Source organism: Lutra lutra, chromosome 5 (assembly GCF_902655055.1).
Source record: "Lutra lutra chromosome 5, mLutLut1.2, whole genome shotgun sequence".
In the NCBI taxonomy this organism is placed as follows: Eukaryota; Metazoa; Chordata; class Mammalia; order Carnivora; family Mustelidae; genus Lutra; species Lutra lutra.
Genome location: NC_062282.1, coordinates 153,627,070 through 153,699,158, shown reverse-complemented (window position 1 = coordinate 153,699,158; position 72,089 = coordinate 153,627,070). Strand labels below are relative to the sequence as shown.

Sequence of the window (72,089 nt, the reverse complement as noted above, 5' to 3'; positions counted from 1 at the left end):
TGTTTTTCAAACTTTTTTGAACTGATCCACAGTAAATATGCTTTACCTTACAACCCAGGACACTCATATGTGTTGATTTGTGTTTCAGTTATATATATATGTTTCTATATTGTTGCCCAGAGCTACTCCTCAACCATAGCTTCTCCTATTCCTTGCCATAAACTGTTCTTTTTGAGGTTCTAACCATTGGCTGTTCACCTTCTGCATGCCCTTGTCAATATCAGCTATTGACCTAATTTACTGAGGGTTATAGTGCCTGCTTACAGTCTTTCTTCCCACCCAAATTCCTACAGTGATTATGGATATCTGATTTAGGATCCTATGAGTGCTCCAGTAAAAACCCCAATCTCAAATGATTTTTATAAATCACTTCAGCCATTGCCTTCCATGATCATAGTAAAGATTATGCCATTACCAAGAATTATTTCCTTCTGAAATCTTTCCCTCAGAGACCTCAAATAAAACCAGTAGAAGTATCCATTTTCTTAAGTAGCCTTGTGTACAGTATGTTCAAATAAAACCCACCTGTCTTTTTAAAGAAATGGTGTTTTTAGGACCTTTCTCCCTCCTCACTACCATAAATCCCTGCTTACTACATATCTATCTCTACCTACTCCAGTTGGCCCATATCCCATTTTTTCTGAGTTATCTAGGTACTACCAAAAACAACTGTGCTCTGTGCTATTTAAGTTATACTTATCTAGAAAAAAAAAAAAAAAAAACCACCACCACCAACAACAACAAAACAACCCTGGACCAAACTGTGCTAACTTCCTCCCAACTACACCTCATTGCTAAACTCCACTAGAGAAAAGCTATGCAGCCTTCTAGCCAAGGCTAGAACATTTAAATACTATGGCATAAAGTTTCAAGTATGAGGTTAACATTCCTTCACAGGCCTTCTAGATTTTCCTAGTAAGCTTTCTCTCCCATTCTAAAAAGCCCAAATCTCCAACCCCACCATTTCCCAGGTCCTGTTAGATGTGTAGAATTCTGAGTTGGATCTAAGATTCTTGCATCCTGGTATATACACACTGCATAATACCCTCCCTATGAGGGTGGACAGGGACTGTGAGTTTGATGAGATTGTCAACACCTTAATTAGGTTTTAAGCAAGGTGATTAGATAGACACTCCCATGATCATGTGATGTACACGATTCCATCATAGCAGGCTAGAGAGATTGTCCTGAAGCTCTGAAGAAGTCATTGGCATGTTTAAGAGTCCCACATAGCTAGGACATAAGTGACTTCCAAGAACTAAGAGTAACTCCTAGCCACCAAGCAGCCAAAAAACAGGGACCCCAGTCCTAGCAAAAACTAAATTCTGCCAACAACCTGAGTTAGCTTGGCAGAGGACCCCAAACCTCAGAGGAGACAGCAATTAGGTCAATACCTTGATTTCACCCCAGCTAGCCAGTGCTGGACTCTTGCTTACAGAAACTCTAAGATAATAAATGTTTAAGGCCACTAAATTTGTAATGATTTCTAAACAGCAATAGAAAACCAGTAGAGAAGACTTAACTTTTATTTTATAGGAATATAAACCAGCAAAAGGAATCTTTTTTCCTTTTTTAGAATTTTTTTTAACTTACTTCCACTTACTTTCAACTTTCACTTTTCTACTCTGTCCCCATATCCTATTAAAATAAAAGGTATGTTTCTCATACTCCTTACAAGGCTTTTTCAGACAAGTATTTAAATATGACCCCATCACTCTTCGTTTAACACAAACACCTCCAATCCCACTTTTCCATCCAGTTTCTTCCCTTTTCCTTTTCTTTAAGATGCAGTCAAGATTTCTAAAGTTGGGGCAGTCTAGAGTCCACATCTTCCCATTATGAGATATATGTATATAAAATTGTAGCATATGTTTGGCACATTGAGATAAACATATGAGGCTGCTTACAGGTAGACATGACTTGTTTAAGTGCACCACACACCCCAAGGCTGTGGTTCTCAGTGTGTTCCCTGGGCCAGAAACATCAGCATTACCTGGAAACTTGTTAAAAATGCAAAACCTGGGGTCCCATCTCAGAACTATTGAATAAAACTCTGGAATCAGGGCTAAGAGTCTATGTTCAACAAGCCCTTCAAGTGATTCTGATTTACATCTAAGTTTTATTCTGAGTAAATTCAGAGTTGGGGCATTGGTGGGGGTTTGGAGGGGAAGGTTTGGTATCTCCCCTTACCTGTAACCCCTTTTCAGTACACTGGTAGAAAAGCCCTACTTTATATATGTTAAGAACCTCTACTTTCTCAATTAACTTTGAATTCTTAACACATGATGATTTAATTTTGGCAGCACCAAACCACTGAAATTATTATTGCTGTAAATCTAATAACTATCAGATCAAAGGGATGCAAATTCATTCCATATTGGGCAAATTTTAGGTATTCTGCATTAGTTAAATGACATTAACCTATTCTATTCAGCTCCTTAGAGTTTTGGGATAGATTGAAAAAAAAAAAGGTGGGGGGGGTAGGGACTTGAATTCATGATGGGCTTTATCTACCAAGGAAAGAGTCTCCTTTTTCCTTATGTGCCATGTTGCCTGACTTACCAATAGAGATGTTCACTAAGCCTTCTTGGTCCTCTTTTGAAAGAATAAATATCCTCAGATGTGCATGTAGTAATGTTACCTATAATATAATAGGAGTCATTAGATGTTGTAGTTCTTGAATTGAATGTAGATAAGGATATTTAAATATCAAATGACTTGTGATTAGAAAGTGTCCAGCAGGGGCTCCTAGGAAGCTTAGTCATTTAAACCTCCAACTCTTGGTTTCAACTCAAGTCATGATCTCAAGGTCACAAGATTGAGCCACTCATCCACCTCAGCACAGTGTTAAGCATGGAGCCTGCCTGGGATTCTCTCTCTCCCCCTCTCTCTCTCTGTCCCTTCCCACTAGGCTCGTATGTACACGTGTGTGTGTGCACTCTCAAAAGAGAAAGAAAGAGAGAAAGAGAGCAAAGCAAGGCAAGGCAAGGCAAGAGAAGGAAGAAAGACTCCAGCAAAAGTGTGCTCACATTTAATTCCAATGGAGGAGCATTTCAGAGAGAACATGACAAAATGTCAGAAATCTGCTTTGACACCTACAGACAAAGATCACCAGGAACACATTTGTAGCCAATAAGGTTTATTTATTACTTTCTACAACAAGGAAAACAGTCACCATAAGGGACCATGGGAAATCTCAAAAAGGATGGGTTAAGGATGAAGTATTAATAGAGTTATTCATAGGAGTTAGTCATAGAACAGTACTGGCCAAAATTGATCAGAGTTTGGAAAACAGAGAATTGCTGAAACAGTTAGTCATATCTTTAGAATACCTGTGTATAGTTACTGTTAAATCTGTGTTATCTTGAAATGTATGGATCTGAACTAAGTGGTGTTAAAAGACCTTTAGCTTGGATACACTATCTGTTTTGCAAGTTAGAGTGCATTTCCATTTTCAAAAACTGTGTTTCTGCTTCAAGTGGTTTCCCCTAATAACCTGACAGAGGGGCAGTTTTCCACTTTGTCACCTGTGTATTGGAGAACTGCGCCCAGAGTGCCAGCCACCACCTGGTGGATTATCTGAGTTAAAGCCAGACCTATGAAAAGTGTGAGGTGTGGAGATCCAAGACACTAAAATTCAGTTTAGAGTTCATCTCAGATTTGTTGGGGGATCAGGAATAGAAGTTATGATGCCAGAGTCAAGAGAAGACACAACCAATGGGACAAGTAGAGCCAGTCATCATACTCTTCAACCATAGTCTATGTAATGCTCAGATACCAAGCTGGAATGAGGCAGTTCCTTGTCTCTTGATGTGAGGGTGAATCTAGGAGGCTCGTACTGGAGTTGAAGGCTGGACTGGCACTGACTATCCTGCACCCATATTACCCTATGTGGTACCTGTCAGTCTCAATAAATCATTTAATTCCAACCTTACTAGGTAGGCTCACCTGAAATGTTTGTATTTCCTCTCTTCATTTATTACATAGAGTTTCTACCCCCAAAATGCTAATCTAGAGAGGCTCTTTTCAATAGAGTAGCTATTTGCCACATGTGACTAGTGCTTCTGAGGACCTGATTTTTTTTTTAAGATTTTATTTATTTATTTGACAGACAGAGATCACAGGTAGACAGAGAGGCTGGCAGAGAGATAGGGGGAAGCAGGCTCCCTGCTGAGCAGAGAGCCCGACGTGGGGCTCGATCCCAGGACCCCGAGATCATGACCCGAGCTAAAGGCAGAGGGTTTAACCCACTGAGCCACCCAGGCGCCCTGAGGACCTGATTTTTTATTTTATTTTAATTACTTTAAATTTAAAAACTAACACTTTACTCAGTAATTGGGAAAATTTCTAGTATGTTTGAAGCAACTTGGGTATCTGAGTCTCCTTTTCAACTATAAATTTTATGTAATTTTTTTAAAATGTTCATTTATTTATTTGAGAGAGAGAGAGAGCAAGCATGTGAGTGGGGAAAGAGGCAGAAGTAGAGGGAGAGAGAGAGAGATCCAGCAGACTCCCCACTGAGTGTGGGGCCTGATGTAGGATTCAGTCTCACTACCCTGAGATCATGACCTGAGCAAGAGTTGAACACTTAACTGACTGAGCCACCTAGGTGCCCCTCAACTATAAATTTTGTAAGATCAAAATATAGATTGAGGATTTCCCCTGAAAACTAAATGTGTGAAAATTGAAATGTTCTCTAAGTGTAAAATACTCCATTTTGAAGGCTTTTTTTGAAGCACAAAAAGAAAGAAAATGTAAACTATTTCATTAATATTTTCTATTTGATTACATGTTGGAATAATATTTGGGATATATAGGGTTAAATAAAATATATTATTTAAGTTAATTTCACTTGTGGTTTTTTTTTACTTTTCTTAGTGAAGCTACTAGAAAATTTTAATATACAAATGTGGTTCACATTGCAATTCTATCATACAGTGCTGGTCTAGATTACCAAAAGTCTGATGAGATATTTACCTCAGACATTTTATATTTTCTCCCTTGTAAGGTGGTATGCTACCTCTTCACTTAACATTTTATGTACCGTCACTCTTAGAATTTTTTGAAAACAAGGTTAAAAGCTCTCCTTGCTTACTAGAGAGAAGAAACCAGAAGGACTCCACGTGTTCAAACATACTCTGGTGGCAACAGGAGTGAGAATGTTGAAGAGACCTGAAGTAGGAGTTAGAGCAATAGTAATGGCCAGTCCTGTTCAGGGACAGTTGTCCGGGAGTTAGAAAGTTTATTGTGTGATGTGTGAGATCCGAATGCAGGCAAAAGGCATAGTAGAGCAACTAAATATGATAGCTCCAGGGCTTGGACTATTTAAGTTTAAATTTATTTAAAATTAAATTTTCCATTTCCCAACCTAACCACATTCCAAGTATGCAATTACTTCAAGAAACAAATAGGTAACTTATATGATTTTCCTAGGGCTGCTGTAACAAATTAACCACAGATGGAATCACTTAAAACAACAAAAATGTATTTCTCATAGTTCTGGGGGCCAGAAATTTGAAATCAGATGTTGGCAGGGCTACATTCACTCTAAGGTTTTAGGGAGAATGTGTTCCTTGCCTCTTCCAGCTTCTAGTTGCTGTCAGTATTTCTTGACTTCTGGCTCTTTGGCCTCAAAGCCTCCTCCTCTTTTCTGTGCCTTCTCTGTTTGTCTCAAAACTGTCTCTGTTTCTCTCATAAAGATACATGTAATTGCATTTAGGATCCACCTAGATAATCTAGGCTACATCCATCTTTGAGATCTTTAACTTATCACATCTTTTGCCATATTAAGCAGTATTCACAGATTCTATGGGTTTGGGTGTGGACATATCTTTGGGGCCACAATTCTACCCATCAGAATATGCATTGGCACAAATATATACCATTTTCATCATTGAATAAATTTGTTTGTACAGGGGTGTAGAGGAAAGTTAAGAAACAAGAGTCAAAACACTTGATGAATGGTCAGAAATAACCCAGAAGCTGGTTAATCTGTCACAAAGAATGAAGGCAGTAGAGGCAAATGTCAAAGAAGCCCAGGTTTTTTAATTGTAGCAAGACAAACAAAGAAACACATAACAAAATTGTCCATTTTAATCATTTTTAAGTTTGTGATATAGTCTTGTTAACTATATGCACATCATTATGCAACAGATACCCAGAACTTTTTTTTATCTTTCAAATTCGAAACTCTATACCTATACCTCTTCCCACCCTCCCTCCTAGTCCCTGGCAGTCACCGTTCTATCTTGTTCCTAAAAGTCTGACCACTTAAATACTTCATTCATATCAAGTTGTATTTGTTTTTTTGTGACTGGTTAATTTCACTTAGCATAATGTCCTCAGAGTCATGCATGTTGTTGCTTATAACAGGCTATCTTTCTTTTTTAAAGCTGAATAATACTCCGTTGTGTACATATACCAAATTTTGCTTATCCATTCATTCTTTATTGGGCATTTAGTTTGCTTCCCCCAAAAAAGCAGATTTTGTTGTTGTTGTTGTATTTTAGCTAAAATGCCATTTTATATTTGTTAATTAACATATAATGTATTATTAGCCCCAGGGGTCCAGGTCTGTGAATCGTCAGGCTTACACACTTCACAGCACTCACCATAGCACATACCCTCCCCAATGTCCATAACTCAACCACCCCACCTCTCCCCCCAACCACCCCTCAGTTTGTTTCCTGAGATTAAGAGTCTCTTATGGCTTGTCTCCCTCCTGATCACATCTTGTTTCATTTATTCTTTTCCTATCCCCTAAACCCCCCACTTTGCCTCTCAACTTCCTCATATCAGGGAGATCATATGATAATCATCTTTCTCTGATTGACTTATTTCGATCAGCCTAATACCCTCTAGTTCCATCCATGTCACTGCAAATGGCAAAATTTTATTTCTTTTGATGGCTAAAAGCAGGGTTTTTATAGATCCTGCAAAAGCAAGGTCTGAAAACACCTATGGGAAGACAGGAAGAATTCTAAAATTCTTGCCCTCAAAGGTAGAAGGCAGCCTTCATTTAGTGAACACCTGCTGAAAGTGTGCTCCTGTCCTAGACAGCGACACAGGGACTGGGTGTACAATGACTGACTCATGCATGTGCGCGAGATCCCCCACTCTTAGAGCGCTCAGGGCGGAGTTTCTGTCAAGGAGGTGAGGCGAGTGTTAGAAAACGCTCTGAGGACTATGGACTCTGAAAAACAACTTGAGGGTCTTGAAGAAAAGAAAGAAAACGCTCTGTGGTGCCCAGTCACTGTAAACATACTGACCTCCTGGGACTGAGAGTGGCAGGACAGGGCAGAGATTGAAACATTTAGGTACCTTTTCCTCAGTGTTTTTTAGAGTAGGTGGGGAAGAGCATCAGTCACGGCAAAACATGTATAATAGGGTCGGATGGGGTAGGTGAACGGCAGGTGAAGCGCACAGAACCATTATCTGAACGAAGAAAACAGCCCACCAGGCTTTTTCCTGTCACGTGGGCTGTGCGGCACCAGCAACTCATTGGCCAGGACTCTAAGAGGGCGGGAAGAACAGGAGGGACCGGCAGGAATGGGCCAACCAGGAAGCGGAGGCCCTGCTCCCGCGCATGCGCAGTGCCCTGCGGTTCACGGGGGGAAGAGCTGTATTCCGGATTTCCGCCGCAGGCGGTGCGCGGGCCCTGGGTGCCGGCTGGGCGGGCCATACCACCAGCCTGCGTTCTGGGGAGAGTAGCCGGCCGCCAGGAATCTGCCTCAGTCTAGCAAGCAGACGCCATTTCCGCTTCGCAGGTGCCTCCAAAGCTCGATCGTGAGGCAGCCCACCTGGCTCTAGGGGGCGGGAAGGGTTCCCAAGTGGCAGAAGGCCCCTCGGGTGAGGGGAGCCCGGGCGGCCTGGCGTCGCTTTCCGCGGGCCCTGACTGGCTCCTGTTTTTCACAGAGAGCGCCCCGTGGCCTCCGTCATGAGCGCGGCAGCTCCAAGCGGTCTCCTCCTGGCCTGCAGCCTGGCCTTCACCCCACTGTTGACAGGTGAGAGGAAGGGCTGGGGCCCAACTCCCGCGCGGATCGCCTCCGTGTCCCGCATTCCTGCTTGCCTTCCCGCCTTGCTCCAGAGTCGTCCTCCTCTTGGGGGCAGGGAGGGGACGAAATGCTCAGTCCGGGAATGTGACTCATGGGCCCTGGCGGGGTCTGTGCGAACGCCTCGCCCCTCCCCTGGCTGTTCCCCAGACGCCTGGCAGTGTGATGTGGATCGCCTCGGGGTCGGGTTGTTCACTTCGTGTCAAGGAATCCTCTTTAACTTTACCTGGTGATCGTCAGGGGATGCTGGGCGACCCTCCTCTCTCATCAGGATTGTCCGCAGGTCCGGTGGCCGGAGGCTTTCCCTGCTCGTGCTCAGCCCTTTGTGCCTCCCCTTCTTCCCTCAGCCCCTTGCGTTCCCAGCTTTCGTTGAATAGGAAAGGGTGCAGCTGACTGGAAACAGAATCACCGCTCCTGCTTCCCCCTCCTGCCTACACCGCAGAGGTGGGCCGACCATCACTGTAAGAAGTTCTCACTTAGAAGAAAGGAGTCAGTTTAGAATGTTGGGTTAAAGGGGCGCCTGGGTGGCTCAGTGGGTTAAAGCCTCTACCTTCGGCTCAGGTCATGACCCCAGGGTCCTGGGATGGAGCCCCGCATCTGGCTGAGTGGGGAGTCTGCTTCCTCCCTTACCCCCCTACCCCGCCCAGTCTCTCTGCCTACTTGTGATCTCTGCCTGTCAAATAAATAAATAAAAATCTTTAAAAAAAAAAAAAAATCTGGGGGCCTGGGTGGCTCAGTTGTTAAGCCTTTGCCTTCCGCTCAGGTCGTGATATCAGAGTCATGGGATAGAGCCCCGCATAGGGCTCACTGCTCAGCGGGAGGCCTGCTTCCCCCTCTCTCTGTCTACTGCCTAAGAAAGGTCAGCATAATTGTAGATAAAATTTCAGGTCTTTCTCCATTGCTTTCCTCCTCTGCTTTCCGTACCTAATAAAAGATTTCAGAAAATCCCTTGTCCTGTGTGGCAGTTTATGGTGAGCTTTCCACCTTGAGTACTCTTGTCTTTCCCCCAGTTCCTCTTTTCCCCATTCTGTATTTTCTCCTCCAGAGCTCAAAGCCAGTCCCACTGCATTTTCCCCTCCAAGCTCATTTTCAAGAAGAGAAGAGAAAATTGTCATTCCTCTTACGGTGAAGAACTGGGTGCTGTTAACCTGCCCGAGGTGCTCAGCATTTTAACAGAAACCAGAACGCAAAGCTTCAAACAAAACAAAAAAGCTTTTAACTGCAAGAGAGGACCTGAGCTTAGTTTTGATTGCGAGAGGGTGGGGAGATTGGTCTGTCTGCCCAAGATAGCACTGATAATTTGTTTCCAATTCAGGTACCATTGCCCCGGCCCCTAACGGTTGTGGGGAGGCTTGAAGGCAACTTAAGGGAAGCAGAAGAAGTGATCTTCCCACACTTTACGGGGTGTCCACCTGTTTCCTCAAAAGTGCACTCCTTTACTCTTCTGATCAGAGCTTGCCTTGTGGTTATGAGGTGTAATGAGGTTTTCTTAAAAATTTTCTATAATAAACCTTTCCCCCCACTTTTATTGAGATATAACTGACATATATTGTCTGCATAAGTTTAAAGTGTATAGCATATTGTGAAATTATTATCACAGCTTACTTAGCATCCATCTTCTGTAGATATAATTTTAGAACACAGTTTTTTTGTTTTTTTCTCTTGTGATGAGAACTCAGGATTTACTCTTAACAACTTTCATATGTATCACATGGGAGTGTTAGTATAGTCTTCTTGTTGTACATTATATCCCTAAGTACTTATTTATCTTACACCTGGAAGATTTTACCTTTTAACCACCTTCCTCCAGTTCTCCCTTCCCCAGCTTCTGGTAACCACAAATCCGATTTCTTTATATATATATAAAAAAATTTTTTTTAAAGATTCCACATATCAATAAAAACATGCAGTATTTGTCTTCCTCTAATGTAGGGACAAAAAAAGTGTTTCTTCCCTTTTAGGTTTCAGGGCTGGCCTAATAATTAAATTGATAAAAAACAGATTAACAGGAGAAAAGCCAAAGTTTAGTAACATCCATACCTGGGAAAGACCCAGAAAAACAGTAACTCTGAAATGACCAAACCCATCACCTTGACTACCACTGTCCACCAACTATGGGGAGGGGGGTCAGTTATAGGAGGTTATCAGGAAAATCACAGTAAATAAGGATAAGGTTGTGATGCAGATTTAAGTCATCTTATTCCTTGATAAAAATTTCTAGACATTTGGAATCATCCCCTTCTTTCTGATAGCTGGGAGACACCCTAACAAATGGAAACTGCCCCCTTATAATTTATGTATTTCCCTGGTAAATGTCTCTTAGAAAAGAATAACTTCTACTTAGTTTTCAGAGCTTCTCCTGTGTTTGCAGTTTCTTAAAAAATAATCAACCTAAAATATTCTTTATACAGAAGACACATTTATTTTTTTTAAGTAAACTCTGTACCAGTGTGAGGCTTGAACTCATGACCCTGAGATCAAGAGTTGCATGCTCTACCACCTAGGCCAGTCAGGCATCCCAAAAGAGACATATTTGGGGGAGGCAAATTTTGCCCCCCCCATACTGATTTACCTCATTTAGTGTAGTGGCTTCAAGGTCAATCCATGTTGTCATAGATGACAAGTTTTCCTTGTTATTTTTTAATGACTGAGTAATATTCCATGTGTGTTTGTATGTATCTTAAAATTTATTTAGCTCTTCATGCATTGATGGACACTTAAGTTATTTCCATGTCTTGGCTCTTATACAAATGTTGCTGTGAACATGGGGGTGCAGATAGCCTTTTGAGTTAGAATTTTGGTTTCCTTAGGATATGTATATATTCCCAGAAGTGAAATCACTGGATTGTATTGTTGTGGCTTAGAGTGTTGGGGTTCAGAGCCCACAGCCAAGAAAGAATTCTTGAGACATCTTTGGTGCAAAAAAAGCTGGTTTTATTAAATAACAAGGATCCTTAGGCAGAAAAAGCTGGACTGGGGCTGTAAGAAATGGCTAATTATATACTTAGGAGTTGGGGGAGGTAAAGACAATGGGAGGTGTCCAAAAGGACTTTCATATGCTAAAGAAGACTCTCAGGGTACTGGAGGCCTGCCTTTAACAAGCTAATGTTGTTTTTCCCTCTAGCTAGGCATTAACTTTAGTCAATTGAGAATTCCTTAGAGGAAAGTTATGCTCTGCCTGTCTCAAGTATTTGTCAAAGGGTTGCAGGTTATGAAAATTATTTATTTATGAAATTTAACTTTATCTACATCCCATTCTTTGTTTCCCACTTCTCTGTGGAGGGGCTCCAGGAAATTGAGTCTATGGGTCTGTAGAAGTTAGGCTGTTGATAAGATTGCTTTTTTTCTTGTAAATCACTAAGACGTTTGTAAACTGATACAGACTCCAGTCCTTCAGGACTGTGATCTTTATCAGTTAACCATTTGTTTTTCCTTTTCCATAGTTTTAGGGCAGCCAGGAGTGCCTGGGGAATGTCACACATATCCCAGCCTAGAGTCGGTTTTGGTGGGGAGGTCTGGAGGGAGTTGTGGGGTGTCAGCTTGTCCTTTCCCTTAGTTTGCCTTCTGCTCCTTCATCAGTATGGTAGTGTTTAAAAAGAAAAAAAAAAAAAAGGACACTTTAAGATCTAATTGGCTTTATTAAATGTTTCGTGAATTCGGCAGCATTCATTCCAGCAAGCAGTGGGGATCTTGGCTCAGCTGCAGAAAAAGAAAGGTTTTTAAGGGTGGGGTAAATGCATTTAAAAAGGGGAATGTATTAGCAAAGACTGTATTTAGGCAAGGTCACCTTCCTAAGGGGGAAATAAAGAGTCTCTTCAGGATTGCCTCCTAGTGTTGACCAGGAAATTCTTTTGGCTAGCTATAGGTTACATTGCTGAAGGGTTGAAACTGTAGTTAGGTTAGGTGTTAAATCTTGCTTTACCTATGTGAGGCCTTTTTTGGGCCTGTCGTTCATGATGAGGGAACAGAAGACAAATGGAGGACAAAGCATAAACTGGCACCCTGCAATTCCTCATGGGTGGGACCTGTGGGACCTTCCATTCCCAACTATCTTAATGTTAATGCCTTGCTAGAGGGAAAAACAACCTTGAAAATGGCAAGGCCTCAGGTATCCTGTGTGTCTTCTTTAACATATGAAAATCCTTTTGAAACCTCCCTTTCCTTACCTCCCCAACCTGAGTATATAATCAACCATGCCTCACAATCCCCTGCAGTAGCTCTTTCTGCCCGCAGATCCTGCTCCCCTCCTTTAATAAACCACCTATTTGCACCAAAGCCTTCTCAAGAGTTCTTTCTTAGTCCTGGGCTCCGAACCTCACCTGTATTCCAAAACCCCATCAGTTTGGGGTTTTTGTTATTGTTGTTTTGGGGCTTGGGGGGGGGGGTTTGTTTGTTTGTTTGTTTGTTTGTTTGAAGTTCCTTCCTTTTGGGGTGGATAATAATCAGTTATTAAGCATCTGCCTTCAGCTCAGGTCATGATCCCAGAGTCCTGGGATCAGGCCCCACATTAGGCTCTCTCCTCAGTGGAAGGCCTGCTTCTCCCTCTCCCACCCCCCCGCTTGTGTTCCCTCTCTCACTGTGTCTCTCTCTGTCAAGTAAATAAATGAAAACTTAAAAAAAAATAAAATAAAATTCCTTCCTTTTGATCTGTCTTTGAGCTTAACTGAGATTTGTGATCAAAATTTATGGATTTAGTGCCACTCTCAGGTACCACTCTAGTTATCACAGTTTTTATTGATCCTTTGTGTGATATTCACAGGTCATGACATTTTTGTTTAAGTTCTTTGACATTCACAGGTTACTTCAGGTTCACAAATTTTAAGTCATCATCCTCTTTTTTTTTTTTTTTTTTCTTTTCCTGGCGTTTGAGTCTTGGGATGATAATTTGGTTTGTACCTAGTGGCTATGATGGTTTTGGAATATAAGTGAGGTTCAGTGGAGTGAGGTCTGGAGCCAACGACCAAGAAAGAATTCTTTTTTTTTTTTTCTTTTTTTCTTTTTAGCATAACAGAATTCATTGTTTTTGCACCATACCCAGTGCTCCATGCAATACGTGCCAAGAAAGAATTCTTGAGACAGATATGCCACCAAAGCCAAGATGATCCGAAATAATTTTAAAATGGGTGGGGAGGAAGAGAGACTATAATCTCCCAGAGTGGACAAAGCAGGGTGATCTGTCCGTTCCTGATTGATTTTTGGTCTGTGTGTTAGAAGACACTATATTGCAAAATTTCAAAGAAATCAGAAAATACATTATATATATATATATATATATATGAATATATATCTGTATATATATTTATATATCTGTGTGTATATATATTCTCAAGATAAAATTGAATAGAGAAAAACAGAGTAGTATGGGGTATAAATCTAAAACGTAGATGTGAAAATAATAAAAGTTAAAAAGTGAGTTAAAAACCTAAGTTGGGAAATAAGAATCTAATTGAAACGGGAATAGGGTAGGAAAAAAAAAAAGAAAGAAAGAAAGAAAAAAAGAAAAGGAAAAAGTAAAAATAAATGTAAAATTGTAGTCTGAACACAAAAACAGACACATAGACCAGTGGAACAGAGTAGAGAGCCCTAACATGGACCCTCAACTTTATGGTCAACTAATCTTTGACAAAGCAGGAAAAAATATACAGTGGAAAAAAAGGCACTCTCTTTAATAAATGGTGCTGAGAAAATTGGACAGCTATGTAGAGAAGAATGAAACTGGACCATTCTCTTACACCGTACACAAAGACAAACTCGAAATGGATAAAAGACCTCAATGTGAGACAGGAATCCCATCAGAATCCTAAAGGAGAACATAGGCAATGGAGACCTCTTTGACATCGGCCACAGCAACTTCTTTCAAGATGTATCTCCGAAGGCAAAGGAAACAAAAGCAAAAATGAACTTTTGGGACTTCATCAAGATCAAAAGCTTCTGCACAGCAAAGGAAACAGTCAACAAAACAAAGAGGCAACCCACATAATGGGAGAAGATATTCACAAATGACAGTACAGACAAAGGGCTGATATCCAATATCTATAAAGAACTCCTCAAACTCAACAACACTCAAAACAGATAATCATGTCAAAAAAAATGGGCAGAAGATATGAACAGAACTTCTCCAATGAAGACATACAAATGGCTAACAGACATATGAAAAAATGTTCATCATCACTAGCCATCAGGGAGGTTCAAATCGAAACCACATTGAGATACCACCTTATACCAATTAGAATGGCCAAAATTAGCAAGACAGTAAACAACATGTGTCGGAGAGGATGTGGAGAAAGGGGAGCCCTCTTACGCTGTTGGTAAGAATGCAAGTTGGTGCAGCCGCTTTGGAGAATAGCGTGGAGATTCCTCAAGAAATTAAAAATAGAGCTATCCTATGACCCTGAAATTGCACTACTGGGTATTTACCCCAAAGATACAGATGTAGTGAAAAGAAGGGCCATCTGTACCCCAATGTTCAGAGCAGCAATGGCCACAGTCACCAAACTGTGGAAAGAGCCAAGATGCCCGTCAATGGATGAATGGATAAAGATACAGTCCATATATACTATGGAGTATTATTATGCCTCCATCAGAAAGGATCAATACCCAACATTTGTATCAACATGGATGGGACTGGAAGAGATTATGCTGAGTGAAATAAGTCAAGCAGAGAGAGTCAATTATATGGTTTCACTTACTTGTGGAACATAAGGAATAACACAGAGGACATGGGGAGATAGAGAGGAGAAGGGATTTGGGAGAATTGGAAGGGGAGATGAACCATGAGAGACTATGGACTCTGAGGAACAAACTGAGGATTTTGGAGGGGAAGGTCGTTGAGGTTGGGTGAGCCTGGTGGTGGGTATTATGGAGGGCACGGATTACATGGAGCACTGGGTGTGGTGCATAAACAATGAATTCTGGAACACTGAAAAAAAAATTTTTTTTAAATTGAAATTAAAAAAAAATAAAAATAAATTGTAGCCTGAAGCACAAGCAAGTTGTGAGGGATCACCTGCAGCTCAATATATTATTTTCCCCTTGCACTGGAGTTTTACGGTGTTGTGGGATATAAGCTTACCATTCACCAGTCTTCCAGTCTGTCTTCTGGGGGAGGGGCCTGCGGCTTGGCTTCTCAGGCCTCTTTGTCTGGGTGGAGTTATCTGACCCCTTGAGAGAGGGATGGGCTTAATGTTAGCTGGTGGTCTGTGTGGCTTTTGTTCCCTGCAGCTTTTCATGCCTCTTTAGAGGGTCAGAACAAATATAATCACGCAGGAATCTGTGGCCTAGAGCCTCAAGGTCGTTGTCCCCTTTCTTCAATAAACCCTCCAGGAATGAACTGTCTCTACTTCTGTGTGTACCATTTCCACAGACTCATGTTATTAGTGCCTTCTGCAGGTCTCCCAGGGGGAGTGCAGAGAACTCTCAAGCTTTTCTGTGCTCTGTGTCTTTGCCATTGGGAGAGGCCTAGGCTTATGCCTGTACTCTCTTCCACTGCTCCCACGTCTCGGCTTGCTGCTGCCCCAGTGTCCTTTACCGGTCCACACTGCCCTGAGAGCTGTTGTCTAGTCATGGGTATAACCTTTTTGTGTGCCAACCCACTGAATCTCAACGGCTCACGCCCACTGACATACTCCCAGGAGGTGTTCCCGTGACCCAGAGCATCTCTGCGCTTTGTGCCTTTGCAGCCTCAAGTGGTTATGGGCTTGCATGCTCACTGGGTTCGGCTGCTCCCAGGTCACAACTGGGTGCCACCCTAGTGTCCTTCCCTGGGTTGCTGCCTCCTGAGAGCTATTGCCCAGTCATGAGCACAGCTGTTCTGTACCTCCCTGGGGATGTTAAATAGCTCGAACCTTCCAGTCCTTTTCAGGGTGCTCGGGCAAACAGTGGTCTCCCTACTGGTCTAGCCCATGGTTTATGGTGACGAGCTGGGAGTCCCTTTGGGGCTCACTGACCATAACCAGTCTCCCCACCCCACTACTTGGGCACTCTATCCATTCATGCTCCCCCATTCTTACTGAGTGTCCTGGAATCCTGAGACCACAGTTATACACCTAGGCTTCTGCCCTATTCATCCCCTGTGTTCAGGAAGGGATGTCTCTCACTGGAGCGGATTTCTAAAGGTCCAGATTTTGCACTCTAGTGTTATATCACTTTCCAGTGGAAGCTCCCTCCCAACCTCCATTTATCTTCTGATATTTCCCCAGAAGGTTCAAGTATCTGCACCTCCTAACCTTGCAAAAAGTAGTCATTTTTCTGCTTGTAGAGATCCAGGTATATTTTCTTACATCTCAAGTTGAATTTGTATGTGTTCAGAATGGTTTGTTATATATCCAGCTAAATTTGAGGGACCAGATGAAATGAGGACCCCTACTCTACTGCTATCTTGCCCCTTCCCTCTAAAGTTTCATGACCTCCATTTTAAAAGTTACCCCTGTGGCTTGAGCCCTGGATGGCTCAGTCGGTTGAGCATCCAACTCATTATTTCAGGTCAGGTCATGGTCTCTGGGTCATGAGCTCAAGCCCCACATCAGTCTCCACACTTGGTGGGGAGTCTACTTAGAATTCTCTCTCCCTCTGCCTTTCCCTCTGCCCTTCCTCCCACTCGTGCTCTCTCTCACTCACTCTCTTTCTCTTAAATAAGTAAATAAATGTTTTTTTAAAATAAATAAGGGGTGCCTGGTGGCTCAGTGGGTTAAAGCCTCTGCCTTTGGCTCGGGTCATGATCCCAGGGTCCTGGAATCAAGCCCCGTGTCGGGCTCTCTGCTCAGCAGGGAGCCTGCTTCCACCTCTTTCTCTGCCTGCCTCTCTGCCTACTGTGATCTCTGTCAAGTAAATAAATAAAATCTTTAAATAAATAAATAAATAAATACAAGTTATCCCTTCAGTGAGGCCTTTCCTGACCACCTTATAAATTGTAATCACACCCTGCACATCCTGTTCTTTCTGTTTCTTTCTGGGATTTGTGATTTTCTAACATACCATGTATTTTTCTTCTTTCTTTTTTGTTCACCTCCCCCACCAGAAAGTAAGCTTTATGAGGGCAGTGATTTTTGTGGTAACTCCTCTGTTGAGTGTCACCTCTGGAGTTCTGGGGTGAGGTGTGGGGAGGATGAAGGGGGAAGACCAACTTCTAAGTCTGCTTTTGTGAGCATGGGTATGTTTGTCTGCCCATGACAAATAGCCAGCCAGTTTTGTTTGTTTTTTGTTTTTTGTTTTTTTTTTAAACAGCTTCCTGGGAGATTAAGATGAATGACCTCGATGAGAAAGATGTTGATGAATTCAAGTCTAACGGTTTTAAGTGCCCAACATGCTTTGCAGTGATGGGAAGAAAGTGTGACAGTGAGCTCAAGTGGTGCACAGCTGATAAAATAAAGTGTGTTGCATTTTCTGGCATCATAAACACAGGTACTTTTGTAGTATGCAGTATTGTATTCAGTACAAGTGGTACTCTCTCACATGCTTAAAAGGATATGTGCTCCAATGGTAGTGTTGAGGAGAAACCAGCTTTTGCCCAAATTTCTTAGAAATGAAGATACCATAGTTAGCCTCTCTCTGAAAATACATCTAATTGGCTTTCTTACATTTTTTTATTTATAAATTTTTAAATACTTTTATCAACAAATTCTGCTAGCTTTGAGGAAGTTGATTCAGCATATTGGTTGAACCTTCATCCTCCTCAAATTTCCATTTTTTTTTAAAGATTTTATTTATTTATTTGACAGAGAGAAATCACAAGTAGGCAGAGAGGCAGGCAGAGAGAGAGGAGGAAGCAGGCTCCCTGTCGAGCAGAAAGCCCGATGTGGGGCCCGAACCCAGGACCTGGGATCATGACCTGAGCTGAAGGCAGCGGCTCAACCCACTGAGCCACCCAGGCGCCCCTCAAATTTCCATTTTTTAAAAGATTTTATTTATTTATTTGACAGAATCACAAGTAGGCAGAGAGGCAGGCAGAGAGAGGGGGAAGCAGGCTCCCTGCTGCACAGAGATCCCAATGCGGGGCTCATTCCCAGGACCCTGAATTCATGACCTGAGCTGAAGACAGAGGCTTAACCCACTGAGCCACCCAGGCACCCCTATTTTTTTTAAACATGCGTAATTTGTGTTCCCCACTACCACTGGGATTTTTAATTTTCACAGTAAAAGCTTTGGAGAAAAGCAATGACTAAAATGTAAACTTTCTTCAAAGAGAATGTAAAGCATAATTTACTCTACTTGCTTTGAGGAAATCCAACACAAAATTCTGAGTTTAAGACACAAATTAGAAATAAATTGGAAGCAGTAGTATAGTGTAGCATGAAGAGCAGTGGGCAGAGTTCCATGAGGACTGAGTTCTTTGCGTGCTTATTCTATACTTTCTCACTTTCTCCTGCTAACTCTGGAAATTCAGCCTTTTTAGAGTTCATCCGCTGAGATAATTAAACAGGCTAGTCATGTCAGTTGGTCTCTTGGATTCTTATGTTTCTACTTTCTATAATTTCCCTAACAGTGATTCTTTGCTTTAGAATAGCAGTCACTGGATGTGGTGCCCAGAGGAGGCAAGGTGAAATTACCAAGAACATAGAGCAACAGCCATTTGTTAGAACGTATCCAAAGGCACTTTGAAAGACAGGGAACACAATCAGAATGATAGCTTTTTTATGGCTATGTTATTTCTTAAAAGATGACTCAAACCAAGCATAAGAGGAGATTAGATTTATGTCTCATCATGGAGGGTATAGATAATGGAAACACAGATACATGCAATTCCTCACAAGTCATTTGAAGACTAGTAAGACCTGAGGAATAAGAGCAGGCTCATACTACAATCTGCATAAAATGTCTATAAAAACATGATAGATCCCCCAGTAATAATATGGATTGGAAAAATTTTTACTTTAAGAAGGTTTGGGAAATATAACAATATTTGAGATGGGCTGTGAGGGGATTTAAGCACCTGGAGCCTCTGTGTTTGAAGGATGCCATTTCAGCCCATTATCTCTGCCAGAGAGAGTGGTATTAGATGAGTCACACACAAGTATGGCCTGGCTTCTATTTTATCCTAGTCCAACCTGGGTGGGTAAAAGGGGTATATAATGAAGGAGTAGAGTGCTAATCTTTTTTTATGGCTTTATGCAGGCCTTAAAGACATTGCTGTTGAAATGAAGAAATGCATACGACCAGACCTATGCAAAGAGATGATAACTTATATGGGCTTTCCAATTGCTAACGAGAGTAAAAATTGCAGATCTGCCATCAGAAATGGGGCCAGAGTCAGACCCCCAACTCCTCTCTTCTTTGTTCTCTTCCTGGAGAAGATGTTTCATTGAGCTCCTGCAAGCACCCAGTCCTCTCCATTTATGAATTAAATGTGGTGGTGTGTGGGGTGGGTTTTGTTTTGGTTTTGGGTTTGGGTTGGTTTTTTTTTTTTTTTTTTTTTTTTTGGTTTACATTTTCTTTCATGTTTATTAATTTGATAGATATATAAAGTTGTCCATTTCTTTACTCATTTAGCAAGGTTTACTTATTGTGTGCCCAATCTCACACAAAGTGGGTAGGGATGAGAGTCAGTCAGTGTTGGCTCCCTGCCTTTGAGAAGATCCCAGGGCATTTAGAGAATGAGGACATGCATAGGTGAAATGCTTCAAAAGCAATACAAGAAGGAAGAATAAGCTCAAGTAACCCAAAGAGATTGCTTTAGATGCAAGGTAGAAGTGGAAGAGTATGGATTCTACTAGGGAAATCTTAAGGTTTTAGGTGAATTTTGAGGAGGTCTGTAGTATTTGGCAGCAGAGATAACGTGCACTGGTGCATGGGGTGGGGGAAGTGGGAAGATGCTAAAGTGCATCAGCTGAGGTTAAGGGACATTGAGGGGGAGAAAGATATCAGTATGTATGTGGTTCTGGCAGGAAGACTCTTTCTGTGAGTGACAGATGGTACCACAAATGGGAAAACACAGTGGAATCATTGAACAAAGAGCAGCCCTGCTCCCACAATGCTGGGAAGCTGTTCCTGTTAGTCCACTGAAGAGGTGGTCTAAAGGATTATTTCTCTCTGTGGTTCTCACCCATGACAGCTCATTACAATTGCCTACTGGCTTTGTTTTGTTGTTGTTGTTTTTGGTTTGTTTTTGTTTTTCTTTTTTTTACTAAACTTTTTATTTTTATTCTATTTATTTAACAGACAATGTTACATTAGTTTTGGATATGCAATAAAAAGATTCAACACTTCCTTGGGGCGCCTGGGTGGCTCAGTGGGTTAAGCCGCTGCCTTCGGCTCAGGTCATGATCTCAGAGTCCTGGGATCGAGCCCCGCATCGGGCTCTCTGCTCAGCAGGGAGCCTGCTTCCTCCTCTCTCTCTGCCTGCCTCTCTGCCTGCTTGTGATCTCTCTCTGTCAAATAAATAAATAAAATCTTAAAAAAAAAAAAATTCAACACTTCCATACATCACCCTGTGTTCATCACAAGTGCCCTCCTTAATCCGCATCACTTATTTCACCCATCCCCCCCTTCCCTCATAACCATCAGTTCTCTATAGTTAACAGTCTCGTTTCTCTCTCTCTCTCTCTCTCTCACTCTCTCTCTCTCTCTTTCTTTCCGTTTGCTTGTTTTGTTTCTTAATTTTCCCATATGAGTGAGATCATATGATACTTGTCTTTCTCTGACTGACTGACTTCACTTACCTTTATACTCTCTTGCTCCATCCATGTCATTAAAAATGGCAAGATTTCATTCTTTTTATGGCTGAGTAATATTCCATCATATATGTATATACCACCTCTTCTTTACCCATTCATCAATCAGTGGACACATGGGCAGTTTCCATATCTTAGTTATTGTAAATAATGTTGCTATAAATACAGGGGTGTATGTAACCCTTTGGATTAGTATTCTTATATTCTTTTGGGTAAATACCTGGTAGTGTGATTACTGAATCATAATTTAGTTCTATTTTTAACTTTACAGGGAATATCCATACTGTTTTCCACAGTGGCTGCACCAGTTTGCATTCCCATCAACAGTATAAGAGGGTTCCCTTTCCTCCACATCCTCGGCAACACCTGTTATTTCTTGTGCTATTGATTTTAGCCATTCTGACAGGCATGAGGTGATATCTCATTGTAGTTTTGTTTTTCATTTTCCTGCTGGTAAGTGATGATGAGCATCTTTTCTTGTGTCTGTTGTCCCATCTGGATTTCTTCTTTGGAGAAATGTCTATTCGTGTCTCCTGTCCTTTTTTTTTTTTTTTTTTTTTTTTTTTTTTTTTTTTTTTTTTTTGTCAGAGAGAGAGGGAGAGAGAGCAAGCACAGGCAGACAGAATGGCAGGCAGAGGCAGAGGGAGAAGCAGGCTCCCCACCAAGCAAGGAGCCCGATGTGGGACTTGATCCCAGGACGCTGGGATCATGACCTGAGCCGAAGGCAGCTGCTTAACCAACTGAGCCACCCAGGCGTCCCTCCTGTCCATTTTTTAATTGGATTTTACGTTCTGCTTTGTAGGGGGTTGGTTGGTTTTATGTTTATGTTGAGTGTTACAGTTTTTGGTTTTTTTAAAGATTTTATTTATTTATTTGACAGAGAACACAAGACATGGCTGGGTGGCAGGCTGAGGGAGAGGGAGAAACAGAGCAGGGAGCCTAACACAGGCTTTGATCCCAGAGCCCTGGGACCATGATCTGAGCTGAAGGCAGACACTTAACTGACTGAGCCACCCAGGTGCCCCAAGTGTTAAAAGTTCTTTATATATTTTGGATACTAGTCCTTTATCGGATATGTGATTTGCAAATATCTTCTCCCATTCCAAAGGTTGCCTTTTAGTTTTCTTGGTTGTTTCTTTTGCTGTGCACAAGCTTTTAATTTTGATGTAGTCCTGATAGCTCAGTTCTGTTTTTTTCCCTTGCCTAAAGAAACATATCTAGAAAAAAGCTGCTGTGACCAATGTTGAAGAAGTTACTACCTGTGTTCTCTAGGATTTCAATGATTTCAGGTCTTTAATCCATATAGAATTTGTTCTTGTGTATGGTGTAAGAAAGTGGTCCAGTTTCATTCTTTTGCATGTTGCTGTACAGTTTTCCCAACACCATTTGTTGAAGAGACTGTCTTTTTCTGTTGGATAATCTTGCTTTGTCAAAAATTAATTGATTTTATAGTTGTGGGTTCATTTCTGAGTTTTCTGTTCTTTTCAATTGATCTACGTGTCTATTTTTGTGCCAGTATGATACTGTTTAGAGTACTACAGCTTTGAAATATAGCTTGAACTCCAGAATTGTGATGCTTCCAACTTTATTTTTATTTTTTTATTTATTTTTAAAGACTTTATTTATTTATTTGAAAGAGATCCCAAGTAGGCAGAGAGGCAGGCAGAGAGAGAGGAAGGGAAGCAGGCTCCCTGCTGACGAGATGCGGGCTCGATCCCAGGACCCTGGGATCATGACCTGAGCTGAAGGCAGAGGCCTTAACCGACTGAGCCACCCAGGTGTCCCAACTTTATTTTTCTTTATGCAGGTTGCTTTGGCTATTCAGCATATTTTGTTATTCCATACAAATTTTAGGATTGATCATTTTAGCTCTGTGAAAAATGTTGTTAGTATTTTTAAAGGAATTGCATTAAATGTAAGATTGCTTTGGGTAGTATGGACATTTTAATAATATTTGTTCTTCCATTCCATGAGCACTGAATGTCTTTCCATTACTTTGTGTCATCTTTAATGTCTTTCATCAGTGGTTTATAGTTTTCAAACTATAAACTACAGGTTTTTCACCTCTTTAATTAGGTTTGTTCCTAGGTATCTTACTATTTTGGGTGCAGTTGTAAATGGGATTGCTTTCTTAACTTTTTTGTCTGCTGCTTATTTATTGATATATAGAAATGCAACCAATTTCTGTATGTCAATTTTGTATACTACAACTTCACTGAATTCTTCTATCAGTTCTAGCAGTTTTTTTGGTGGAGTCGTTTGGGTTTTCTACATAGAGTATCATGTCATCTGAAAAGAATGAAAGTTTTACTTCTTCCTTGCCAAATTGCATGTGTTTTATTTCTTTTTGTACTCTGGTTGCTGAGGCTGGGAATTTCAGTAAGAGTGAGCATCCCTATCTTGTTCTTGACTTAATGAGAAACCCACTAAGGGTGATGTTAGCTGTAGCTTTTTCATAGATGACCTTTATAATGTTGAAGTAAGTTCCCTCTAAACCTATTTTGTTGAGGTTTTTTCATGAATGGATGTACTTTGTCAAGTGTTTTTTCTACATCTGTTGAAATGATCATATGTTTCTTATTCTTTCTCTAACTCATGAAATATACCACATTTGATTTGCAAATTTGCCCAATTGATTGTGGTGAATTATTTTTTTTCTTAATGTATTGTTGGATTGGTGTGCTCATAATTTGTTAAGAATTTTTGTGTCTGTATTTATCAGGGACATTGGCCTGTAGTTCTCTTTTTTAGTGGTGTCTTTATCTGATTTTGGTATCAGGGTTATGCTGCCCTCATAGAATGAATTGGAAAGTTTTCTTTCCTTTTCTACTTTTTGGAATAGTTTAAGAATAGGTATTAACTCTTTAAATGTTTAGTAGAATATTTGATAGAATTCCCCTGGGAAGCTGTCTGGTCCTAGACTTTTTTCTTTTGGGGGAGTTTTTTGATTACTGAATCAATTTCTTTGCTGGTTATCATTCTGTTCAAGTTTCCTATTTCCTTCTGATCAGTTTTGGTAGTTTATATGTTTGGAGGAATTTATCCATTTCTTCCAGGGCTTTGGTGTATGGTTTTTCATAATATTCCCTTGTGATTTTTTTCTGTTTCTGTGGTGTTGGTTATTATTTCTCCTCTCTCATTTGTGCTTTTACTTATTTGGATCCTTTCTCTTTTCTTTTTTATAAGTCTGGCTAGGGTATTATCAATTTTATTACTTTTTTTCCAGCTCCTGGGTTGTTTTTTTTTTTTTTTGAAAATGTTTATTTGACAGAGAGATCACAAGTAGGCAGAGAGGCAGGCAGAGAGAGAGAGAGGGGGAAGCGGGCTTCTTGCCGAGCAGAGAGCCTGATGTGGGGCTCGATCCCAGGACCCTGAGATCATGACCCTGGCCGAAGGCAGAGGCTTAACCTGCTGAGCCACCCAGGCGCCCCAGCTCCTGGTTTTATTGATCACTTCAATTTTTTATTTTTTTAGTTTTTATATCTTTATTTCTGCTCTAATCTTTATTATTTCCTTCCTTCTGCTGGTTTTTGGGATTTTATTGTTGTTGTTCTTTTTCTAGCTCCTTCAGGTGTAAGTTTAGGTTGTTGATTTGAGATTTTTCTTGCTTTTTGAGGTAGGCCTGTACTGCTGTAAATTTCCTTGTTGGAACCAGTTTTCCTGCAACCCAGAGTTTTTGGACTGTTGCGTTTTCATTTTCATTTGTTTTTATGTGCACTTTTATTTCTTCTTTAATTTCTTGGTTGACCCATTAATTGTTTGGTAGCATATTGTTTAACCTCCATATATTTGTGGTCTTTCAAGATTTTTTCTTGTGTGACTTTTAGTTTCATAGAGTTGTGGTCAGAAAAAGTGCGTGATATGATTTTTTTTTAAAGATTTTATTTATTTATTTGTCAGAGAGAGAGAGGGAGAGAGAGCGAGCACAGGCAGACAGAATGGCAGGCAGAGGCAGAGGGAGAAGCAGGCTCCCCGCCGAGCAAGGAGCCCGATGCAGGACTCGATCCCAGGATGCTGGGATCATGACCTGAGCCGAAGGCAGCTGCTTAACCAACTGAGCCACCCAGGCGTCCCCGTGATATGATTTTTGATCTTCTTGAATTTGTCCAGGTTTGTTCTGTGTGCTAATATGTGATCTATTCTGGAGGATGTTTGTAAGCACTTGAATGTGTGTTTTGTGGTTTTAGGATAGAGTGTTCTGAATATATCTATTAAGTCCATCTGCTCCAGTGTGTCATTCAAAGCCATTGTTTCCTTGTTGATTTTCTGCTGATTTTCTGGTCTGTCCGTTGCTGTAAGTGGGGGATTAAAGTTCCCTACTATTATTGTATTATTATCCATGAGTATCTTTATGTTTTTTTATTAATTGCTTTATATATTTGGGTTCTCCCAAGTGGGGCACATATTTACAATTATTAGATCTTCCTGATGGATAGACCCCTTTATTATGATATAGTGCCCTTCATTCTTGTTACAGTCTTTGATTTAAAATCTAGCTTGTCTGATGTAAGTATGTCTACTCTGGCTTTCTTTTGACACCCATTAGCATGATAGATGGTTCTCCTTCCCCTCGTATATAACTTTAGATCTAAAATAAGTCCCTTGTAGGCAGTATATGAATAACTTTTTAATCCATTCTGATACCCTATGTCTTTTGATTGGGCCATTTAGTCCATTTACTTTCTGAGTGATTACTGATAGACGGAATTTAGAGCCATTGTGTTACCTGTAAAGCTGGTATTTCTGGTGATGTTCTCTTGTAGTCTTTGTCACCTTCGGTCTTTCTTTCCAACTGAAAGACATCCCCTTAATATTCCTTGCAGGGCTGGTTTAATGGCCACAAACTTCTTTAGTTTTTGTTTGTCTGGGAAGTTCTTTATCTCATCTTCTATTCTAAATAACCGCTTTGCTAGATAAAGTGTTCCTGGCTGCATATTCTTCCCATTCAGCATGTTAAATATATACTGATGCTTTCTTCTGTCCTGCCATGTTTCTGTGAACAGATTTGCTGTGAACCTAATCTGTCTTCTTTTGTCAGTTAAGGACTTTATTTTTTCCTTTGCTGCTTTCAGTTTTCTTTCCTTGTCTGTGTATTTTGTGAATTTGACTATGATATGCCTTGATAGTGGTTGGCTTTTGTTGAATTTAATGGTAGTTCTCTGTGTTTCTTGGATATTGATGCCTTTATCCTTCCTTAGACTAGCTAAGTTTTCAGCTATAATTTGTTCAGATAAATTTTTTCTCTCTCTTCATCCTCTAGAAATCCTATGATATAAATGTTATTGCATTTTAATAACTCACTGAATTCCCTAAGTCTACCTTCATGTCCCATTGCCTTTGTTTCCCTCTTCTCTTCAGCCTCTTATTTTCCATAATTCTATCTTCTTCATCACAAATTCATTTCCCTGTTTTATCGTTCTACATTTCAGTTATAGCATTTTTAATTTTAGCCTGGCTAGATTTAGTTTTTATCTGTGCAGTAAGGGATTCTCTACTGTCTTCTACGCTTTTTTCAAGCCCACCTAATTCTGTTACAATTGCTGTTTTAAATTCTTATTCAGACATCTTACTTACTAATTAAATCTCTGGCCATTATTTTTTCCTCTTCTTTCTTTTGGGGTGAATTCCTCTGTTTTGTCATTTTTTGGGGGGAAGCAAAATTTTTAAAAAATTTAAAATTTAAAATAAATAAATTAAATCTCAAAAATAAATAAATAAATAAATAAATAGGATGCCCAGGTGGCTCAGTGGGTTAAAGCCTCTGCCTTTGGCTCAGGTCATGATCCCAGGGTCCTGGGATCGAGCCCAAAATTGGGCTCTCTGCTCAGGAGGGAGCCTGCTTCCTCCTCCCTCTCTTCCTGCCTCTCTGCCTACTTGTGATCTCTCTGTCAAATAAATAAATTAATTAAATCTTAATAAATAAATAAATAAAAAGTTTTTTCTCCTCTCTCTCTCTCTCTGCCTGCCTCTCTGCCTACTTGTGATCTCTATCTGTCAAATAAATAAAATCTTTTTTAAATTTTTTTAAAAATTAAGATAAAATATAATAAAATACATAAAGGAAGCTAGATACTAGGTGTATTTTGCTCTTGTCACAAGAAACTTGATAGAGAGGGAGGAGTCAAGATGGTGGAGAAATAGCAGGCTGAGATGACATCAGGTAGCAGGAGATCAGCTAGATAGCTTATCAAACCATTGTGAATACATACATATCATACCAACAGGAGATCAAAAAGAAGAAGAGCAACAATTCTAGAAACAGAAAATCTACCACTTTCTGAAAGGTAGGACCAGCGGAGAAGTGAATCCAAAGTGACGGGAAGATAGAATGCGCATGGAGGGGCTGGCTCCCAGCAAGTGGCGGAACAACGGAGCACTAAATCAGGACTTTTAAAAGTCTGCTCCAATGAGGGACATCACTCCAGAGGCTAAACCAGGGTGAAGCCCACACACGGACAGCATGGCCCCAGGTCCCACAGGGTCAGAAGGATCAGGGGTGTCTAAGTGTCACAGAGCTCGCAGGTATTAGAGCAGGGAAGCCAGCTACAGAGACAGAGTCAAGGAGTGAGCTCTCAACTCGGGGTTACCTTGAATCGTAATCCATGGCACAGGACCCTGCTCTGTGAGTGGGGTCCCCACAAGATCTGGGGAGACACCTCCTGGAAATGCTCTTGGATCTGCAGTGTTCAGTGACTCCAGGCAGAGCTGTGTGCCAGAGAGAGATGCTTGGTCACAGGCTGGGTGAGCTCGGAGCACGGCAGAGGCCAGGGAGATGGGAGCGATTGAGCGCTCTTCTCTGAGGGTGCACTGAGGAGTGGGACCCTGAGCTCTTGGCTCCTCCTGGCCAGAGATTGGGAGGGCACCATTTTCATTCCCGTCCTCCGGAACTCTATGGAAAGCGTTCAGGGAACAAAAGCTCCTGAAAGTGAACCCAAGCAGATTACTTAGCCTGGCCCCTGGTAAGGGCAGTGCAATTCCACCTCGGGCAAACACTTGAGAATCACTACAACAGGCCCCAGTGCCAGAAGATCATCAAGAAATCCAGCCAAGACCAAGTTCACCTACCAAGGAGAACAGCAGAATTCCAGAGGAGGAGAAAGCAAAGCATGGAATTCATGGCTTTCTCCATGATTCTTTAGTCTTGCAGTTAATTAATTTATTTTAATTTTATTATTTTCTTCTGCTAAATTTATTTAACTTTTACTCTTTCCTCTTTTAACGTTGTTTAACTAGTTTATTATCTTAACAATACCTTCATTAAAAAAATAATAGTAATCTTTTTTGAACCTTCATTATTATAGTCATATTTTATTCTTCATTGTATGTAACTTTATTTTTTGTATACACATAGGGCTTTTTCTTCTAAAAACTTTGGGGTACAACTTCTTCTAATAGATCAAAATATACCCTAAGTCTAGCACCAGGCTTGTTCTAGTCTCCAGCCCAAGCAAATTCTCTCCACTTTCTTTTTTTTATTCTCCCAACCAACTTACTTTATCAACTCCTTTTTTAGAAATTTATGAAAAAAAATTTTTTTCTTCCTTAAAGGCATATTCCATCCCTTCATTGTGTTTACCCTTATATATGTTTTTCACTCTTTAAAATTTTGGGAGGTAGTTTCTTCTAAGAGACCAAAATTCTCCCAAAATTAAGTGGGTGACCCTGTTCCAGTCACCAGGCTAACATATATATTTATTTTCTTTTTATATTTTTTCTTTATTTGTTTTTTCTATTTTTTTTTCTGAACTTCTTTTTATCCCTTTTCTCCCCCCGACAATTTGGGGTCCCTTCTGATTTGGTTAAAGCACATTTTCCTGGGGTCTTTGCCACCCTTTTAGTATTTTATTTGCTCCTTCATATATTCTTATCTGGACAAAATGACAAGGCAGAAAAACTCAGCACCAAAAAAAAAAAAGAAAAGAAAAGAAAATGAACAAGAGGCAGTACTGAAGGCTAGGGACCCAATCAATACGGACAAGTTCAGAATGACAATTCTCAAGGTTCTAGCTGGGCTTGAAAAAGGCATGGAAGATACTAGAGAAACCCTCTCCAGAGGGGTAAAAGCCCTTTCTGGAGAAATAAAAGAACTAAAATCTAACCAAGTGGAAATCAAAAAAGCTATTAATGAGGTGCAGTTAAAAAAGGAGTGTCTTGCTGCTAGGATAAATGGGGCAGAAGAAAGAATTAGTGATACAGAAGACCAAATGACAGAGAATAAAGAAGCTGAGCAAAAGAGAGACAAACAACTACTGGACCATGAGGGGAGAATTCGAGAGATAAGTGATACCATAAGACAAAACAACATTAGAGTAATTGGGGTGCCAGAAGAAGAAGAAAGAGGGGAGCAGAAGGTATATTGGAGAGAATTATTGTAGAGAATTTCCCTAATATGGCAAAGGGAACAAACCAGGAGGTGCAGAGAACCCCCTTAAAATCAATAAGAATAGGTCCACACCCCATCACCTAATACTAAAATTTACAAGTCTTAGTGACAAAGAAAATCCTGAAAGCAGCCCGGGACAAGAAGTGTGTCACATACAATGGTAAAACTATTAGATTGGCAGCGGACTTATCCACAGAGACCTGGCAGGCCTGAAAGAACTGGCATGATATATTCAGAGCACAAAACGAGAAAAACATGCAGCCAAGAAGACTATATCCATCTAGTCTATCATTGAAAATAGAAGGAGAGATAAAACGCTTCCAGGACAAACAAAAACTGAAAGAATTGGCAAACACCAAACCAGCTCTACAGGAAATACTGAAAGGGGACCTCTAAACAAAGAGAGATTCTAAAAGTAGTAGATCAGAAAGGAACAGAGAAAATATACAGTAACAGTCACCTTACAGGCAATACAATGGCACTAAATTCATATCTCTCAATAGTTACCCTGAATGTAGATGAGCTAAATGCCCTGATCAAAAGACACAGGGTATCAGAATGGATAAAAAAACAAAACCCGTCAAAATGCTGCCTACAAGAAACTCATTTTAGACCCAAAGATACCTCCATATTTAAAGTGAGGGGGTGGAAAACAATTTACCATGCTAATGGACATCAAAAGAAAGCTGGAGTGGCAGTCCTCATATCAGATCAATTAGATTTTTAAGCCAAAGACTATAATGAGAGGTGAGGAAGAACACTATATCATACTCAAAGGGTTTGTCCTACAAGAAGCTCTAACAATTTTAAATATCTATACCCCAAACATGGGAGCAGCCAACTATATAAACCAATTAATTACAAAATCAAAGAAACACATCTACAACAATACAATAATAGTAGGGAACTTTAACACTCCCCTCACTGAAATGGACAGATCATCCAAGCAAAAGATCAACAAGGAAATAAAGGCCTTAAATGACACACTGGACCAGATGGACATCACAGATATATTCAGTACATTCCATCCCAAAGCAACAGAATACACATTCTTTTCCAGTGCACATGGAACATTCTCCAGAATAGATCACATCCTGGGTCCTAAATCAGGTCTCAACCAGTATCAAAAGATGGGGACCATTCCCTGCATATTTTCAGACCACAATGCTCTGAAGCTAGAACTCAATCACAAGAGGAAATTTGGAAAGAACCCAAATACATGGAGACTAAACAGCATCCTTCTATAGAATGAATGCATCAACCAGGAAATTAAAGAAGAATTGAAAAAATTCATGGAAACAATGCTAATGAAGACACAATGTTTCAAAATCTGTGGGACACAGGAAAGGCTGTCCTGAGAGGAAAATCTATAGTGATACAAGCCTTTCTCAAGAAATAAGAAAGATCTCAAATACACAACCTAACCCTACACCTAAAGGAGCTGGAGAAAGAACAACAAAGAAAGCCTAAACCCAGCAGGAGATGAGAAATAATAAAGATCAGAGCAGAAATCAATGAAATAGAAACTAAAAACACAATAGAACAAATCAACAAAACTAGGAGTTGGTTCTTTGAAAGGATTAATAAGATTGATAAACCCCTGGCCAGACTTATCAAAAGGAAAAGAGAAAGGACCCACATAAATAAAATCATGAATGAAAGAGGAGAGATCACAACCCACACCAAATAAATACAAACAATTATAAGAACACATTATAAGCAACTCTACGCCGACAAATTTGACAATCTGGAAGAAATGGATGCATTCCTAGAGACATATAAACTACCACAACTGAACCAGGAAAAAATAGAAAACCTGAACAGACCCATAACCAGTAAGGAGATTGAAGCAGTCATCAAAAATCTCCAAACAAACAAAAGCCCACGGCCAGACGGCTTCCCAGGGGAATTCTACCAAACATTTAAAGAAGAATTAATTCCTATTCTCCTGAAACTGTTTCAAGAAATAGAAATGGAAGGAAAACTTACAAACTCATTTGATGAAGCCAGCATCACCTTGATCCCAAAACCAGAAAAGGATCCCATCAAAAAAGAGAATTACAAACCATTATCCTTGAGGAACAGAGATGCATAAATTCTCACCAAAATACTAGCCAATAGGCTCCAACAGTACATTAAAAGGATTATTCACCACGACCAAGTGGGATTTATTCCAGGGCTGTAATGTTGGTTTGACATTCACAAATCAATCAATGTGATACAACACATTAATAAAAGAAAGAACAAGAACCATATGATACTCTCAATAGATGCTATAAAAAGCATTTGACAAAGTATAGCATCCCTTCCTGATCAAAACTCTTCAAAGTGTAGGGATAGAGGGCACATACCTCAATATTATCAAAACCATCTATGACAAACCCACCACAAATATCATTCTCAATGGGGAAAAACTGAGAGCCTTTCCGCTAAGGTCAGGAACACGGCAGGGATGTCCATTATCACCACTGCTATTCAACAAAGTACTAGAAGTCCTAGCCTCAGCAATCAGACAACAAAAAGAAATTAAAGGCATCCAAATTGGCAAAGAAGTCAAACTATCACTCTTTGCAGATGATATGATACGCTATGTGGAAAACCCAAAAGACTCCACTCCAAACCTGCTAGAACTTATACAAGAATTCAGTAAAGTGTCAGGATAAAAAAATCAATGCACAGGGGCACCTGGGTGGCTCAGTGGGTTAAAGCCTCTGCCTTCAGCTCAGGTGATGATCCCAGTGTCCTGGGATCAAACCCCACATCGGGCTCACTGCTCAGCAGGGAGCCTGCTTCCTCCTCTCTCTCTGCCTGCCTCTCTGCTTACTTGTGATTTCTCTCTGTCAAATAAATAAATAAAATCTTGTAAAAAAAAAATCAGTTCGCAGAAAATAATAATATTTCTTTACACCAACAACAAGACAGAAGAAGGAGAAATTAAGGATTCAATTCCATTCATAATTGCACCCAAACCATAAGACACCTAGGAATAAAGCTAACCAAGGAAGAAAAGAATCTATACTCAGAAAACTATAAAGTACTCATGAAAGAAACTGAGGAAGACACAAAGAAATGGAAAAATCTTCCATGCTTCTGGATTGGAAGAACAAATACTGTGAAAATGTCTATGCTACCTAAAGTAATCTACACATTTAATGCAATCCCTATCAAAATCCCATCCTTTTTTTTTTTTTCAAAGAAATGGAACAAATAATCCTAAAATTTATATGGAACCAGAAAAGACCTCGAATAGCCAAAGGAATATTAAAAAAGAAAGCCAAAGTTGGTGGCATCACAATTCCGGACTTCAAGCTCTATTACAAAGCTGTCATCATCAAGACAGCATGGTACTGACAAAAACAGACATATAGATCAATGGAACAGGATAGAGAGCCCAGAAATAGAACCTCTACTCTATCGCCTACTAATCTTCGACAAAGCAGGAAAGAATGTCCAATGGAAAAAAGACAGCCTCTTCAACAAATGGTGTTGGGAAAATTGGACAGCCATATGCAGAAAATTGAAAGTGGACCATTTCCTTGCACCACACATGAAAATAGACTCAAAGTGGATGAAGGACCTCAATGTGAAAAAGGAATCCATCAAAATCCTTGAGGACAACACAGGCAGCAACCTCTTCGACCTCAGCCTCAGCAACTCCTTCCTAGGAACATCGCCAAAGGCAAGGGAAGCAAGGGCAAAAATGAACTACTGGGACTTCATCAAGATCAAAAGCTTTTGCAAAGCAAAGGAAACAGTTAACAAAACCAAAAGGCAACTGACAAAATGGGAGAAGATATTTGTAAACCACATATCAGATAAATGGCTAGTAACCAAAATCTATAAAGAACTTAGCAAAGTCAACACCCAAAGAACAAATAATCCAATCAAGAAATGGGCAGAGGACATGAACCGACATTTCTGCAAAGAAGACATCCAGATGGCCAACAGACACATGAAAGAGTGCTCCACATCACTCAGCATCAGGGAAATACAAATCAGAACCACAATGAGATATCACCTCACACCAGTCAGAATGGCTAAAATTAACAAGTCAGGAAATGACAGATGCTGGCAAGGATGTGGAGAAAGGGAAACCCTCCCACACTGTTAGTGGGAATGCAAGCTGGTGCAACCACTCTGGAAAACAGCATGGAGGTTCCTCAAAAAGGTGAAAATAGACCTACCTTACAACCCAGCAATTGCACTACTGGGTATTTACCCTAAAGGTACAAACGTAGTGATCCAAAGGGGCACGTGCACCCGAATGTTTATAGCAGCAGTGTCCACAATAATCAAACTATGGAAAGAACCTAGATGTCCATCCACAGATGAATGGATAAAGAAGATGTGGTATATATACACAATGGAATACTATGCAGCCATCAAAAGAAATGAAATCTTGCCATTTGTGATGACGTGGATGGAACTAGAGGGTATTATGCTTAGCGAAATAATCGGAGAAAGGCAACCATCATATAACCTCTCTGATATGAGGAAGTGGAGATGCAACGGGGGGGGGGGGTTTGGGGGGTAGGAAAAGAATAAATGAAACAAGATGGGATCGGGAGGGAGACAAACTATAAGAGACTCTTAATCTCACAGAACAAACTGAGGGGGGCCAGGGGGAGGGGGGTCGGGAGAGGGTGGTGGGTTTATGGACATTGGGGTGGGGTGTGTGCTGTGGTGAGTGCTGTGAAGTGTGCAAACCTGGCGATTCACAGACCTGTACCCCTGGGGCTAAAAATACATTATATGTTTACCAAAAAATTAGAAATTTAATAAAAAAAGAAACTTGATAGAAAAAAGGTAGAAAAAAGGAAGAGAAAAAGTTTTTTAATATATGAAATAAAATAAAACTGTTCTTTCTGGGGGCGCCTGGGTGGCTCAGTGGGTTAAGCCACTGCCTTCAGCTCAGGTCATGATCCCAGGTCCTGGGTTCGAGCCCCACATCGGGCTTTCTGCTCAGCAGGGAGCCTGCTTCCTCCTCTCTCTCTGCCTGCTTCTCTGCCTACTTGTGATTTCTCTCTGTCAAATAAATAAATAAAAAATCTTAAAAAAAAAAAAAAACTGTTCTTTCTGTATCCAATAATAACAATAAAAAACAAAACAAAACAAAACAAACCCAAATTTTTAAAAACTCAGTGGACTCTAGATTCTGTTTCCCTGTAGAACTGAAGCTTTGCAGCGCTCTCTGATCAATAGACTTGGTGTGGGTGAGGGGTCTGTTCCTGTCTTCTGTGGGCTGTGGGGGAGGGGCCTGCTGCTCTGATTCTCAGGTGGAATTGCCATAGTACAGATGTGCCTGCAAGGTGCAGGGGGTCAGGGCTTGGTGTAGCTCTGTTTTCCACTTGGTGGCACTGTGCAGCTCACTGAGGTGAGGTGCTAGGAGACAATGGCTTTGCCCCATTCTCTTGTCTCTGGAGCAGGAATTTGAGGGCCACCCCTCCTCAGTAAGCCCTCAATATGTGCAGACAATGACCCCTCCTATGTCCCTTATTTCTGTCAGATCCCCACCTTCACCCTGGGTCCAAACTGTCTGCCTACCAAATGGCACAGGTCTTCTGTGTTTGATCTCACCCACATCTGTGTTTGAAAACCCCACATTACAAGGGCCCCCACAGCATGATCCTCTGGGGTCGCTCTCCCTGTACTGTGCCCAGTGCCACCTTGTCCCTGAAGACAGTGGGAAGTCTGTGCAGCAGTTCACAGTTTATGGTAAATGACAACACACAGCCTGCACCAGGGACTGCTGCCCTCAGACAGCAGCATTGTTCTTAATACTGATGAGCTGGGCAGCTTGATGAGCCCGCAGGGTCCTTTGCCCACAGACAGGCCCTATCACTTCTACCAAATGCACTCCAAGCAGGGAAACAACTACTCCCCATAGGACCCTGGAGAGCCTCAGACTGCCTCAGGGGCTCCACCCTGGTCGTCCACAGGAGCACCATTCAGTTCCCCAGGAGCAAACCTGGCAATGCTCAGACCTCTGAAGATCCAGACTCTGCACTCAACTGCATATAGAAATTTGGTGGGATTATAAACCTTACCTTTTTTCCCCCATCAGTGGTTTTAGGGAATTGTTTTCTTGTGCATTCCCCTGCACATGTTTTCACTTTTTTTTTTTTTTTTTAAGTGCTTTCTCTCTCTCTCCTCCTCCTCTCTGGCCATTTCCTCCCCTGGACAGCAACCTGAATCTCTTCCACAAATCAACTCTCTGCAGTTCCTACCTTCCACATGTCATTTTTCCAGTTTGTAGACATACACCTATGTTCACTAAGGCTTCTAGTCAATTTCTTGGGTGTTCAGAATGATTTGATATTTATCTAGCTGTGTTTGAGGGAGGAGAAAAGCTCAGGCTTACCGTTCTCCTCCACCATCTTATCTCTCTCTAAGTTTCATAACTTCTTTATATATTTTAGTTATTAATCCTTTACCAGATAACATGTAAATACCTTACCCCATTCTGTAGTTGCTTTTTAGTTTTGTTGATTGATTCCTTCACTGTGCAGAAGCTTCTTATTTTAATGAAGTTCCAATAGTTTGTTTTTGCTTTTCCTTCCCTCATATCAGGACACTTTTCTATAAAGAAGTTACTATGGGAAATGTCAGTGAGGCTTTTGCCTGTGTTCTCCTCTAGGATTTGAATGGTTTCCTGCCTCACATGTAGGTTTTTCATCCATTTTGTGTTTGTTTTTGTGTATGGTGTAAGAAAGTGGTCCAGTTTCATTCTTTTGCATGTTGTTGTCCAGTTTCCCAACACAATTTGTTGGGGGAAAAGAAATAATTGTCTTTTTTCCATTGGTTATTTTTCCCTGCTTTGTCAAAGATTAATTGACTGTTGGGTTGTAGATTCATTTGTGGGTTTTCTATTCTGGTCCATTGATCTGTCTATTTGTGTACCAGCACCATTCTGTTTTGATCACCACAGTTTTGTAATAGGTTTGAAGTCTGGAATTGTGATGATTCCAGCTTTATGTTTTAAGATTTTATTTATTTATTTATTTGACAGACACAGATCACAAGTAGGCAGAGAGGCAGGCAGAGAGAGAGGAGGAAACAGGATCCCTGCTGAGCAGAGAGCCCAAGGCAGGCTTCAATCCCAGGATCCTAGGATCACGACCTGAGCTGAAGGCAAAGGCTTTAACCCACTGAGCCACCCAGGCACCCCTTCTCCTTTTTTTTTTTTTTTTTTAGATTTTTTATTTATTTATTTGACAAACAGAGATCACAAGTAGGCAGAGAGGCAGACAGAGAGAGAGAGAGAGAGGAGGAAGCAGGCTCCCAGCTGAGCAGAGAGCTGGATGTGGGGCTCAATTCCAGGACCCTGGGATCCTGACCTGAGCTGAAGGCAGAGGCTTTAACTCACTGAGCCATCCAGGCGACCTCAACTTTACTTTTCTTTTTTGAGATTCCTTTGGCTATTGAGACTCTTTTCTGTTTCCACACAAATTTTAGGATTATTTATTCTAGTTCTATGAAAAATGCTGGTGGTATTTTAATAAGACTGCATTAAATGTGTAGATTGCTTTGTGTAGTATAAACATTTTAAAAACATTTGTTCTTCCAATCCCTGAACATGGAATGTCATTCCATTTGTTAATGTCATCTTCAGTTTCTTTCAACAGTGTTTATAGTTTTCAGAGAAAAGGTCTATTTCCTCTTTGGTTAGTTTTATTCCTAGGTATCTTAATTGTTTTTGGTGTAATTGTAAATGGGATTGAATCTTTAATTTCTTTTTCTGCTGCTACATTATTGATATATAGAAATGCAACAGATTTATCTATGTTAATTTTCTATCCTTTGAATTTGTTTATCGGTTCTAGTAATATTTGGTGGAGTCTTTCCATTTTTCTAGATATAGTATCATCTCATCTGCAAATATTGGAAGTTTGACATCTTCCTTGCTGATTTGGATGACTTATTTATTTTTGTTGTCTAATTGCTCTGGTGAGGACTTCTATTACTATGTCAAATAACAGCACTAAGATGGCAGACATCCTTATTCCTAACCATAGAGGAAAAACTTACAGCTTTTCTCCACTGAGGATGATATTAGCTGTGGAATTTTCATATATGGGTTTTATCATGTTGAGGTATGTTCCCTCTAAACCTACTTTGTTGAGGGTTTTTATCTTGAATCAATGTTGTACTTTGTCAAATGCTTTTTCTGCATCTACTGAAATGGTCATACAGCTCTTTTTTTCTTCAGATTTTTACTTAAATTCTAGTTAGTTAACATACAGTGCAGTATTGTTTCAGGAATAGAATTCAGTGATTCATCACTTACATATAACACCCAGGGCTCAACACAGTAAGTGCCCTCCTCACTACCCATCACCCATCTAGCCCATCCCCCTCCCACCTTCCTCAAACAACCCTCAGTTTGTTCTCTATCTTTAGGAGTCTCTTATGGTTTGTTTCCCTCTCTCTTTTTTCCCCCCTTTCCCATATGTTTATGCGTATTATTTCTTAAATTCCACATATGAGTGACATCATATGGTATTGGTCTTGCTCTGACTAACTTATTTCACTTTGCATAATACCCTCCATATTACTACAAATGGAAAGATTTCATTCTTTTTGAGGCTAAATAATATTCATTCCACCATGTATATACACCACATCTTCTTTATCCATTCATCAGTTGAAGGACATTTCAGCCCTTCCGTAGTTTAGCTATTGTAGATAATATGGCTATGAACATCAGGGTAAATCACCCCTTTGAATCTATATTTTTGTATCATTTGGGTAAATAGTAGTGCAATTGCTAGATCATAGGGTAGCTCTCGTTTAACTTTTGAGGAACCTCCATACTGTTTTCCAGAGTGGCTGTAGCATTCTGTATTCCCACCAATGGTGCAAGAGAATTCCCTTCCTCTGCATCCTCACCAATATCTGTTGTTTCCTGTGTTGTTAATTTTAGCCTTTCTGACTAGTGTGAAGTGATACTTCATTGTGATCATATGGTTCTTATCCTTTCTTTAATGAATGTGGTGTATCATTGATTTGCAAATATTAAATTGCCCTTGAAGACCGGGAATAAATCCTACTTGATCACAGTGAACAATTTTTTTTAATGTATTGTTGGATTTGGTTTGCTAGAATTTTATTGAGAATTTTTGCATCCATGTTCATCAGGGATATTGGCCTGTAGTTCTCTTTTTTTGTGGAGTCTTTATCTGATTTTGGTATTAGGGTAATGCTGGCTTCGTAGAATGAACTTGAAAGTTTTCCTTATCTTTCTTTCTTTCTTTCTTTCTTTCTTTTTTTTTTTTTTTTTTTGAATGGTTTGACAAGAATAGGCTTTAATTTGTCCTAAATGTTTGGCAGAATTGGTCTGTGAAGCCATCTCGCCTTGGATTTTTGCTTTTGGGGGTCCTTTTTTAAGTATTGATTCAATTTCTTTGCTGATTATCAATCTGTTCAAGTTTTCTATTACTTTCTGTTTCAGTTTTGATTGTTTCAAAGAACTTATCAGTTTCTTAGAGGTAGTACAATTTGTTGGCATATAGTTTTTCATAATATTCTCATAAGTATATTTTTGCGGTGTTGGTTTTTATTTCTGTTCTCTCATATGTCATTTTATTTATTTGGGTACACTCCTGGTCTCACTGATCCCTTCTATTGTTTTTGTAGTTTCTATATCATTTATTTCTGCTTTAATCTTTATTATTTCCTTCATCCTCTTGGCTTTAGGCTTCATTTGGCTTTTTAGCTCCTTTAGGTTCGAGTTTAGGTTGTTTATTTGAGATTTTCTTCTTCAGTAAGGTTGTATTGCTCTGAGAATTGCTTTTGCTTGACCCCAAAGATTTTGGACCCTGTGTTTTCATGTTCATGTTTCCATGTATTTTTTTATTTGTTGTTTGATTTTCTAGTTGACCCAATTTAGTCACATGTTATTGGACCTCCATGTATTTGTGGTCTTTCCAGATTTTTCTTGTGGTTGATTCTTGCTTCATAATGTTGTGGTCAGAAAAGATGCATGGTATTATTTCAGTCTTTTTGTGTTTGTTGAGGCCTGAATTGTAACCTAATATGTGATCTGTTTTGGATATTATCCCATGTAACCTTGAAAAGAATGTGTTTTAGGATGGAATATTCTGAGTATATTTGTCAAGTCCAGTGTGTCATTTAAAGCTGTTGCTTCCTTGTTGATGTTCTGTTTAGGTGATCTGTCCGCTGATGTAAGTGAGGTATTAAAGTCCCCTACTGTTACTGTATTACTATCAATGGGTTCCTTTATATTTGTTATTAAATGTTTTATATATTTGGTTGCTCCCATGTTGGGTGCATAAATATTTACAGTTGTTGGATCTTTTTGGACTGTCCCCTTTATTATGATACCATGTCCTTCTTTGTCTTTTGTTAGTTTTAAAGTCTAGTTTGTCTGATATAAGTATTGCTACTCCAGCTTTTTTTTGACATCCATTTTTGTGATAAATGTTTCTGCATCTCCTCACTTTCAATGTGCAGGTATCTTCATATCTCATTTGTTTGTTTTGGTTTTTGTTTTGTTTTCTTATCCATCTGACACCCTGTGTATTTTGAGTGTTTAGTCCATTTACATTCAAAGTAATTTTTGATAGATATGCATTTATTGCCATTTTATTACTTGTTTTATCATTGTTTCTGGAGATTTCTCTGATCCTTTCTTGTCTTTGTCACTTTTGGTCTTTCCTTTCCACCCAAGGAGTAGTAGTAGCCTTTAATGTTTCTTAAAGGGCTGTTTAGTAGTCATGAACTCCTTTAGTTTTTGTTTGTCCATAAATTCCTTATCTGTCCTTTTACTCTGAATGATGTCTTTCCTGGAGAGAGGACATACTGAATGATATCCTTCCTGGATAATTTCTGGCTGCAGATTTTATCCATTTAGCACTTTGAATATATCATGCCAGTCCCTTCTGACTTAGCAACTATCTGTTGAAAAATCTCCAGCTAGCCTTATGGGTCGTCCCTAATAAATTAAGGACTTCTTTTGCCTTACTGTTTTTAAGATTTTTTAAAATTTTATTTTATTTTTTTCAGTGATCCAAGATTCATTGTTTATGCACCACAGCCAGTGCTCCATGCAATACATGCCTTCCATAATACCCATCACCAGGCTCACTCATTCTCCCCGCCAACCCCTACCTTTCAAAACCCTCAGTTTGTATTAGTATATTTTGCAAATTTAATTGCAATATGTCTTGGTGTTGGCCTGCTTTTGTTTTCACACTATCTACCCCTCGGTTGTTTGCCTACCTTCTCTCCGGGAGTGGGGCAGTGTTCTCCAGGCTCTACCCTAGCCAAGCACACTGACCTACAGACAGGACAGTGGGCAGAGCAGGAGGCTGTCCTTAGAGGGTAGTGGTAAGTAGACGTCATGAACTTCTCTTGAAGGTGTTGCTGATGTAGAGGTATAGGAAGATTTGAGGCTTGAGAACAAAGAGGGGGCCAGCCTCAGACTGGGGGACCAGTACCAACCATTCCTTGCCTTTGGGACACCTGTGTCACCAAAAGGAGCTGCTGGAACAAGAACCTGAGCAGGGCCTGGCAGATGACAACCAGCCCAAGGCAGTTGTAGAGCTGCCAACTGGAGAACTCCAGCCAGGCAACACAGCTGCTGCTGCCTGTACCCAGTGCCACCAGCTCACAGATCTTCATGACATGGCCACTGGTGGCCTCTTTCTCTGGGATGACTGCAGCCACAGTAACCTTACAGACCTGGTATGGTGAGGTCTTGTCCACCAAACAGGCAAAGCTGGTGCTGACCACAGCCACACAGTGCTGCTCATGGGTTAGGATGTTCTCTACACTCAGAGGAGCAAGTGGAGGCTTGCTGGAGGTTTAGGGGGACTCTGGGCCTATTCTGGACTTTGGGGAAATATTATCCTTGTGCATTCTCTTTTGTGCACCTCTCTCTTTCTCTTTCTCTATCACCTTTCTCCATGACCATGACTCACTCCCCTCAGCAGCACCTATGATCAGTTCTCCCCTAAACTACATTTCCACACTTCCTACCTTCTCAGGTGTGGCCTCGTCTCTCCCTTTAATTGTGGAGTTTGTTCTGTCTGTCTTCAAGTAGATTTATGGGGTTTTAGGATGATTTGATAGTCACCTAGCTGTGTTTTGGGGATGCAACTAGTCTAAGATCCTCCTGTTCTGCTGGCATCTTTTTCTCCTCTCCCAACTCTTAATTAAGCTATTAACTATCTCATATAAATTTAACTTTTGAGGGACTGTACAGTGACTGTTGTGTTGTTTTATATATAATTAAGGCTACCTAGAGGTTTCTGGAGTAGAATTGTAAATTCTTAGCTTAATTTTACATAATACATGGAATGAATGTGAAAAAAAAAGAAGTTATCCTCCTGTATTTTCCTTTTCCTTTTATGCCTTTGTTCTGTGTCAGCCTCAGCCTATTGATAGTGATGGTATTGGCTTGGAATGCCTAAGGCACTCACCTGGGTCCCCAGTACTTATGGCAAGTCCCCACAGACATTTCCCCAACTAGAGTCAATACTGTGGCTGGCCTGGCTCTTGTGGTTCTTATTATTATTGGAAGAAGCCTCTCAGCAACAACAATCAGGGGACTTTGAAAAAAGAAATTTGTTACAGATCCTTTTTTTGATGGCATGCCCAAGAGCCATCAAGCAAGGTGTCAGAAAGAGAGTGAAGACCTGGGGTTCTGCTTTTATTGAGGTTGAGGGTAGAGTACCTAGGGCTTCTTGGGTTTATGCTTTACCCACAAATGTAAAAATATAAGAGCAGGAATTGGGGCACAGGAAGGGAAATAACAGGGTCCCTCAAGTGGCCAATTATCTTAGTTGCTCAGGACTTTCTAATAGGGAAACTCATAGATGGGATGGACAGCCTGGTTCTTTATCTAGTTGTTTGACCAGTAACTGTATCATACAGCTGGCAATATGTTTATTCAAGATAGATGTCTTTGAAATGTATGCCTCAGCAATCAAAAGCTGAATTTCAGGCACTTACACTGCAAAAATCCTGTTGAATCTCCTTCCAGAATATATCTAGAATATTATCATTTTTGCCATCCCCATAGCCCTGATGCAAGCCTGCCTCATTTCTCACCTGTAGAATTGCAGTGGCCCTAGCCAGTTTTAATTCCTTAGAGCTACTCTAACTTAGTAGCCAGGGTTAGCATGTTATATGTCATCCCTCCTGGGTTCAGAATCCTGCATTACCTCACTTAGTGCCAAAGCTTGTATGATCCGGACCTGCTCTTCTTCCTCATGCTGCTTACTTCTTTTCTCACCTCCTTGTTCTTCTGATGTTCACCTCCTCATTCACCTCCCTGCTCACCACGCTTCAGCCCCAGATGGTCTTTTCACCCTCTTTGAGCACCAGTCTTCCACTCAAAGCCTTTGCACTTACTGTTGCCTCTTCCTGCATGGTTCTTTCCCCCACACATCCAGGGGGTCCCTCTTTCCCTTTCCTCAGGCGATTACTCCAAAGTCTCCTCCTCACTGGAGACTTACTGAAAGTCACCCTGTTGAAATTGCTCACTCCCATCCCTACAGCTTTTAATATGCCCACCCCTATTTTTCTGACCTTATATACTACATATTATAGTTGTTGTACCACCCATGTAAACTCTTAGCCAGAATGAAAGTTCCATAAAGGGAGTGGAATTTTTCCACTACTCTATTCCCAGCTCCTAGAACAGTGCCTGCCACATTACACTGGAAAATATCAGTTAGGTTGGCTGTTAAATGCACACAGAGATGGAGGGATGAACAAATGGAAATAAAATTCAATTTAATTAGTAGTTACACCAGAATGACCACAAGATGGAGACATTCTTTAATACAAATTTATGCCCACTTTCCCTTCTGTTTCCTTTCCCACCCACCCCACCCATCCCATAGTATTTTGGTGCCTCTCTTACCTACCTACACACGTGCCTGAGTTTCACTGTAGCTATTCATGTGTGTGTGGGGGTGGGTGGGTGTGTGGGTGGGTGTGTTTGCATGCACACATGCATGCTCTTTTGGATTTTGTGTCCCTTCTTGGCAATTTGGGTACTCTGTCCGTCTACATAGTCTCTGTTTGCAGGATGCAAGAAACAAGTTAGAACTGAAACAGGTACCTCATTTTTTTTTGTTTGTTTAACCTACTGAATTTTTTTTATTTCTTTAATAGATAAAATTTTGTGTGTTTTAAGGGGATAAATAGTATATTTACATTTTATATTCATGTATTATTTTTATGAAGTTAAATTGGTTTGCTTTTGCCTTCTGTGTCTTGTACAAAGTGCTGAGGCAGTGGGTCTGAATGAAATAACAGTACAAATCCAAAGCTGTGATTTTTTCTTTTGGACCAAATTAGTTCCTTGTCATGTGGTTTCTTCTTTTTTTTTTTTCAAAGATTTTGTTTATTTATTTGACAGACAGAGATCACAAGTAGGCAGAGAGAGAGGAGGAAACAGGCTCCCTGCTGAGCAGAGAGCCTGATGCGGGGCTCAATCCCAGGACTCTGGGATCATGACCTGAGCCAAAGGCAGAGGCTTTAACCCACTGAGCCACCCAGGCGCCCCATGTGGTTTCTTCTTAAGAGGTGGCCAAGGCTTTATTGGGGGAAAATTCTTTCCTTCCACACTCAGACAGCATCTGAGGAGCCCAAGTCTCACTGGCTTTTCCTCCTTAAAGCTGAGTGAACGGCACATGTGCAATGGGTCTGCTACCATTTATTCAAAGGCTATTTGATATTTCCTTACTTGGAATGAAACCCTATGAATTACATTTCACTAGTTCTACCTGACTCTAAGTCTGTTTGGTACCTTTTATTTTATTTTATTTTATTTTATTTTATTTTGTAATTTTATTTCTATTTCAATTCCAGTTAGTTGACATACAGGCTAATACTAGTTTCAGGAATAGAATTTAGTGATTCATCGCTTGCATACAACAGTCAGTGCTCATCATAACAGGTGCCCCCCTTAATACCCACGACCAGGCTCGCCCATCCCCCAAACAGCCTCACCTTCAAATCCCTCAAGGTTTGTTTCTCAGAGTCCACAGTCTCTTATGGTTCATCTCCCCCTCCAATTTCCCCCAACTCCCTTCTCCTCTCCATCTCCCCATGTCCTCCATGTTATTCCTTATGCTCCACAAATAAGCGAAACCATATGATAATTGACTCTCTCTGCTTGACTTATTTCATTCAGCATAATCTCCTCCAGTCCTGTCCATGTTGATACAAAAGTTGGGTATTCATCCTTTCTGATGGCTGCATAATATTCCATTGTATATACGAACCATATCTTCTTTATCCATTCGTGTGTTGAAGGGCATCTTGGCTCTTTCCACAGTTTGGTGACTATGGCCATTGCTGCTATGAACATTGGGATACAGATGGTCCTTCTTTTCACTACATCTGTATCTTTGGGGTAAATACCCAGTAGTGCAATTGCAAGGTCATAAGGAAGCTCTATTTTTAATTTCTTAAGGAATCTCTACACTGTTTTCCAAAGTGGCTGCACCAACTTGCATTCCCACCAACAGTGGAAGAGGGTCCCCCTTTCTCCACATCCTCTCCAACATACATTGTTTACTGTCTTGCTAATTTTGGCCATTCTAACTGGTGTAAACTGGTATCTCAATGTGGTTTTCATTTGAATCTCCCTGATGGCTAGTGATGATGAATATTTTTTCATGTGTCTGTTAGCCATTTGTATGTCTTCATTGGGGAAGTGGCTGTTCATGTCTTCTGCCCGTTTTTGGAGGTGATCACATCTCTGCACCTCCTACCTTTCATGATGTGGCCTCTTCTCTCCCTCTACTTGTGCAGTTTCTTCTGTTAGTCCTCAGATTAATTTCTTGGATGTTCAGATGATTTTTATATTTATTGAGCTATGTTTGAGGAAAAAGTCAAGCCCAGGGTCCTCTTATTCTGCCATCTCACTACCTCTCCCTATTTGGTATCTTGAGGAAGGGGACAAATCTGTTCTTTCAGGGGCCCCTGACCTCATGGGGGCCCCCTCCTGAGATGGAGAAGCTGCTCCCAAGCCCCATATTCTTGTCCCTAGAAGTGATCAGTTGGCTGCCACAGCCATGACTGCAGTGTTCTCTTGGAGACATGATTGTTGGCATCCATATTGCTTTTTCCAGCTGAGAAAGAAGTTCAGGGGAAGATTAGCAAGACTTGGAAATAATTAGACGAAAAATGAAAGGAAAATTGGGGGGAAAGAAATGAGAAAATAATGTGTATAGAGGAGAAGGATGCAGAGGAAAAAAGAGTAATGGATTATATCTATTGGGCATATACTATGTACTGACACTGTGCCAACCACTTCCTACTGGAACAATAGCTGAAAAGATTTTCTCAATACCTTAACTCACTACTCTAGAACCCTTTGCTATAGGTTGAATTGCATCCTGCCAAAATTCATAGTTAAAGTACTGGTCTCTAATACCTCAGAATATTACTGTATTTGGAGATGTAGTTTTAGGATGAATTCACTAGGGTGGGCCCTAATCCACTCTGACTGATAAAAGAGAAGGAGAGTGGGGATATAGACATAGCCTACTCTGTCTGAACGGTTATAACCAGATAACACACAAGTGGTGGCTTATAAAAGACAGAAATTTATTTCTCACCATTCTGGAGCCTGTAAGTACAAGACCAAGAGATGAGAAGATTCAATGTCTAGTGAGGATTCTCTTCCAGGTTCATAGACAGTGATCTTTCTGTGTCTTCAAACAATGGAAGAGGCAGAGGAGCTCTCTGGGCCTCTTTTATAAGGGCACTAATGCCATTCATGAGGGCTGTTTCCTTTAAAAGTCCCCACCTCCCAGGCCGGCTCCCGGCAAGCGGCAGAGCAACGGAGCACAAAATCAGGACTTTTAAAAGTCTGTTCCACTGAGGGACATCACTCCAGAGGCTTAACCGGGGTGAAGCCCACGCAGGGTCAGCGTGGCCTCAGGTCCCGCAGGGTCACAGAAGGGTCGGGGGTGTCTGAGTGTCGCAGAGCTTACAGGTATTAGACGGGGAAGCCAGCTACAGACACAGAGCTGAGGAGTGAGCTCTAAGCTTGGGGTTACCTTGAACCGGTCGGAGGCTCAGTAGCTCGGAGCGCGGCTGGAAGCCAGGGTGACGGGAGTAATTGAGTGCTGTTCTCTGAGGGCGCACTGAGGAATGGGGCCCCGGGCTCTCGGCTCCTCCAGGCCGGAGACCGGGAGGCTGCCATCTTCATTCCCATCCTCCGGAACTCTACGGAAAGCGCTCAGGGAGCAAAAGATCCCGAAAGAAAACCCGAGCGGATTACTCAGCCCGGCCCCTGGTAAGGGCGGTGCAGCTCCGCCTGGGGCAAAGACACTTGAGAATCACTACAACAGGCCCCTCCCCCAGAAGATCAACAAGAAACCCAGCCAGGACCAAGTTCACCTACCAAGGAGTGCAGTTTCAATATCAAGGAGAGCGGCGGAATTCCAAAGGAGGAGAAAGCGAAGCACGGAACTCATGGCTTTCTCCCCATGATTCCTTAGCCTTGCAGTTAATTTAATTTTTTTTTCTTTTTCAATTTTTTTTTCTCTTCTTCTGCTAAATTTTTTTAACTTTTACCCATTTCTTTTTTAACGTTTTTTAACTAGATTATCTAATATATATTTTTTTTCCTTTTTATATTTTTTCTTTATTGGTTTTCTTTTTTTAATTGTTTCTTTCTTTCTTTTTTTTTTCTTTCTGAACCTTTTTATCCCCTTTCTCCCCCCTCATGATTTGGGATCTCTTCTGATTTGGCTAAAGCATATTTTCCTGGGGTTGTTGCCACCCTTTTAGTATTTTACTTGCTCCTTCATATACTCTGGACAAAATGACAAGGCGGAAATATTCACCACAGAAATAAGAACAAGAGGCAGTACCAAAGGCTAGGGACCTCATCAATACAGACATTGGTAATATGTGAGATCTAGAGTTCAGAATGACGATTTTCAAGATTCTAGCCGGGCTCAAAAAAGGCATAGAAGATATTAGAGAAATCTTCTCAGAAGATATAAAAGCCCTTTCTGGAGAAATAAAAGAACTAAAATCTAACCAAATTGAAATTTAAAAAAGCTATTAATGAGGTGCAATCAAAAATGGAGGCTCTCACTGCTAGGATAAATGAGGCAGAAGAAAGAATTAGCGATATAGAAGACCAAATGACAAAGAATAAAGAAGCTGAGCAAAGGAGGGACAAACAGCTACTGGACCATGAGGGGAGAATTCGAGAGATAAGTGACACCATAAGATGAAACAAATTAGAATAATTGGGATTCTAGAAGAAGAGGAAACAGAGAGGGAAGCAGAAGGTATATTGGAGAGAATTATTGGAGAGAATTTCCCTAATATGGCAAAGGGAACAAGCATCAAAATCCAGGAGGTTTAGAGAACCCCCCTCAAAATCAATAAGAATAGGTCCACACCCCATCACCTAATAGTAAAATTTACAAGTCTTAGTGACAAAGAGAAGATCCTGAAAGCAGCCAGGGAAAAGAAGTCTGTAACGTACAATGGTAAAAATATTAGATTGGCAGCAGACTTATCCACAGAGACCTGGAAGACCAGAAAGAGCTGGCATGATATATTCAGAGCACTAAACGAGAAAAACATGAAGGCAAGAATACTATATCCAGCTAGGCTATCATTGAAAATAGAAGGAGAGATTAAAAGCTTCCAGGACAAACAAAAACTGAAAGAATTGGCAAACACCAAACCAGCTCTACAGGAAATATTGAAAGGGGTCCTCTAAGCAAAGAGAGACCCTCAAAGTAGTAGATCAGAAAGAAACAGAGACAATATACAATAACAGTCACCTTACAGGCAATACAATGGCACTAAATTCATATCTCTCAATACTTACCCTGAATATTAATGGGCTAAGTGCCCCAATCAAAAGACACAGGGTATCAGAATGGATAAAAAAACAAAACCCATCTATATGTTTTCTACAAGAAACTCATCTTAAACCCGAAGACACCTCCAGATTTAAAGTGAGAGGGTGGAAAACAATTTACCATGCTAATGGACATCAGAAGAAAGCAGGAGTGGCAATCCGTATATCAGATCAATTAGATTTTAAGCCAAAGACTATAATAAGAGATGAGGAAGGACACTATATCATATTCAAAGGAACTGTCCAACAAGAAGATCTAACAATTTTAAGTATCTATGCCCCTAACGTGGGAAACACATCGACAACAATACAATAATAGTAGGGGACTTTAACACTCCCCTCACTGAAATGGACAGATCATCCAAGCAAAAGATCAACAAGGAAATAAAGGCCTTAAATGAGACACACTGGACCAGATGGACATCACAGATATATTCAGAACATTTCATCCCAAAGCAACAGAATACACATTCTTCTCTAGTGTACATGGAACATTCTCCAGAATAGGTCACATCCTCGGTCCTAAATCAAGTCTCAACCGGTATCAAAGATTGGGACCATTCCCTGCATATTTTCAGACCACAATGCTCTGAAGCTAGAACTCAATCACAAGAGGAAATTTGGAAAGAACCCAAATACATGGAGACTAAACAGCATCCTTCTAAAGAATGAATGCATCAACCAAAAATTAAAGAAGAATTGAAAAAATTCATGGAAACAAATGATAATGAAAACACAACGGTTCAAAATCTGTGGGACACAACAAAGGCAGTCCTGAGAGGAAAATATATAGCGGTACAAGCCTTTCTCAAGAAACAAGAAAGGTCTCAGGTACACAACTTAACCCTACACCTAAAGGAGATGGAGAAAAAACAAGAAAGAAACCCTAAACCCAGCAGGAGATGAGAAATCATAAAGATCAGAGCAGAAATCAATGAAATAGAAACCAAAAAAAACAATAGAACAAATCAACGAAACTAGGAGCTGGTTCTTTGAAAGAATTAATAAGATTGATAAACCCCTGGCCAGACTTATCCAAAAGAAAAGAGAAAGGACCCAAAATAATAAAATCATGAATGAAAGAGGAGAGATCACAACGAACACCAAAGATATACAGACAATTATAAGAACATACTATGAGCAACTCTACGCCAACAAATTTGACAATCTGGAAGAAATGGATGCATTCCTAGAAACATATAAACTACCACAACTGAACCAGGAAGAAATAGAAAGCCTGATTGAAGCAGTCATCAAAAATCTCCAAACAAACAAAAGCCCACGGCCAGATGGTTTCCCAGGGGAATTCTACCAAATATTTAAAGAAGAACTAATTCCTATTCTCCTGAAACTGTTCCAAAAAATAGCAATGGAAGGAAAACTTCCAAACTCATTTTATGAGGCCAGCATCACCTTGATCCCAAACCCAGACAAGGATCCCATCAAAAAAGAGAACTACAGACCAATATCCTTGATGAACACAGATGCAAAAATTCTCACCAAAATACTAGCCAATAGGATTCAACAGTACTTTAAGAGGATTATTCACCACGACCAAGTGGGATTTATTCCAGGGCTGCAAGGTTGGTTCAACATCCGCAAATCAATCAATGTGATACAACACATTAATAAAAGAAAGAACAAGAACCATATGATACTCTCCATAGATGCTGAAAAAGCATTTGACAAAGTACAGCATCCCTTCCTGATCAAAACTCTTCAAAGTGTAGGGATAGACGGCACATACCTCAATATTATCAAAGCCATCTATGACAAACCCACCGCAAATATCATTCTCAATGGAGAACAACTGAAAACTTTTCCGCTAAGGTCAGGAACATGGCAGGGATGTCCGTTATCACCACTGCTATTCAACATAGTACTAGAAGTCCTAGCCTCAGCAATCAGACAACAAAAGGAAATTAAAGGCATCCAAATCGGCAAAGAAGAAGTCAAACTATCACTCTTCGCAGATGATATGATACTATATGTGGAAAACCCAAAAGACTCCACTCCAAAACTGCTAGAACTTGTACAGGAATTCAGTAAAGTGTCAGGATATAAAATCAATGCACAGAAATCAGTTGCATTTCTCTACACCAACAACAAGACAGAAGAAAGAGAAATTAAGGAGTCCGTCCCATTTACAATTGCACCCAAAACTATAAGATACCTAGGAATAAACCTAACCAAAGACACTAAGAATCTATGCCCAGAAAACTATAAAGTACTCATGAAAGAAATTGAGGAAGACACAAAGAAATGGAAAAATGTTCCATGCTCCTGGATTGGGAGAATAAATATTGTGAAAATGTCTATGCTACCGAAAGCAATCTACACATTTCATGCAATTCCTATCAAAGTACCATCCATTTTTTTTCAAAGAAATGGAACAAACAATCCTAAAATTTATATGGAACCAGAAAAGACCTCGAATAGCCAAAGGAATATTAAAAAAGAAAGCCAAAGTTGGTGGCATCACAATTCCGGACTTCAAGCTCTATTACAAAGCTGTCATCATCAAAACAGCATGGTACTGGCACAAAAACAGACACATAGATCAATGGAACAGAATAGAGAGCCCAGAAATAGACCCCCAACTCTATGGTCAAGTAATCTTCGACAAAGCAGGAAAGAATGTCCAATGGAAAAAAGACAGCCTCTTCAATAAATGGTGTTGGGAAAATTGGACAGCCACATGCAGAAAAATGAAATTGTATCATTTCCTTACACCACACACGAAAATAGACTCAAAATGGATGAAGGATCTCAATGTGAGAAAGGAATCCATCAAAATCCTTGAGGAGAACACAGGCAGCAACCTCTTCGACCTCAGCCGCAGCAACGTCTTCCTTGGAACTTCACCAAAGGCAAGGGAAGCAAGGGCAAAAATGAACTATTGGGATTTTATCAAGATCAAAAGCTTTTGCACAGCAAAGGAAACAGTGAACAAAACCAAAAGACAACTGACAGAATGGGAGAAGATATTTGCAAATGACATATCAGATAAAGTGCTAGTGTCCAAAATCTATAAAGAACTTAGCAAACTCATCACCCAAAGAACAAATAATCCAATCAAGAAATGGGCAGAAGACATGAATAGACATTTCTGCAAAGAAGACATCCAGATGGCCAACAGACACATGAAAAAGTGCTCCACATCACTCGGCATCAGGGAAACACAAATCAAAACCCCAATGAGATATCACCTCACACCAGTCAGAATGGCTAAAATTAACAAGTCAGGAAACGACAGATGCTGGCGAGGATGCGGAGAAAGGGGAACCCTCCTACACTGTTGGTGGGCATGCAAGTTGGTGCAACCACTCTGAAAAACAGCATGGATGTTCCTCAAAATGTTGAAAATAGAACTACCCTATGACCCAGCAATTGCACTGCTGGGTATTTACCCTAAAGATACAAACGTAGTGATCCGAAGGGGCACGTGCACCTGAATGTTTATAGCAGCAATGTCTACAATAGCCAAACTATGGAAGGAACCTAGATGTCCATCAACAGACGAATGGATAAAGAAGATGTGGTATATATACACAATGGAATACTATGCAGCCATCAGAAGAAATGAAATCTTGCCATTTGCGATGACATGGATGGAACTAGAGGGTATCATGCTTAGCGAAATAAGTCAATCGGAGAAAGACAACTATCATATGATCTCCCTGATATGAGGGAGAGGAGATGCAACATGGGGGGTTGAGGGGGTTGGAGAAGAGTAAATGAAACAAGATGGGATTGGGAGGGAGACAAACCATAAGTGACTCTTAATCTCACAAAACAAACTGAGGGTTGATGGGGGGAGGGATTTGGGAGAGGGGGGTGTGGTTATGGATATTGGGGAGGGTATGTGCTATGGTGAGTGCTGTGAAGTGTGTAAACCTGGCGATTCACAGACCTGTACCCCTGGGGATAAAAATATATTATATGTTTATAAAAAATAAAATTTAAAAAAAAAAGAAAAGTCCCCACCTCCCAAAACCATTGCTTGGAGATTAGAATTCTGCATATGAATATTGGAGTAGTGTGCACCAAGATCCAATCTATAGCAGACAAATACAGAGAGGAAGGATGATGTGAAGACACAGGGAGAAGACAACCCAAGAGAGAAACCTCAGAAGAGAATGACCCTGATGGTACCCCGGTCTCAAACTTCCAGCTTCCAAAACTCTGAAAAATTATTTTTTATTGCTTAAGCCACCTTGTTCATGTTACTTGGTTGTGTTAGCTCAAACTAACTAATGTTTCCAGGACTTGGTGATCAGTTGACAGACAGTATGGCACAGAGAGTATAAGGGCACAGACTGGAAATTGACCATTTGGGTTAGAGTCCCTGTCCTGTTGCTGCTTTTTCTCTGTAAAACATATGTGGTGATACAGCAACACTGGCCCACTTGAGCGGATGTGATCTCCTCAGGAGTTAAATCAGCAATGGGCTCCCCGTTATTATCCCAAGGGCTTCCTTATGAAAGGCCTTCTATGCAGGATCCATTTTAATTTACTTCTTCTCTGGGGACTTTACTCATTTAACCATTTTTTAGCCTACCATTTCTCCAATGGGGAATGCATACACACTCCTTCCTCAAGCCCTGCCTCAGTTTGCCACCTTTATGTACCAGCATTTACTCTACCTCTTTTTTCCTCCTTGAACTTTTCCTGCCCCTCTTATTATTTGTGCTTGCATACACACTCCTTCCTCAAGCCCTGCCTCAGTTTGCCACCTTTATGTACCAGCATTTACTCTACCTCCTTTTTCCTCCTTGAACTTTTCCTGCCCCTCTTATTATTTGTGCTTAGAATTCCATGCAGTTACATGCAGTCCTGTCATTGTTCTCAATGGATTAGCTCCTTATTGCTGAGGGGGTGGGGGCACCTGTGTTTTTTACAGTTTACATCACTATGCTGAGCACACAGTGGGAATGTCCATAAAATGTGAGGATAGCCAATGGGTCCCAGGCAGATAAACTCTGCACCGTGCCTCCTCAAAAGCCCAGGGAGGAGAACATAGAGGCAGAGCCCCAAGGAGAAGGTCAGGCCACCATCTGTCTATGAAGATCTCAGGCCCAGACAGGCTTATAGAGTGCTGGGCTCCAGCATGATGCAAACAACAGATTGCCTCCCAGAGGGTCATCACTGTGTGTTGGGCATTCTTTTCTTTTATGCAACTTACTATGCCCTGTAGGAAACTGAATTTGGAGAATCAAGAGATCCATCTGTGGGCGCCTGGGTGGCTCAGTGGGTTAAGCCGCTGCCTTCGGCTCAGGTCATGATCTCAGGGTCCTGGGATCGAGTCCCGCATCGGGCTCTCTGCTCAGCAGGGAGCCTGCTTCCCTCTCTCTCTCTCTCTGCCTGCCTCTCTGTCTACTTGTGATCTCTCTCTGTCAAATAAATAAAATCTTAAAAAAAAATTTAAAAAAAAAAAAGAGATCCATCTGAGCAGGCTACAGGGTCTCTCAGTTGTGTTCAGCACCACAAGGATATCATAGTTTGGATCCTGTAAGGGTACTTCCTGGACCTTCTGCTTCTTCACTGGCATCACATGAAGAATGGCTGTGACTGCCCCTGACTTGTGAGGTCACAGCCCTCTGTACTCCCAGTACATGCACTTTCCTCTTCCTTGGCATTTAGAATGAACTTCACAGATCACTTCTGTCTGTATCCTTCATCCCTGGTACATCCAACCTGAGTACATGTCATGTTTCCCAGGTAGGAGAGATTATATTATACCTTACAAACTTTACAAACTGTGAGACTTTACAAACTGTGAGAAAGGAACTTTCAGAGCCTGAATTGTTCCTTTGAAAGCATTCTCCTTGACAATGGCCAGTTACAGATTAACAATAGGAAGTGAGAACATAGAAGGAGGTGTGTTCTGGGGCAAGTGTGAGTGTATGGTTGAGTGACAAAAAAATGAAATTACAGCAGTTCTTAGAGTTGCTGTCTTAGATTTCCTTACCTGCTTCTTGGGGTGAAGAAAGAACCCATTAGAAGAATGAATAAGACTTTTTTAACATGAAGTACTAACAAATGATTATACACACACTTAATGGAAATATCAGCAATTTAATTCTGTAGTATCTGGGGGATGTTGGGGAGGAAAGTCATCTGAGGACTCCAACTTCTTCAGGTTTGAAGGATTATGAGCTTGGTAGTGCTGGAAACTTGAAAGCAAGACTTTGAGCAAGAAGGGAACAGTCAGGATTAATGAGGTGATGAACATCAGTGAGGGTTTCCATTGCTTTTTTCTCTACAGTAAGTACGGATTTTTATGTTATTCAATATAGTTACATTCTTCAAATTGCAGGCTGTTTCAGTAGCACAACCCATGGCAAAAATCATAAATATATAGCCATCTGCCAAAAAAAAAAATCCAAGAGTTAGCCTCTCTTATCTGGTCTCCTCTCTTCACCCACTTCCTATCCTATCTGCCTCACTAGGGAAAGAAGAGGGTACACAGAGTGCCCCAGAATCCCCCTCTGTCTTCTATTAAAAAAGCAAAACACAGTTCCCTCTCTATCCCTTAGGGCCCAACATCTCCATTTAGGAGGGATCCCAAAGGGCTCCTTCTATCTCAGATACATGGCTGAGACTGGAGTCCCTGCATCCTGATTAGGGGAGAGATAGTTGGAAGAAAGGAAAAAGCCTGTGATCAGAACTCGTATATCTTTGAGATAAAATCCCTTTCCCCCTAGGCTATGAGTTTAGTGGAAGTTATCACTGTGGAACCTCATTACATGTCTGTACTTTCCATGACAATTTGAAGTAGAGAGACTGCCACTTTCAACAGCCTCCCCTGTAGCATCACATTTTCCTCGCTCACCTTTGCTCACCAATGCAAGGACCCCTTCACCTGATAGCCACAGGGTCTCCCTCAAAATCCCCTCATTAAAAAAAAAAAAGCATAACTTGCCTCCATTCCTACTATGCTCTCTCTCCCACCATTTAAAATCTCCTAAAAACACCACTAATTTCATACAAACTTTTACATGCTGATCAGAAAAGAACTGACAGTGTCAGTCCAATACTAGATTAATTTCCCAATTTATATCTGAATAATGCATGTGTGTCTTATTACAAATATATACTTTCATCCTCCTCAGGAAAATGGCAAATCCTTCTGCACATTTCAGAATCACATCATGAGAAATTAAGTGCTTAATCATGGGGTTTTGCTAATAGTAATAATGGCAGTGATGATGAAAACCAGAACTGAGGTATCACCCTCTTTGCTGCCAATGACGGAAGGTCCCATTCCAGGAGATCATGATATGACATGTTCCCAAGCCTCAAACTCTGCTCTGGGAAGCAGTTGTGTTCTCTTCTCCTCCCCTCCTTTCTTCTCCCCTCTTCCCTCCTTTCCTGACAGATGGCTCCCCCCCACACTTTGGAGGGATAACCAGGACTTGACCCTGTTTCAGCCTTTGCTGTACATGGTGGTTAGCCTCTAGAATGGCCTTCAATAGTTCCCATCTCCTTGTATTAATGTATTTGTGTAGTGTCCTTGTCCTTCTCCTATGTTGTATCAGAGTTGATCTGTGCAACCAACAGGAGACAGCAGAAGTGAAGAAATGTCACTTCTGAGATTCAATTACTTTAAAAATGCAGTATCTACTTCCTCCCTCTGCTCCTCCTCTTCTCCCTCTCTCTCTCAGCACTTGCCCTGAGAAGTGCCAGTTAGTGCTCTTCCTTCCTCCCTCCCTCCCTCCCTCCTTCCATCTCTCATCTCTATCTATCTCTCTCAATCTCTATCATCAGTTGCTCTGGGGGATGTTAGCTGATATGTCCATGAGGACATCCAGGCAGCCCACATAGATACCCATATAGAGAGGAACCAAGCCTGACAGCTTGGTGATCTTGGAATCAAGTCTTCTGCCCAAATGACCACAGGCCCTGCTGACAGCTATATTAAATCTTTAAGGAATTTGAAAGTCAGGGCAGGGGGACATGGGGGCGGGGAGGGAAAAATGAAATAAGATGGGACCTGGGAGGGAGACAAAAAATAAAAGACTCTTAGTCTCAGGAAGCAGACTAGAGTTTGCTGGAGGGCAGGGGGAGAGATGGGGTAGCTGGGTGATGGACATTGGGGAGGGTATGTGCTATGGTGAGTGCTGTGAATTGTGTAAGTCTGATGATTCACAGACCTATACCCCTCAACAAATAATACATTACATGTTAACAAAAAAAATAAATTAACAAAAAATCTTCAATACTCAACCAGAAGCACTCAACTAAGCCACGCCCAGACTCCTGACCCACAGAAACCATGAAACAATAAGTGTTCGTTGTTTTAAATTGTCAAGTTTTGGAGTAATGATTACACAACAAAGATAACAAACACAACTATACCCTTTGAGAAAATGAACACCGAAGCCTGTGGAAATATCCATACCTATGCCAATAACTTCCACACACTTTGTCTCTGCACCAGTGCAGTCAAGAAGAACTGGGTCACAGGAAATGTCATACACATTGTAGCAGGCAGGACACTTAATGCCATTGGGTAGTAAGGACTTCTGAGGCACTGAATGAAGAAAGAAAAATTTCATCTTAAAGAGTAAGCCATGAAAGGAGTTTGGAGCATTATTAAACCCCATACAAGATGATGGTTATTCCAGGATTCCTCCACCCAAAACCAAAATTATTTAAAATTAGGGTAGCATGGAGGGTGTGGGGGATGTAGGTATTAAGTGGAAAGATATAACCAAAGGATCTTATAGGAATTTGGTTTATTTGCTTCTTTCATCAACTGACCCTCTCTGCCCTGGCTGGAGAAAAATGCTTAAATGATAGAAGACAATTTGTGGTTTTACAAAATACTGTTAAGGAATTTTATGTTTTCATGTTTCACATTTAAGTCTTTAATACGCTTTTAGTTCATTTTGGTGTATGATTTAAAAAAAAAAAAGTGGTCTGGTTTCATTCTTTTGTACCACTGCCCAGTTTTCCCAATGCATTTTTTTGGAGACTTCTTTTCCCCATGTATATCATTGTCTCCTTTGTCATAGATTAAGTGACCATATAAGTGTGGGTTCACATCTGGGTTCTCTGTTCTGTTCCATTGATCTACGTGTCTATTTTTGTGTCAGTATCATACTGCTTTGTTCACTGCAGCTTTGTAGTGTGTCTTGAAATCTGGGATTGTGATACTTTGAGCTTTATTCTTTCTCAAGATTGCTTTGGCTACTCAAAGCCTTTTGTAGTACAAATTTTAGTATTTGCTTTAGTTCTGTAGAGAAAATATTGTATTTTGATAGGGATTGTGTATCTACAGATTGCTTTGGGTAGTTGGGACATTTTCACAATATTGGTTTTTCCAGTCCATGAGCAAACATTTGAAGTAATTTCTTTCACATCAGCTATAGACACATTGTTCTTTATGTGTCTCCTTAAGAAAAGGAAATAAAAGCAAAAATAAAATACTGGGACTACACCAAAATATAAAGCTTTTGCATAGGAAAGAAAACCATCAACAAAATAAAAAATGGGCAGGGGACCTGAATAGACATTGCTCCAAAAAAGATGGCCAAGAGACACATAAAAAGATGCTCAACATCACTAATCATCAGGAAAATACAAATTAGAACTACAATGAAGTGTCACTTTATACCTGTCAGAATGGCTAAAATAAAAAACACAAGAAATAACAAGTATTTGTGAGAATGCAGAGAAAAAGGAAACTTAATGCACTGTTGGTGGGAAAGAAAAGTGGTAGAGCCAGTGGAAAATAGTATGGACTTTCCTCAAAAAATTAAAAATAGAAATTCTGTGTGATCCAGTAATTTCATTACTAGGTATTTATCCAAAGAAAATGAAATCAGTAATTTGAAAAGATATATGCACCCCTATGCCTGTTGTAGCACTATTTACAATAGCCAATATGGAAACAACCCACGTGTCCATGGATTGATGGGTGGATAAAGAAAACGTAGTATGTATATATACAAAGGGTTATTACTCAAACATAAAAAAGAATGAGATCTTACCATTTGGAACAACATGGAAGGATCTAGAGCATAAATGCTAAGTGAAATAAGTCAGAGAAAGACAAATACATGATTTCACTCATATGTAGAATTTAAGAAATAAATGAACAAAGGTTAAAATAAAAAGAGAGAGAAAAACAAAAAACAGACTCTTAAATAGAATAAACTGGTGGTTGCCAGTGGGTAAATGAGTGGGGGATGGGTGAAATAGGTGAAAGGGATACATTTAACTTGATGAATAGTGAGCAATGTACAGAATTGTTGAATCACTATATTGTACACCTGAAGGTAATATAAACTGTATGTTAATTATAACTCCAATAAAATAAACCATTAAGAGAGTGAGGAATTAAATAGGCAAGGACAAACAACTTTCAACTGGAATGGGAAAGCAAATGATTTAAACCTACAGACTCATAGTAAATCTTGAGAACCCATCTCAAGTGTTAATCAGTCTTCTATGTAAAAAAAAGGGTGCTTGTGCCTGTCCCTTCACAGGAAGGAAAGACACTCAGTGAGCAAAATCAATAGGCAGCTCAGAAGACAGACGGCTCATAAGAAGGTACTTAGAAGACAGAGACTTAAGGCAATGGATTGGGATAAAGGATGGCGGGGGGTGGAGAGCAAAGATGTGTTGGTACTCACCTTGGAAGTCCCGTTGGTTGCAGAGCTCATCTTGGCAGCATTGGTGGTTGTAACCAAATGTTTGATTATTGCCCAGTGTTGCTGAGAAGGTCCTTGGGACACACTTGCTGGAAGAACAGCCTCTCTCCTCGACATATTGTAAGAGCTTCCCTACACAGAACCAAACCCCAGAAGGAATTTCCCCTTTGAACCATAGGGAGAGTGATGCCCAAATGGACTGCTGGTATTAAAGGATTCTGTGTTTCAAATCCTTTTGTCTTTAGTCTTTCCACTTAGAAGGGGAGTGTCATACTACAGGACTTGCCCAGCCTTTTTCCCAGTGTCGCCCACACTGCCTCCTCCCACCACCCCATATGCCCAGCCCCATTTGGGTAGAATGCTGGGAAAGAAAGCAGGGGTAAAATAGAAGATACACAGGCTCAACAGCATCCTCCCTCACTCTTAAGCACCTTTTCTGTCTGTCCTGAATGACCAACAGCCTGGGGAGGGGCCTCGCACAGCATACCTGATGTCCTTAATTCTTGCTTATATCCAAAGCAGCTTTGAGAGGTTTCACACGTTCTTCGCGTGTCAGCACTACATGCATTAATAGAGCAGCTTGTACATTTATAACTCTCTATGAAAAGGAAATAAAAATTGTTTAAAAAGGGGAATCCCAGGTGGCTCAGTCAGTTAAGCTTCTGTCTTTGGCTTAGGTCATGATCCCAGGGTCCTGGGAGGGAGTCCCACATCTGGCTACCCCCCTCAGTGGGGACTCCCCACTCAGTTTCTCCCTCTCCTGCTTGTTCTCTCTCTCTCTCTCTCTTTCTCTCTCTCTCTCTCTCTGTCTCAAATAAATAAAATCTTTAAAAAATTGTTTCAAAAGTAATTCAGGAATGAAAACCATCAAGAATCATAGTTGATGCTTCCAAAAGCCAAACATCCCTGAGAGTCAAGATACCATGAGACCCACTCTCTGTAGGGCTGAATGGGCCTACTCAGTCCACAATCCCTCCCTGACAACCACATCAGGCCCCAGGAAGTGCTCAGGCCCAGTCCCTTTCAGCTGCCCACTGCCCCAGACACTTGATCAGGGTCCCCAACCCTGCAGAGTTCAGCCCTGCTCTTGAAGCTGGACCTGGTCTCTCCCAAGTAGACATTTCTCTTCTATATTGTCCACCTTACTCTTCCAATTTGGGGGAAAAAAGAGGCCATTTTTTCATTCTTACCTACAATGCTGGAAACCCAGACAGCGAGGACACAGATGGTAAGAAGACTCTTTAAGGTTGAAGATGGAGGCATGGTGGTCCTGCAGAAGGCTTAAGTGAGAGGGGAAGGGTCAGGGCCATGGGGCCCAGGTCTCTTGTCTAGCAACCCAAGTCCTAGACAGGGTTGTCCATTAATTTATTCATTCACTCATTTGGTAAGGTAGAATTAGTCAAACCCTAGTTTTATGCAAGGGGAGAAGGGCCTTCCTTCCTTAGGAAGAATTCGCATAGGGGATTTCTTTTTCACATGGATATTGAAGATCTTGGAGCTCCTTTCAAAGCTGAAATCGAATGATTTGGCCAAGATGCAGAAGTCACTATTCTGGGGAATAGAAAGCAGCTCTCCACATGCTAGAAAGTTCTGAACCTGCCATACTCTCAGGCAAATAGCCTCTTAGCCAAGAACACTCATTTCTTGATTCCAAAGTCACCTTCTCACAAAGCCAGATCCATGGCACTTTGGTTTTCTAAGAAAATGACAGAACCAGGATTTGCTAGACGGATCCTGGCATTCTTTCTAATCTCTAATCAAGGCACCCTTCCAAAATCCCATCCGAATTTTGATAATTTAGGAAGGAAATCCAAATTCCCTGCCCCACACCCCACCTACCTTAAAATTTATCCTCCCCAGAGCCTGAGGAAAAGCCTGCAAGATCACTATTTAAAGACTAGGGAGGGGTTGAAGGTCACTGATATTTTCCTTCCTGAAAGCAAGTTTTCAGGAAATGTCAAAACCTAATTTCACACTCTGAATTCCAGGTCTTATTTTCCGTAAGTAACCATGAACTAACCCACAGTCTCAGAGACAAAAACATATATATAATGCCTGTCCAAGAATCACTTCCACCTTAAGTCCAAGTTTCTCCTGCTCAGCCTATGTCCCAACCTCAGAATGACAGATAAAAATCTTGTATGTTGCTTTCTTTAAAAAAAGGAGAAGACTCTACTTTGCACAGAGTCTAGCTTAACACAATGACAGCAGGTTTTGGAGCAAGGCATTACCTAGCTCTGTGGGTGAACAGTGCTACCTGAACTTGGGCACAAGTTTCCACTATTCAGAAGTGCAATTTCCTACCCTGTGCAGGGAAATACTGATGCCTGCTTTGCAGGGTGGAAGTGGAGGCTTAAGGACAGTTTGAAATAACCATCACACTGTAGGCACAATGGATTTTGCCTCTGTCCACATCAGAAAGATGTAAGCAAAAATGGGCAGTTGTTTGCTTCTAGCAAAATAAGAGGAAGTGGATCTTGTTTAAATGCTGTTTATATGTCAATGTGGATATTAACGTCTGAGATCTAAATCATAAGATAAGTGCATGCCTTGCTTTTCCCTCCGCCTTCTCACCGGGAGACATCTGACAGGTGACCAGACACACAAAAGCCCCCAGAGGCTTAGACTCTGGGTCTGGGACGTGCAACACAGGGTCCTCTCATACTTGGCCAGGAAGAAAGATTGCATCTTTCTTTCCCTGTCCTGTAACTGAAATGTAGCCTTTCTTTCCATAAATGGAGTCCACAAACCACAACAAAACCACCAACCCTTGGAAATCATTGAGGTTCTCCTATCATGTAACATCTGCAGGCAGAAAGCTTTTTTTGCCCTTATCAACTACTTCCAGATTATGTCTTTATCAGCCCCCTGCAGGAGCCCAGTGAATCATACTTGTTACTACTCCATACATTAGAGGAGTTTTTAAAAACTGTACTCAATATAATTGTAATTTTATGAGCGTTTTTTGTTTGTTTGTTTTTTGTTGTTGTTATTACTGTTTTTTAATGAGAAGGGGTCCATCAGCCTTCCTGGGTTGCATGTCATGGGACCCAGAGTTGCCATCCTACTTCTGGAAATAGCAAAACACTATCTTCCTTCCAAACAGAGCTCTGTCTCCATGTCCATGAGGGAAGTGTGGCCCAAGTTTATGCATTTCATAGTTCTCAGCCCATTAAACCTTTCCCTTTCTCTTAGTACTATTTGCCCATGAACTCCTGACCAGCTGAGGTGCATGGAGATAAAGATTTCTGGCAGAGGTATGAGGCCAGGAGGCCAGACTTACAGTGTGGACTTGGTCAAGATGTTCTACAGCTAAATCCATCTATTGTCATCTACTGACGCTAGTCATCCACCCCACCTGCCTCACAGTATGGTCTGGAATTTGAATCACAGGCCAGGCTCAGGAAAAGTAGGAGGTCGGGTGCAATGAGCCAGTTTTGTCTTCACTGATGGAGAACTGTGAACCCATCACTCAACTCCATGAAGAATAGAACATTACATGGGGCCTGGAACTGCCCAGCTCTGTGCCAACTTCTGCTTCTCAGGGTGGGTCCTCAGTACATCCTTCAGGGCTGTAGTTATTGTGGGGAGGCTTCCAGAGGCCCACCCAGAGGCCACCATTCCCGGGGAAAAAGAGGAATAGTAGGAATATCTAAGACATGGGAGGTCTGAGATGTTCACTGTTTTGAGTTGTGCCCCCACCCACACCTCACTTCAGAATTTCCCCCCACAGAACCCCTTGCAGAGATCCCACTGTTTCCGATCAGTTTAGCTTATTCTTTTAACCAGAAACAACATCCTGTACTATGTCCAAAATAAAAACCATGTCATGAGGAATTATCCCCATCCCATTCAGCCCAACTCCTGGGCATAGTTCTGAGATGGATCTACCCTTTTTTCTTCCTGACATTCCCAGGGGGGCAACAGGAGGGAAATAGAGATCACTGTGCCTAAGTACACATACATATCTGGGAGCCACTCATCTGCTTCTCTAGCTATCTATTCCCCCTCTGTAAGGTAGGGATAAGATCTAACCACCCTGCTTAGGTTGGTTTTATGTGTGATAGCACAAGTCTGCTTGTACTCTGAAAACAGCTCTTGACACCAGCACCAACAAGAATCTCCATATTCGTGTCTTTACTTTCAAAGATTAGGTAGCATTTCTTAAGGAGCATTTGCTTTCTGACTAGGCCCCTGGACTGTCCAGGGATCAAAGACTCCACACCCAGACCAGCTGGATATGGGATATAAGGCAGCCTCTCACAAGGCCAGTCAGGAGAAGGTGGCATGCTGGGCCACTAGACATGCTATGGTCTTGCCCCATCTCCTGAGAGAGCCATAAACTAGATGAGAAGCTTGGGCGAATCCCAACAAGTCTCTTCCTGGGATGGAGTCCTGCTCCTCTTATGAGACTTCCTCTGGCTAGAGGAATCTGACACCTGATCCATCAGTCTCCAGTGGGTTGAGTCAAATTGAGGGGAGTGCTGTGCCCCATCCCAGGAAACATCTGATATGCCAGGAAGCCAGGGCTGAGCCCCATTACAACTGGGTGAAGTGCCAATGTTCATGAAGAATTCATAGTGGGAACCTGGCTTCTCTTACAAGTCGGAGTACTCAGGAAGGGAATAATCACACTGACCATGACTCGTTCCTATGGACATGGACCTTAAGAGAGGGCTGAAGGGTAGTGGAAGTAGGAACAGAACAATGGGCACCAGTCTGGTCAGAGCAGCTGACCCTCTATCTTAATCTGGGCCAACACCATCCTTTGTGTTTAGTCGGGGGCTAATACCCAGCCCCTGGTTAGAGCTTTGAGATTTGGGCCAGAAATACTCTGGACAGGGGGAGACAAAAGCAACAGAGGGATGGAGCTTCTGACAAGAGAAGGTACAGGCAAAATGAGTGGGCATTGTTTCAGGAGGAACAAAGGACAAAGCAAATTTCCTATACATGCTCCTGGCTTCTAGGTGCTTTGCACTACTTGCAAGCAATGGGTATAACCAGAAGGTTTAGGATATGGGGTATTTCTTCGTATTCTCTCTTGGTCCTGTTTTAGCATGTGGTGTCTCAGAGGTTTATTTGCTGCAGTGGGTGCCTCTCTGGAGAATTACCCCTAGGCCCAGTCTGACTTCCCTTCCTGACCACTGTATTTGGTGAGACAGTATGGGCAACCACATCGGCCCAGGAGTGAAGGACAAATGACCACTGCCCTCAGGGCTTATCATTCAATCACTTGGTGGAGCCACTGGACAAATGGCACCAAGTAGGACCCATTACCCTATCCACAGGAGCCCATTGTCATGGTCAAATGAGATGTAAACACAAGCTCAGCCCCTTAATGAACTCCTCACTGGTCTGCCCTTCCTCACCTTTATGGACCTTCACTCTCATTCTTTATTCTCTGGCTTCTCCTTTTTCAGTTTTCAGATGCAAGATCTGAGAGGGTACAGATAACAGAGTCAGACTCTGATGGGACATCCAGTGGACAGTGTGGTCAGAAGAAAGCTTTACCCCATCTCCACTCTCCTCCCTCATCTACCATTTTTGCTCTCCACTTTTATGACTCAGCCATATGAGGATTCACGGGCAGATTCTAAACAGTGGCCTCTACTGCTCAGAAACTGAAAGCCAAGTATTAGTATATCACAGGCAGGTCAAGACAGAGACCAGTTTCTGAAGGGTTTCACTTTTGTTCACTTTGTTCAAAACCTTTGATCATGTAAATATTAACATTTTGATATTTTTCACTTTGTTCAGAACCTCTGTTCATGTAAATCATTAACATTTTGATATTTTTCCTAACAATTTATGACATAGATATAATTCATTTATAGAGAAGTCAATCTTTCTTTCAAAATACTGTTATATGGATCAAGGTTATTGTTTAATATTCAAGTTGAGAGAAATTGTTTTCTCATGAAAATGCTTTTTTTAATTGTTCTGAAGACAAATCTTGTAGCTCCCTTTCTGCAAGCTCCATGGGGTGGGATTTCCATCTCCTTTGTTTGCTCTTACACTCTCAGCCACCTCTAATGTTAATACCTAATACTTAGTTTGTGTTTGGTAATATTGTGAATGGTCCCTCCTATTATCTTTTATGTCCATAGAAACACGATTTTCTTTGTTTTGTTTTTGTTTTTATTTATTTTATTTAAATTTGATTAGCAAACATATATTGCATCAGTAGTTTCAGATGTAGTGTTCAATGATTCATCAGTTGTATATAACACCCAGTGCTCATCACCACATGCCCTCATTAATGCCCATCACCCAGTTACCTCATCCACCCACCCACCTCTATTTCCATTCCCTCATTTTGTTTCCCATGGTCAAGAGTCTTTCATGGTTTGACTCCCTTTCTGATTTCTTCCCATTCAGTTTTCCCTCCCTTCCCCTACGATCCTCTGCACTATTTCTTATATTCCACAAATGAGTGAAACCATATGATAATTGTCTTTCTCTGACCATTATACCCTCCAGTTCTATCCACATCAATGTAAATGGTAGGTATTCATCCTTTCTGATGGCTGAGTAATATTCCATTATATATATGAGGCCCCTCTTCTTTTTTTTATGTTATGTTAGTCACCATACAGTACATCATTAGTTTTTGATGTAGTGTTCCATGATTCATTGTTTGCATATAATACCCAGTGCTCCATGCAATTTGTGCCCTCCTTAATACCCAGAACCAGGCTCACCCATTCCCCTACCCCATCCCTTCTAAAACCCTGGGTTTGTTTTCCAGAGTTCATAGTCTCTCATGGTTTGTCTCCCATTCTCTTTTATCCTCCTTATTTTTTCCCTTCCTTCTCCTAATGTTCTCCATGCTATTCCTTATGTTCCACAAATAAGTGAAATCATATGATAATTGACTTTCTCTGTTTGACTTATTTCACTTAACATAATCTCCTCCAGTCCCATCCATGTTGATACAAAAGTTGGATATTCATCCTTTCTCAAGGCTGAATAATATCCCATTGTGTATATGGACCATCTCTTCTTTATCCATTCTTCTGTTGAAGGTTGTCTCAGCTCTTTCCCCAGTTTGGCTATTGTGAACATTGCTGCTATGAACATTGGGGTGTATATGGCCCTTCTTTTCACTACCTGTATCTTTGGGGTAAATTCCCAGTAGTACAATTGCTAGTCATAGGGTAGCTCTATTTTTAACATCTTGAGGAACCTCCATACTCCAGAGTGACTGTACCAACTTGCATTCCCACCAACAATGTAAGATGGTTACCTTTCTCACCAACATTACACCCTCACCAACATTTGTTGTTCCCTGTCTTGTTAATTTTATCCATTCTAACTGGTATCTCATTATGGTTTTTGATTTGTATTTCCTGATGGGTAGTCATGTAGAGCATTTTTTCATGTGTCTTTTGGCCATTTTTATGTCTTCTTTGGAGAGGTGTCTGTTCATGTCCTCTGCCCATTTCTTGACTGGATTATTTGTTTATTGGGTTTTAAATTTGAGAAGTTCTTTATAGATCTGGGATACTAGCCCTTTATCTGATATATCCTTTGCAAATATCTTCTCCCATTCCATATGCTGCCTTTTAGTTTGGGTGATTTTTTTCTTTGCTATGCAGAAGCTTTTTTTTTTAATTTTTTTATTTTTTTTAATTTCTTTTCAGTGTAACAGAATTCATTGTTTATGCACCACACCCAGTGCTCCATGAAATACGTGCCCTTCATAATACCCACCACCACGCTCACCCAACTTCCCACCCCCTGCTCATTCAAAACCCTCAGATTGTTTTTCAGAGTCCATAGTCTCTCATGGGTCATCACCCCCTCCAATTTCCCTCAACTCCCTTCTCCTCTCCATCTCCCCATGTCCTCCATGTTATTTCTTATGCTCCACAAATAAGTGAAACCATATGATAATTGACTCTCTCTGCTTGACTTATTTCACTCAGCATAATCTCTTCCAGTCCCATCCCTGTTGATACAAAAGTTGTATTCATCCTTTCTGATGGAGGCATAATACTCCATAGTGTATATGGACCACATCTTCCTTATCCATTCATCCATTGAAGGGCATCTTGGTTCTTTCCACAGTTCGGCGACCATGGCCATTGCTGGTATGAACATTGGGGTACAGATGGCCCTTCTTTTCACCACATCTGTATCTTTGGGGTAAATACCCAGTAGTGCAACATGCAGAAGCTTTTTATCTTGATGAAGTCCCAGTAGTTCATTTTTGCTTTTGTTTCCCTGGCCTTTAGAGATGTGTCTTGCAAGAGGTTGCTGCAGCTGATGTGGAAGAGGTTACTGCCCATGTTCTCCTCTAGGATTTTGATGGAATCCTGTCACTCATTTAGATGTTTCATCCATTTTGAGTTTATCTTTTTGTATAGTGTAAGAGAATGGTCCAGTGTCATCCTTTTGCATGTGGCTGTCTAGTGTTCCCGCCACCATTTATTAAAGAAACTGCCTTTTTTCCATCGGATATTCTTTCCAGCTTTGTTGAAGATTAGTTGACCATAAAGCTGAGGGTCTATTTCTGAACTCTCTAGTCTGTTCCATCCATCTCTGTGTCTGTTTTTGTGCCAGTACCATGCTGTCTTGATGATCAGAGCTTTGTAATATAGCTTGAAGTCAGGCATCGTGATGTCCCCAGCTTTGGTTTTCTTTTTCCACATTCCCCTTTTTATCCAAGGTCTTTTCTGCTTCCATACAATTTGTAGGATTGTTTGTTCCAGCTCTTTGAAAAATGTCAGTGGTATTTTGATAGGGGTGGCATTAAATATGTAGATTGCTCTTAGTGGCAAAGATATTTTAACACTGTTTATTCTTCCAATCCATGAGTATGGAATTTTTTTTTCTATCTCTTTGTGTCTTCCTCAGTTTCTTTCATTGTGTTCTGTAGTTTTTAGAATACAGATCTTTTGCCTCTTTGGTTAGGTTTATTCATAGGTATCTTATGGCTTTTGGTGCAATTGTAAATAGGATCAACTTCTTAATTTCTCTTTCTTCACTCACATTGTGAGTATAAAGAAAGACAACTGATTTCTGTGCACTGATTTCGTGTCCTGAGATGTTGGTGAATTGCTATATGAGTTCTAACAATTTTGGTGTGAAGTCTTTTGGGTTTGCACATAAAGTATCATGTCATCTGTGAATATGGAGAGTTTGATTTCTTCTTTGCCAATTTGAATACCTTTTATTTGTTTTTGTTGTCTGATTGCTGAGGCTAGGATTTCTAGTACTTTGTTGAACAACAGTGGTAGAGTGGGCATCCCTGTCATGTTCCTGACCTTAAGGGAAAAGCTCTCAATTTTTCCCCATTGAGAATGATATTCCCTGTAAGAATACTATTTTTAATACAATTATTTGCTGCTTCTTACTTAGCTTTTAAAACAGATGGGAAACAACATGTGATGATAGATTTCACCTTTAAAGGCCATATTTCTTGAGTTTAGCCTTTTTCTTCCTTTAATATTCATTCATATTTCTCTAAAAGGAGTGTAAAATACAATCAGTGTCCTGAATCAAAGGAACTGATATAAGGTTTTCCCTGAATGTTTGACTTTGTAAGGAGAACCTGGGCTGTGACCACTATAGAAGTGACCCAGGCCTCCAGTTATCCTGACAGCATCATAAACACAGAGCTGTTCAGCTCCAAATAAAGTACTCCCTGGCCATCTCCAACTCGAACGCCCTTGGTGAACACCTTTGACCACTTCTGACAGCTAGATTTCTCATATGGCAAAGCAAACACAAATATAAAATCTCCTCTCCCTTTCTTTAGACACTAAAAAATCTAAACAGGCAGGTGCCACTAGATTCCTGACAGATCTTCAGGTACTGCATGGAAAGACCTTCCTCCACAGAGATATAAGCAAGCAGAGGCAACACACAATTCCATATGCACTCACACAGAGACAAATTTATATTCATATTCACACACACTTGCACTGAGAAGATGAAATCTCCACAAAAGATTGGAATTGCTCACTGAACAAATAGGTCCAATCAAGTAATATGTTAATGGTCTAAAAACACCAAGTCAATTTTCAGGTCCCATGAATCCTAAATAAAATGTCCTAAAACACCTGAGGTTGTGGTAACCAGAAACATCTTACAGGTGACAATAACATAGCTGCCTTTCAGAATAACCCATTGTCTCAGTTGGCTTTGAAATTTCTGGTCTACACAGTCACATAACTTCTTTTAACCTGAATTTGTAGTTCCAGAAGCTGAAGAAAATAGAAAACTGGAAATGATCTTTAATATGCAGTATCGCTGATAGAAAACTTCAAGGTGCTCAGTACTATGGTGAATAACAGCACAGAGGATTATAGAGGAAGGGAAGTAAAACTGAATGGGGAAAAAATCAGAGAGAGAGAAAAACTATGAGAGACTCTTAATGATAGGGAACAAACTGAGGGTTGCTGGAGGGGAGGTGGGTGGGGGCTTGGTAATTGGGTAATAGGCATTAAGGAGGACACATGATGTGATGAGCACTGGGTATTATATGCAATTGATGAATTACTGAACTCTACATCTAAAACTAATGATGTACTATATGTTGGCTAATTGAATTTAAATTAAAAATTTTTTAAAAATTTGACAAAATGCAGCTTCCATTCTTGATAAACACCCTCAAAAAAGTAAGAATAGGTGGAACATACCTCAACATCATAATGGCCATATATGAATGACCCATAGCTAATATTTTCTTCAATGAGGAAAAACTGACAGCTTTCCCCCTAAGTCAGGAACACAACAGGAATATCCTCTCTCACCACTTCTAATCAAAATATTTACCAGGAGTCTTAGCCTCAGCATTCAGACAACTAAAAGAAATAAAGTGTGTCCAAATTGTCAAAGAAGAAGTCAAACATTCACTATTTGAAGATAATATGATTTTCTATGTATATAACCCAAAAGACTCCACCCCAAATTTACTAGAAATAATACGTGAATTCTGCAATGTTACTGGATATAAAATCATTGTACAGAAATCTGTTGCTTTTCTATACACCAATAAAGAAGCAGCAGAAAGAGAAATCAAGGAATTGATCCCATTTACATTCACACCAAAAACCATAAGATACCTAGGAATGAGCCCAACCAAAGAAGTAAAACATCTGTGCTCTGAAAACTATAGAACAATCATCACCACAGTCAATTTTAGGATATTTTTCACTACCCCAGAAAGAAACCATGCACCCCTTTGCTATCACCATCCAGTCCCTCCCCCACCCCCGACCCACAAGGCCAGCTCTGGACAAACGCCAATCTGCTTTATGTCCATATAGACTTGCCTATTTTGGACATTTCATATAAGTGAATTACACAATATGTGATCCTTTGTATCTGGGTTCTTCCACTTAGCATGAAGTTTTTCATATTCGTCCCTGTTTGGCACATATCAATACTTCATCTCTTTGTATGACTGAATACTATTTCACTATATGGCTAGACAACATTTCATTTATCCATCAGTTCATAGATAGTTGAATTTTTTCCACTTTTTAAAAATTACAAATGTTCCTATGGTGACATATTGTGGTGTTATGCTGTTGTGAACATTTATGTACAAGTTTCTTTTTTTGGTGAGCATATGTTTTCAGATCTCTTGAGTATATAGCTAGGAACTGAATTCTTGAGTCATATGGTATCTCTGTGTTTAATTGTTTGTGAAATAGCATACTATTTTCCAATATGGCTATTACCATTTTATGTTTCCACCAGAAGTGTATCAGGATTATAATTTTTCCACATTCTCACCAACACTTTTTACTATCTGTCCTTTTGATTATAGCCATCCAAATATATGTGAAGTGGTATCTCATTGTGGTTTTGATGTGCATTCTTCTGGTGGCTAATGATGTTAAGTATCTTCATGGCTTATTAGTCATGTGTATACATTCTTCAGAGAAGGTAATAGTATTATGTTAACTAATTTTCTATTTCTCTTTAAATAAACACAATTATGTCCTCTTCAACTCTTATCTGAGAAAGTAATACCCTAAAATAACACATCAGTAATGAAATGAAACAATATTCCAAACAACTCTACTAATATTGTCTTTGCACTCAGAAGTGCCAGTGTTCTGTGCAGGTTTATAAACACTACACAGTGAAATGAGGAAAACATGAGAAGAATATGCATTTAGGTCGTTTAGGTCAAAGTTGATACTCAGTTTTGCAATGGGTGACAAAATACAGTTTTGCATCATCTTGAGGGAAGTATAAAGCAAAAGACAGACCAGCTTACCAATAGAGTAACAAGTTGAACTTGCTTTAGCTGTCGGATGCCCTATAGAAATTTCACAAGAGATTATAGAAAAATACAGTTTCAAAGCCAGCAACCAAAACAGCACCCACAGCCCTTTTTGGAGAGAATTTTAAAAGTTTTCCTGTTTGGGCAACAGTTTTTTAAAATGAACTGGTTGCATTATCATATGTATTTTTAAAAGAAGACTAACTATATTTAAGGCAGTGGGAGAAAAGCTGGGAAAGGCAAGCAAGCAAACTTGAACAGTAAACCAAACTCAAGTAGCTCTTTCTTCTGATGATGTATTTTATAAGAACATAAATATCAAAAAATTCCAGAAAATTAAGAATATATTTGAGAAAAATCAAGTATAAGAAACCAGAGTTATTTAGTGGTTATAGAGTTTCAGTTTAAGATGATGAAAAAGTTCTAGAGATGGGTAGTGGTGATAGTCTCACAACTTTGTTAATACAGTAAATGTCACTGAACTGTATATTTAAAAATGGTTAAAATGGTAAACTCCATGTTATATATTTTTTACCACAACAAATTTTGGGGGGAAATAATAAAATGAATAAAAAAATAAAAAGTAAAATTTTAAATGACAGTGCTATGCCTAGAATTAAAGCTAAAGGAAGAGCTGAAATGTAGCAAAGATGAAACAATGCAAAATGTCCTTCCACTGGAAATGCCTACCATGGACACTAAGCATGAATAAGATGGTCGTATTCTTCTATGTCTGTTCCTTGATTACAGGATTTGCACATTGTAAATGGGAAGAAGTGGAGCAATCCCAGACAATTTAACCATAGACCAAAGCCCTTGCATTGGATGTATTTATATATATAATTCATATTTATTATAATACTATATTATATAATATAGTATATAATTATATATTATATAATTTATATTTATTATAATACTAATTTTTATAATACTATTATATATATATATATATATATATATATAGGCACCACAATACATTCATTTTAAAAAGCAGACATTGAAAATACCTGAGTGGCTCAGTCAGTTAAACATCTGCCTTCAGCTCAGATCACAGTCCCAGGGTCCTGGAATCAAGTCCTATGTCTGGCTCTCTCCTCAGCAGTTGCCTCCTTCTCCCTTTCCCCCTGCTCATGCTTGCTTGCTCTCTCTCTCTCACTCCCTCTCTCTCTCTCTCTCTCTCTCTCTGTCAAATAAATAAATAAATA

General features: G+C 40.5%; 1 protein-coding gene and 1 pseudogene across 1 annotated transcript; both read right to left on the bottom strand.

The window, feature by feature from the left end:
* Nucleotides 1–40,459: 40,459 nt before the first annotated feature.
* On the bottom strand, nucleotides 40,460–40,979 carry LOC125101238 (adenosine deaminase domain-containing protein 2-like; annotated as a pseudogene).
* Nucleotides 40,980–54,210: 13,231 nt separating this feature from the next.
* LOC125101237 (protein RoBo-1-like) lies at nucleotides 54,211–59,916 on the bottom strand. The gene is made up of 5 exons (XM_047731819.1): nucleotides 59,828–59,916; nucleotides 59,125–59,235; nucleotides 58,620–58,769; nucleotides 56,381–56,512; nucleotides 54,211–54,344 (listed from the first exon to the last, which is right to left on the bottom strand). Exons 1-5 carry the CDS (start codon nucleotides 59,898–59,900, stop codon nucleotides 54,211–54,213), a joined length of 600 nt encoding a protein of 199 aa, XP_047587775.1. The 5' UTR covers nucleotides 59,901–59,916.
* Between the last annotated feature and the right edge of the window lie 12,173 nt (nucleotides 59,917–72,089).

Coding starts and splice junctions, on each gene's coding strand:
- LOC125101237 (XM_047731819.1), bottom strand. CDS start 59,900: ATGCCTCCATCTTCAACCTTAAAGAGTCTTCTTACCATCTGTGTCCTC. Junction 59,236..59,827: donor CTGGGTTTCCAGCATTGTAG/GTAAGAATGAAA, acceptor TCCTTTTCATAG/AGAGTTATAAATGTACAAGC. Junction 58,770..59,124: donor GCAAGAATTAAGGACATCAG/GTATGCTGTGCG, acceptor GGTTCTGTGTAG/GGAAGCTCTTACAATATGTC.